Source organism: Macrosteles quadrilineatus, unplaced genomic scaffold (assembly GCF_028750875.1).
Source record: "Macrosteles quadrilineatus isolate MER2022 unplaced genomic scaffold, UCM_ALF_1.0 Scaffold_7__1_contigs__length_78375512, whole genome shotgun sequence".
Lineage (NCBI taxonomy): Eukaryota > Metazoa > Arthropoda > Insecta > Hemiptera > Cicadellidae > Macrosteles > Macrosteles quadrilineatus.
Window position 1 is genome coordinate 1247133 of NW_026542600.1, and position 72089 is coordinate 1319221.

The 72089-nt window shown below is 34.3% G+C and overlaps 4 protein-coding genes across 7 annotated transcripts in view; 2 read left to right on the forward strand and 2 right to left on the reverse strand.

The window, feature by feature from the left end:
- The first annotated feature begins 2634 nt into the window (after nucleotides 1–2634).
- Nucleotides 2635–25293, forward strand: LOC128998764 (ras and EF-hand domain-containing protein homolog). 2 transcript variants are annotated; one of them, XM_054425107.1, is made up of 14 exons: nucleotides 2635–2668; nucleotides 6525–6910; nucleotides 8383–8535; nucleotides 9408–9594; nucleotides 11029–11219; nucleotides 12040–12108; nucleotides 14759–14890; nucleotides 16483–16574; nucleotides 19963–20063; nucleotides 20764–20971; nucleotides 21649–21720; nucleotides 22186–22310; nucleotides 23197–23393; nucleotides 24622–25293. In XM_054425107.1, exons 2-14 carry the CDS (start codon nucleotides 6534–6536, stop codon nucleotides 24704–24706), a joined length of 1989 nt encoding a protein of 662 aa, XP_054281082.1. In that variant the 5' UTR covers nucleotides 2635–2668; nucleotides 6525–6533; the 3' UTR covers nucleotides 24707–25293. The 2 variants fall into 2 exon arrangements, with proteins under 2 accessions (XP_054281082.1, XP_054281081.1); XM_054425106.1 differs by lacking the exon at nucleotides 2635–2668 and adding an exon at nucleotides 4549–4582.
- A 3405-nt stretch (nucleotides 25294–28698) lies between these two features.
- Nucleotides 28699–36368, reverse strand: LOC128998096 (coiled-coil domain-containing protein 63-like). The gene is made up of 7 exons (XM_054424091.1): nucleotides 36220–36368; nucleotides 33035–33164; nucleotides 32564–32746; nucleotides 31054–31235; nucleotides 30279–30636; nucleotides 29626–29884; nucleotides 28699–28871 (listed from the first exon to the last, which is right to left on the reverse strand). The coding sequence occupies exons 1-7, from the start codon at nucleotides 36366–36368 to the stop codon at nucleotides 28699–28701; spliced, it is 1434 nt and encodes a 477-aa protein (XP_054280066.1).
- LOC128997862 (inositol oxygenase-like) lies at nucleotides 35199–48095 on the forward strand. 2 transcript variants are annotated; one of them, XM_054423633.1, is made up of 8 exons: nucleotides 35199–35217; nucleotides 40766–40823; nucleotides 42337–42511; nucleotides 43230–43438; nucleotides 43874–44010; nucleotides 44902–45036; nucleotides 46514–46609; nucleotides 47821–48095. In XM_054423633.1, exons 2-8 carry the CDS (start codon nucleotides 40800–40802, stop codon nucleotides 47927–47929), a joined length of 885 nt encoding a protein of 294 aa, XP_054279608.1. In that variant the 5' UTR covers nucleotides 35199–35217; nucleotides 40766–40799; the 3' UTR covers nucleotides 47930–48095. The 2 variants fall into 2 exon arrangements, with proteins under 2 accessions (XP_054279608.1, XP_054279607.1); XM_054423632.1 differs by lacking the exon at nucleotides 35199–35217 and adding an exon at nucleotides 39856–39981.
- Nucleotides 48096–48657: 562 nt separating this feature from the next.
- LOC128997861 (two pore calcium channel protein 1-like) overlaps nucleotides 48658–72089 on the reverse strand; it is a 28506-nt gene continuing 5074 nt past the window's right edge. For both annotated transcript variants that reach the window (XM_054423630.1, XM_054423631.1), the window contains exons 2-14: nucleotides 68649–68812; nucleotides 66561–66725; nucleotides 65208–65333; nucleotides 64369–64682; nucleotides 64159–64258; nucleotides 63519–63699; nucleotides 62882–63100; nucleotides 62344–62463; nucleotides 58803–59142; nucleotides 57760–58061; nucleotides 56250–56356; nucleotides 55243–55369; nucleotides 48658–50398 (exon numbers count right to left, since the gene is read on the reverse strand). In XM_054423630.1, coding sequence (XP_054279605.1) covers nucleotides 50370–50398; nucleotides 55243–55369; nucleotides 56250–56356; nucleotides 57760–58061; nucleotides 58803–59142; nucleotides 62344–62463; nucleotides 62882–63100; nucleotides 63519–63699; nucleotides 64159–64258; nucleotides 64369–64682; nucleotides 65208–65333; nucleotides 66561–66725; nucleotides 68649–68812 — 2294 coding nt within the window. In that variant the 3' untranslated portion in view covers nucleotides 48658–50369. The remainder of the gene's footprint in view (nucleotides 50399–55242; nucleotides 55370–56249; nucleotides 56357–57759; nucleotides 58062–58802; nucleotides 59143–62343; nucleotides 62464–62881; nucleotides 63101–63518; nucleotides 63700–64158; nucleotides 64259–64368; nucleotides 64683–65207; nucleotides 65334–66560; nucleotides 66726–68648; nucleotides 68813–72089) is intronic.

Consider the following 72089-nt stretch of genomic DNA (forward strand, 5'->3'; position numbering starts at 1 on the left):
CACACACTATATGCACCTAACCACCGCAAGTGACGTAGACATATGCCAAGTCAGGTTGCGAACACTATATGCGCCTAACCACCGCAAGTGAAGTAGACATATGCCAAGTCAGGTTGCGCACACTATAGGCACCTAACCACCGCAAGTGACGTAGACAGATGCCAAGTCAGGTTGCACACACTATATGCACCTAACCACCGCAAGTGACGTAGACAGATGCCAAGTCAGGTTGCGCACACTATAGGCACCTAACCACCGCAAGTGACGTAGACAGATGCCAAGTCAGGTTGCACACACTATATGCACCTAACCACCGCAAGTGACGTAGACATATGCCAAGTCAGGTTGCACACACTATATGCACCTAACCACCGCAAGTGACGTAGACAGATGCCAAGTCAGGTTGCACACACTATATGCACCTAACCACTGCAAGTGACGTAGATATATGCCAAGTCAAGTTGCGCACACTATATGCACCTAACCACCGCAAGTGACGTAGACATATGCCTCACTATATGCACCTAACCACTGCAAGTGACGTAGACATATGCCAAGTCAGGTTGCGAACACTATATGCGCCTAACCACCGCAGGTGACGTAGACATATGCCAAGTCAGGTTGCGAACACTATATGCGCCTAACCACCGCAGGTGACGTAGACATATGCCAAGTCAGGTTGCGAACACTATATGCGCCTAACCACCGCAGGTGACGTAGACATATGCCTCACTATATGCACCTAACCACTGCAAGTGACGTAGACATGTGCCAAGTCAGGTTGCGTACACTATGTGCACCTAACCACTGCAAGTGACGTAGACATATGCCAAGTCAGGTTGCGTACACTATATGCACCTAACCACTGCAAGTGACGTAGACATATGCCAAGTCATGTTGCCCACACAATATGCACCTAACCACTGCAAGTGACGTAGACATATGCCAAGTCAGGTTGCGCACACTATATGCACCTAACCACCGCAAGTGACCTAGACAGATGCCAAGTCAGGTTGCGTACACTATATGCACCTAACCACCGCAAGTGACGTAGACAGATGCCAAGTCAGGTTGCGCACACTATATGCACCTAACCACCGCAAGTGACGTAGACAGATGCCAAGTCAGGTTGCGCACACTATATGCACCTAACCACCGCAAGTGACGCAAACATATGCCAAGTCAGGTTGCGTACACTATATGCACCTAACCACCGCAAGTGACGTAGACAGATGCCAAGTCAGGTTGCGCACACTATATGCACCTAACCACCGCAAGTGACGCAAACATATGCCAAGTCAGGTTGCGTACACTATATGCACCTAACCACCGCAAGTGACGTAGACAGATGCCAAGTCAGGTTGCGCACACTATATGCACCTAACCACCGCAAGTGACGTAGACAGATGCCAAGTCAGGTTGCGTACACTATATGCACCTAACCACCGCAAGTGACGTAGACAGATGCCAAGTCAGGTTGCGTACACTATATGCACCTAACCACCGCAAGTGACGTAGACATATGCCAAGTCAGGTTGCGCACACTATATGCACCTAACCACCGCAAGTGACGCAAACATATGCCAAGTCAGGTTGCGTACACTATATGCACCTAACCACCGCAAGTGACGTAGACAGATGCCAAGTCAGGTTGCGCACACTATATGCACCTAACCACCGCAAGTGACGCAAACATATGCCAAGTCAGGTTGCGTACACTATATGCACCTAACCACCGCAAGTGACGTAGACAGATGCCAAGTCAGGTTGCGCACACTATATGCACCTAACCACCGCAAGTGACGTAGACAGATGCCAAGTCAGGTTGCGTACACTATATGCACCTAACCACCGCAAGTGACGTAGACAGATGCCAAGTCAGGTTGCGTACACTATATGCACCTAACCACCGCAAGTGACGTAGACATATGCCAAGTCAGGTTGCGCACACTATATGCACCTAACCACCGCAAGTGACGCAAACATATGCCAAGTCAGGTTGCGCACACTATATGCACCTAACCACCGCAAGTGACGCAAACATATGCCAAGTCAGGTTGCGCACACTATATGCACCTAACCACCGCAAGTGACGTAGACAGATGCCAAGTCAGGTTGCGCACACTATATGCACCTAACCACCGCAAGTGACGCAAACATATGCCAAGTCAGGTTGCGTACACTATATGCACCTAACCACCGCAAGTGACGTAGACAGATGCCAAGTCAGGTTGCGCACACTATATGCACCTAACCACCGCAAGTGACGCAAACATATGCCAAGTCAGGTTGCGTACACTATATGCACCTAACCACCGCAAGTGACGCAAACATATGCCAAGTCAGGTTGCGCACACTATATGCACCTAACCACTGCAAGTGACGTAGACATGTGCCAAGTCAGGTTGCGCACATTATATGCACCTAACCACTGCAAGTGACGTAGACATGTGCCAAGTCAGGTTGCGCACACTATATGCACCTAACCACCGCAAGTGACGTAGACATGTGCCAAGTCAGGTTGCGCACACTATATGCACCTAACCACCGCAAGTGACGTAGACAGACGTGAGTTGTAAGGCCGTGTACATGTTACGCTAGTGCTTGTGTGCTTTAGTCATGCTCGTGCGCTGTTGTAGTTGACACAACATTTCAGCAGACTGCAGATGTGAGTAGAATAAGAGACCACCATATTCATACATAACCTGCAATTCCTTTTAATAATTAAATTTACTTTTTCTTTTCACGCGTTTAAGTGTATGCAATATAGAATTTGGTCCTTTATAGCATGTTATTGTTATAAAGATTTGAGATGGCCACAAGTTATGATAATAAATGCGCTTGATACATTTCGTATCCTATAACAATGCATAATTATTATTATTGAAACATTGATGTTTTATGAGTTTTTAAAATAAGAGTGTGTTTACCAATTTAATCGCAGAATGGACAGTAGATGCCAAAGAATTTCTAAAATGCTGCACGTGTAAAAATAAGTAAGAGAACACCGGAAAGCATTTGGAAACACAACAATTTAGGGGAAGAATATTTTATTTCTGTAGTAACCTTAGGTAGTACTTTACTTACAACTTTTTTTCTTAGGTCGAGACCGTCAAACACTTATGAACACGTGATTTAAGATGTTTTGTTTACTGTAATGTCTGTTAATGATATGACATAAACAGCAGTCTCATAATCAGCGATACCCCCCCCCCTTCCCATTCTTCCAGCGGGGTTTTTGATAAATGTCACTCGTAAATAGTTGTTTGTATAAATTCGTTTTAATCAGGTCCTTTGGTTATCAGGCTTTACAACAAAGAGACAATACTGCAAGCTTGTTTAAGTTGGCCAATGTAAAAACGACTGTTCATAAATGTGAACTAATTAAAGAGTAGTCAAACTTCAGCTATCTACCTCAATTTGGTTTCAGCTGGTTACATATTTAACCATCGTCAACAGACTAGATCTAGGTCCAGCATCTCTGCACAGAAAACGTATAATAGTACGTTTTCTGTGATCTCTGAGTCGGGTTCGGGCAAAACCCCCTTCATTCAGTTTGTTTAGTCAAATTTCAATAAGGGTAAGCGTAAAGGGTTTCAGATTCAAAGATAGTATTCATTTGGTTTTCATCTCGTCAGTGACAGCTCAAATTTTGTTAGTGAATAACCCCTAGTGATTGGTGGGTTTAGGACCCGTGCCTCCTGGGACGTAAGGCCCAAATAACCACCTAAAGAGTGGATAAACCTAATTATTGGACTTGTAGGTAGGCTACATAGTTTATTTGAACACACTACAACTCAAAGTGTGGATTTTATGAAACTTTGTACAAACGTCCTTTAAACCTTCGCATATTTCGATTAGTTCAAAAACCATTGAAAGGTTGAAATTTTTGTTGAACTAAAAACAGTTAAACTACTGAATGGCTCTTTAAATAATTTGCCTAATTTCTTGTTACAGTAATATTCAGATTCCTATTATTCTCTCCCATTTTTCGATATTATAAAATAAAATAGGACATTGAGAAATATGCCCAGCCGTACTATTTTGTTGTGACAAATACAGTTAAAAGGTGTAGGCCTGTAACTAATTGAGAATAATGTTAGACACATTTCTTTCTAAAAGTGATCGCATCGTGTATTTAAAGTTATTGAAACAACAAACGTTTATAATTTCACGAATAATCAATTAACGAAGATAACTTTTATAAATTACCAGACTTTAACAATAGAATCTCCGACACGGTGATTAATTTCCGTTTAACAATAGACACTATAAACTGCACGTCTAGGTCTAGCAAAGCACTGTCGGGAAGTGTATGACTTTTAGACGTTTTCGTGTAAATTGTCTTGACTCACGTTTCTTACAAAAACACGATTCCAAGTTTGTTTGTGATAGTTACTCGATTTTGTGATTTTGCACACTTTAAACTTGAAGTTATAGTTTCCGTGATAAAATATGGTTTACTTATTTCAGAGATTAGTTTATAAACTTCCAACTTTTAAAACTGACTTGAGTCTTTACGTGGTCTATGACAATTATTGATTTACAAATGAGGAAACTTTGCTGACCAATAATAGAAATGGTAAGACAAATTAAATAATTTCACCTTCGGAGCTTCAAATGTCTATAAACGTAACGGCAAGTTATTGATAGGAAAAGTGTGAACACCTTTGCTTGACGTTTTGTTTGTAGCACCTTATGATACAAAACCTGATGATTATGATTATAAACACTTGAGCTATGTCGATGCATCGACGTTTCATGTATTATTGCTACAACATGCTTGTATATCGGTCTCCTAATAATAATGATGACAACAAGTATTACCTAAACAGTTCCCTGAGGAAATCACGACGATTTCGTTGCTACGGTTTTAACCCATTGGAAAGTGAGTTAAAAGTGTGTTAGGACTATATGATCACATAGTGACCTTGGGGTGGTTTTAATTTGTCGAAATAACTCGAACCCTCCGAAATTACTCTGATGTGTGGGTCGCAACACATGTTGTACTAGTTCAAGGCCACCTGCCAAACACCATATTTCTCTATTGTGCCTTCAACGTCATGTATTTGTTTATTTTAGATAGAGTCCCCGTCACCATCACCTCATAGAGTGTAGGAAAGGGCATCTCTCACGGGGAATATTACAATTTTAATTTTTAACTTTGTACCCTACATTTAAGATTTTTGATTTTCAAGTAAATGTGTGTAGTTTAAAAAAAAATTAAATTAAAATTTTGGAAAATGGCAAGGGGTCGGGGACGACTTTTTTCTTTCAACATTTAACATTAAACCCTTGAATGCAAGTTTTTGATTTAAGTAATAACTATCTTTTCATTTTGCAGAGTTAAGAATTTTTTTAACAACCATTTGTATGTTGAAATAATATAGAAATCTGTGTGTCCTAAAAGTAAGTGACAACAAGTTGTAGCCTACAGTTGGTAGATATTCTTTTCGTTAAAACTCTTAAACACTAGTTTCACAACTTTTAATGGATATCTTCGATGGCCTAAGGGATTTTACTGCTAAGGGGGGGGGGGGAAGGGGGGAGTCATACTAGATAGTTAAGGTTGTTTGTTGGAATAGTTTCATCAAGGTTTCAAGTAATGATTGTATGAAATTTTGGTTAGAGTTATGTGGAGGTGTTAGTTCAAAACCCTACCAAAATCACCAACAACTTTGGGCCAAATGTTGATACGTCCCACAATACCCTTATACTAGTAGATAGCAAAATGTTTGTATCTTAGGCACCGTTTACTTGTATTGTGTTCCTGTGATTGCGACACATCCCTATGAGACTGTTGGCATAGTTGTGATTTTTGTTTGAATTTAATTTAATAAATAATTCCAAACAGTTTACAATTTTAGATCTATAATAATAATAATAATGTCTTTATTGCTCTTTTGACAACTAAAGATTGTATAGCAAATGTCAATCAATACAATAAATAGAATAATTAAAATACAATGGTTATTTATTAATTATATATATACATATATATGTAAAAGTAAAGCACAATTAATAAATAAACTATAAATCAATAACAATAATTTAATAAACAATTTCTAAAAACGAACTAAACCCCTGGGGAAGAAAGATTTTAATCAATTCAACTCCAACGGTGTTTTGTGAGCTCATCCACCTCGGAGATTACCAGATTCGTCAACTTAAAGAATCCAACACCTATTTGAGAAGGGAGTGTCGCAAACGCAGCTGTGCGGTGTTGGTCAAAGCTAAAATCGTCCCTTGCTGTTGTCCCTTAGTTGTGTTTTAAAGGTAATCTAAATTACCTTAAAACTAACTATAGACTGTAGTAAGTTGTTTTATTGGTTAAAACAAATTTATTCTCTCAGATTTGGGAGAGTTAATCTTTTAAATCACTCTGCCTCCTTTAGGCGATGAAATGTCTCTTTTGAACTATCCTTTGTCCACCAACACCTTATTCTGTATACCTCATGCCTCAAATCCGAAGCCTTATGTCTCCTTAATTTTAAACAATCCTTTATTACTCGAAGTTTTTGTAGTGGCAAGGAATGTCCTCCAACCAGTTGGAGAGCCTCTTCAAAGCATGTGACAAGACAGGAACTGGCAAGATCGGATTGGACGATTTCAGAGAACTCTGCATGGAGTTTGACATATTGGAGGCTGATTGTGTTGCCATCTTCAATGACCTGGACCACGACGGTGATGGACAGATCAGCCTGGAAGACTTTGCCTGGGGCTTCCGTGACTTCCTCCGCAGTCCTCAGGCCAGGAAAGGATCTGCGATGGAGTTTGAGACTCTGGTGTGCAAAGGGAAGGCTGAGGCATTGCAGCTAGTTCAGCGAAGACATTCTGAGGCTCGGAATGCTTGGGCCAACCTAGTGGCTGGGGTCGGAGAACCTGCTGTTAGGAAGTTTCTCAATCAGAGGTTAGTCTAGCTACTCTACTTTGCTACATTGACTTTACGAATAGATTTAGTCTCAAAAACAGCTGTTTGCTGCTGACTCAATTAAAGGGATATCACTGCGTACTACTGTACAATAATGAATACTGCTAGACAACAGCTGATTATAATTATTTTTTGTTATTGAACACTTCATACATGGTTTATAAAAACAAATAATTATCTATGTGAGAGCAATTTACACTTAACTTAGTTCTATAGATAAAAATCAGAAACAAGTTTGATACTGTACTAAGAAGTCAAAACTTTCATGGCAGAGAGTGGTTCCCACTTCAGAGAAGCTGCGAGTGGTGGATTCTTAAGTCCTTAAATTGGCGTGTCTTGTACCTATAACAAAAAGAATAGAAAATAGGTTAGAATAGGGTAGTACGGTGAAAAGTATGTACAAGTATGTACGTCACACAAATGTGCACCATACTTGTATAGTAATCACGCACACTCGTCCAACACTTAGAATGACACTTGAAAATTGATAAACAGTGAATTCTTATTGGGTTTCAACCGTTTATCAAAGACTTAACCTAATTGGTGTTACGATTGTTGTTATAGTTCCGGGTTTGTTAAGTTAAATACTAAATTTATAAAACACTTTTTTTTGTAAAAGTTGTATATTTGTTGTGTAAGGGATGTACATGTGGCTTTATCAAATTTTACAAAATAAACACATACAATTTGGTTAATGGTATTTCAGTACTTTTAGGAAGTGACCACCATAATTGCTATTCAGAATCTCAAATCACCTTGTTTTTTTTTGTAATTTATAAGTGATTCTTGACCCTTCAAAATAGCTAACTCAAGTTGTAAAACAAATCTCTCGTTTTATCCTCATTGGCAGTCACAGTTGAGATATGTTGTACAGAGACAGACTGCAAGGTGCAGATAAGTAGACAAGGTAAGATTCATAAGCAGGGCAAGGTTGGTGTTATCTCACTGGAAGAATGAATGCCTGACATTGGAACTACAATGATAACACTGCTTCAAATTTGCATATCTTGCCCATGGAATGATAATTAAAATTTATCACATTTTATATTGACCGTTAAATTGACTATAGAGGTATCCCTCATCAATTATTTGGTATGTATTTGAATAACTTATTTGTTTCAACAAGATTTGCCTTTTACATCACTATATACTATATAACTATGTACTACTATGTAGCCATATACATCAATTATGGTGAAAAAAAGTTCTCCAAAATTATTTCACATCACTGTGACCAAACTGGAGATTTTGTTATTAAAGTATAGGGAACAGAAAAATTTCACTTAACCAAAACTATACTTGAAAAAACAAAATTTTATAACCATAACCTGTGTGTTACAATTTCAGTACCAGCTAAGTTCAGCAAAAGCTTAATTCATGAAGCTACGCTGTTGCAGTTTGCCATATATATGGTTTCAATCTGGTCGATAGCAGAGTTTTATACTTTTCAGTGGCAGTAAGTTGGCGGATCTTTACACAGAGCTGCGTTCAGTCGAGGCAACCCCACAACTCCTGGCTACGTTCGAAGGTGCCATCAGTTCTCTCATAGATGACGTCAAAACTCTTCATGAGGAGAATAAGAAGTTGGAGGACATGTTCAACAGGTGAAATTTGATGTCACATTGATAAGAAAAAAACTTTTGATTGTTGACTTGGGGAATGCAAAAACACTTTAAAACACCGTATACTGTAGTTTGTTAGGATGGTGAATGGTACTCCCTTGCATTCCCATAGTATTACACAACTAGAGGCCTTAACTATCTAGAATTCAAATAAAATCAAAACTTTGTGAGTTGATGGTTCAGTCAGTAGCGTCAAGGACTTCGGGGTCCAAGGCAGCGATGTCGTGGGTTTGGACCCTGATACCTGTCACTACTTTTTATCAGTACAGTTCACCCTTAAACAGATTCAAGGTCATAGAGTCCACCATCCTCTTAAAAAATCATTATTTAGCTTGAAAACATCAATGACGTAGAGTAAATGCAATCCTGCAAATGTTTTTCAGAGTTGGGGCAGTCTAGTGACAGACATTGGAATTAAGGGATATCAATGTTAAAATATTTCCATTGTAGAATGTTTTGTGACTTTGTTTTGAGATTATTAATTTGTATGAGGTTTTAGAGGAAAGAGACATCCAATACAGGGAAAGTGGTTGCTTTAGAGACCTATCAGTGTTAATTATCTAAGATAGGTGAACATTGGGTTGAGAAGGGCTCCGAACAATTACAATCACAAAGTTATCTAACAGCTAAAAGTTCATCGGTGATTACATTAACACATACCTCAAAAGACAGGTTTTGGGATCTTCACCAAACGAGTTACTACTACACCAGAACTCTGGAGAGACTTTAGTGAACAGCTTTTCTCTCAGCAAACAAATCTATGACCAAAGTGTTAAGCACTGCTTGTTTCAAACTAAGTTTCCAAGTTTCTCTATGTGGTGAAACAACTTAGCATCAATGCGTATTTGTTTCAGAGAGCATGAAAGACATATTGGTCAGCTGAGAAACTTGGAGGAAGAGCTTGATTCTCAAGTAGCAAAAGTTGAAGCAAAAGCAAGAGAAGAGGCTAGGCAAAAATTTGAAGGAGAGAAAAAATCCATTGTGAAGAAAATGGAAACTGAAATAATGGAGCTTCAAACTCATTTAAGGCTTTTTAAAAAGGTAAACTTAACTGTAAACTTAGTACTTAATTCTTAAGAACATTAATTCGCTTATAATATAAGTACGTTATTCTTTAAGATCTAAACCATGAAAATTCAACTGAAGATATACGAGGCATGTTTTTTAAGTAAGTACCGTTTTTAAATTTCTCCGTTCCAGCACTGCGATTGGAATTTTCTACATCTGCGCTGTGTATGGGCATCTATTGGTAAGACCTAGCCGGAAATTCGAGAACAATTGGCGGTGTTTACATCCGGTTTCAGGCATTTAAAATGGTGCCACCAATTGAGACTGCCGCCGACTGTGAAGTGCGCGCTGTAATTAGATTTTTAAGTGCTAAAGGTGTAAAAGCTATTGAATATCATCGACAGATTAGTGAAATGTATGGCAAGAACATTATGAGTGACGGAATAGTACGCAAGTAGGTAAGGGCATTTTGACGGCCCCACCAACGTTCATGATGAGCAACGCACTGGGTACGGGGACAGCAATGACGCCGCCCAGTGCGTTACTCATCATGAACGTTGGTGGGGCCGTATTTAAATGCCCTCATCCACTTGCGTACCATTCCGTCACTCATAATGTCCTCGCCATACATTTCACTAATATGTCGATGATTTTCAATAGCTCTCACACCTTTAGCACTTAAAAATCTAATTACAGCGCGCACTTCATAGTCGGCGGCAGTCTCAATTGGTGGCACCATTTAGAATGCTCGAATCCGGATGTAAACACGGCCGATTGTTCTCTAATTTCCGGCTAGGTCTTATCAATAGATGCCCATACACAGCGCAAATTGTGAAAATTCCAATCACAGTGCCGTAACGGAGAAATTTAAAAACGGTACTTACTTAAAAAAACATGCCTCGTAATTCCAAAGGACCACCAGGAGCGTTATATACCGGTAACTCTTAATGCTTTATATTTGTTATGAATCAGAAACTAATTACATACTGTTAACTTCTTGGCTATTACCTTACATATTAAAACTTAAAAGGATTTTCAATGAATGATAAAATGAAGATATCACTTGGACTTGACATAATCAACATTGATTCAACATTTTCTCCTTCCATAAGTATTCTATATAAATATCCAATTGGACTTAAAGTAAAGAAAAACAGCTTATCCAAATTAATGATTACTTGACACGTTGCCTACCAACTGTCACACTCCTCTGTATGAGTGGTCTCGTGTCATCTGGTGGTGAATATGTTAAGACACTTATTCTATCCCACTTATTTATGACTCTTATTCTATCCTAGTTACTCCATTTTGATAATGTAAACTGTAAGCTCATATTACAAGTTGTGTCTGGTGTTTCCAGATTGCTATCTTGTTGTGAAAAACATAGAAAGTTTATTTTTGTACACTACCTTTTAGTTGGTTTGATGTGAATGCATCTTTCTGAAAAGTTTGCTCTGATCCTCCCAGGTAAACAACGTCCTGACTGAGAGGAAGGAGAAGGACAAAGACAAGGACAGAGATTTGTCTGATGAATCGGAGGAGGAGAGGAGACAGTTGAAGCTGATGTTGGCAGATAAAGAGGCAAACTTGGCCATACTCAGTACTGAGATGGCACAACTACGCACAGAATACGAGGGCAAGTGCATGCAACTGAATAGGTAACTAATCTCTTTAATACTACTTTGGAGAAAGGGACTTCACCCTTAAACCACGGTGGTGAGCTATATAAGGATGGAATAGTACTTTTTATAAAAACTTGATGTCTAGCACAAGCTTTATTCTTAGCAACTAACTGCTGGCTTGTTGGGGTTGGATACAAGCGTGAGAGAAAATACAGGCACTACACAGATGAAATATTAGTTTAATTAAAGAATGTTCTCTTACAGCTTCTTCTATGTATATTCCATGTTAAATATTATTATAGCTACACTTTTATGCTTGTAAATTTTTTTAGATAGTTTTGTTTAGCTATTGCCACATCTTTTAAAGAATGGTTAGTGTGGAAACAAGTCAGTTCACAAACTTACGCACATATTTTGTTGCTGGGGAATTGTTTAATAAGGAATTTTAAAGTTTGTAATGTTTTAATGATTAGTATCAATATGTTTGTTTATATATTTAAACCTACATGACACCTAGATGTCTTAACAAACTTTCAATTTTATTTTAAACAAATAAACAATGTATAACTGTAGATATATTAAAAAAATACATTGTTGAATCTTAATTACCATAATTAACTGCATACTGCGATTACACCATCTTTCATTTCTTAAAATAAAATGCCTCTAAACAATGTTGCCTTAAGAAAAGACTCAATCAGTTCATCCAAATATTGGAAACAATACATCATCATTGGTGGCGAGAAAAACTCAGAAGAATTATCAAAATTAACATATTTTATTTAAATGTATTACTTTCATCGATAAACAGATTTTCAGTCGAGCGAGTGATTAAGTAATTACTGTTGTTCTACAGTCAACACGCCACACTTTGCCAGTACCAGAACCAAACCGACCAGATCCACCAGAAACTACGCATGCTGCAGTGAGTCAAAACAAATTACTTCTATTTTTTTATTATGTTTTGGTGCTACTAAGGATATAATCAAATACATATGATAAAAGTACTCAATATTTCCACATTTATACAGTAAATATTTACACAACATCTATACTCATTGGTGAAACTTTCATTGGCTATAGATTTCACCAATCACACTAGTCATCAAACACTATCAGAGACTGTGACAATCTCCATTGGAAGATGTAATAATATTTTTCTTCCTACCACTGCATGGAAATGATCACATTTCACATCTGTAAACAGTACGCAAAATAGCTCATTTCCACTCTAGAGCAGGAATGGATTATTTGCGCCCGCTAATCAGCTGATTTTACAATTGTTGGCGTTCCTACACCAACCACAGCCGCGGATCCGGTACATTAACGACCGGTAAGCAAATAACATAACCTAAAAAATAAACGTAAAAATAATCTAAATGACATTTTTTATAGGCTTCAACTAAAAAGTTTATTGTTGTGTTATGATGAGTAATTATGGTGGTGGAAAAATCTTGTGTGTATTACGAACACAGTCATTGCCGCTCTCAAAATGTATATGACACAGTTCTCGAGCGGCAGAGATGTAATTTGCGCACACTTAATACACAAAATAGTTATTTCAGTTTCAAATAACAATTAAACTCATATAATACTCAATTTTGAGAAGTTTTTTTCAGTTTGTTTATGTAAACCTTTGTTAGTTCAGCAATGTAATTGAATCAATAAAATTTGTTTTTAAAGATATGGTACCTGCTATATTTATAGTTTAGATAATAAAAAATCTATAATATTCTGTAAGTACATCTGTTATTGAGTTGATTACCGTTATAGTACAGCTGATCGCAATATACAAATAACCTTCAAACCAACACACAGACTCAATGAATTTATGTTGCCACATTTGTTTACTTTTATTAAACACTAGGTAAACTTACATACTGTGCTCTTTGCAACTGTGTGAAAAATTATGAATAATAAATCATTAAAAGATTGAATAATGGTCAAATATACTATCATCTATAAATTCTATTAACTGTTACTGGATGCTTGTAATAATTTTATTTATTGCACTATGGAGATATTATGGAGCAAGTTGTTTTGGAGTGTGTTGAAATATTTTTCAAGCGCTCATGTAAAGCCACTTTTCTGTTTAACCATAAAATGAATAGTTCAGTAAAACCTCAGATTGAAGAGTAGATCTACCGTCTAATCCCTTTAATGTAAGCCGAAACTTAGGTTTTATTCTTAAATTGCTACAGCAAATTTATTTTACTTGTTTTGCATTTTATTTTGTACAACAGTTTTTTTTTATCTTTGTGGTTTATTGTAAATGATAATTATACAATTTAAAGACAAATCTGGTAATGGAAACAGATGTTGTGGTGGTCTGCAGTTGTGTTTCATAGATGAGTTTTAATATTGGCGAGTAACTTTTACTTACGCATTTTTCCGCTTTTATACAAGTTCTTGTTTGATTAAGATAGCCTTCCTCAGAAAATGCAAAACTGAGCAGAGCCTTATTTTAGGGGACATTTTGCTTTCTGTAATGTGGAAAACTTTTAGTTGCCCTAATAGCTTATATGTAAGCAATTTCAGTCTCCAACGCAAATTTCACCATTCCTCTTAAAAGAAAATATATTTTATACTTTTAGCAAATTTCTCATATGGGGAATAAGCTATTACCGTAGGTCTTATGGTAAGACCTAGACCCGGGATTGATTTACTTTTTCGTTTTGAGGTCCCCAGAGGCCAAAAACACCATCCGTTCAAATTAATATATATACAGCATATACATATATGTGTCCGTTAGCGCGATAACTCGAGCAAAAATTATCCGATTTTGATGAAATTTGGTACAAACGTGTAAACCTACGTTTTTTCGAATGATTTCGCGAACCAGCATGATCGGACTATGAGAATGTGGGTTTATGGGGAGTTTTATGGGGTAAAAATATATTTTTCCCATTTTTGACTCTTAAAACACAAAATTTCATAATTTCTATCCAAACCATTTTGTAGAGCTTAAAAAAAAACTTTGTACATTGATGCGTTGTTGTATGCCCAACGGTTACCGAGATAATTAAAAAAATATTTTAATTTATAATTCCCATGTCATTCTTATGGAGAATAAATAAACTGTTGTAGTTTGCTTGTTTATGGATAACTAAATTTGGAAATTTGGTATATTTCATACTAAGCTATCAAAATTGCAATAAAAAAACACACCTCAATATCTTCCCTGTAGCAGTAAACCTAAGTACTTACTAAAATTAATATTATTTAATTAGGAAATAAATCTGACAATTTTTAAGGAATATTTTAGTAGAAATTCAGCCAGGTAAATGGAAATTCGCTTAGTCTGCAGGTTTGCTGTGGAGGGGGTATTAATTCTTCTATCCGCTTAAACTTAAAATTTATTAAAATCCATTCTTATTCTTAAGTAAGAAAGCCAAATTTGCTCAAGAGACAGGATATTAAGAAAGCTGTATTTAGCTTTGAAACATACCTATAGATTTATGTCGTTATATAGAATTATGTAAGTTGTTATTAACCAATAATGAAAGACGTCATGTTAAACTTGAGTCTACGTTATTTGTATTGTCATTAGAAAAAATTATTATCTGTAATTGCAGGAGAGCCAACAATAAGCTGCAAGATACCAACGACAGTCTTCTGATGATCATGGATACGGGAGGTCGTTCCCCAGCATGCTACAGCCCTGCCTCCTCCATAGACTCAGACGATCATCTCCGGAAACCAAAATGGTACTAACAATAGGACTACCTTGAAACAAGTAGAACATGATAAATGCAACTAACCTTGTTAACAAGTTTTAATGTATTGTATACATAATGGTTTAAATACTTTTTACTGCCAGAGGTTAGGTTTTTGTAGGAAAAAGCACTTGGGTTAGGGATACATTAACACGTTCCCTGCGGCACCTCAAATGGCGGGCGTATCCCCAGTGCGGCGCAGCCCTCAGCGTCGAACAAACCCGATTGCCGCGTGTGATTGGCTTTCCAATTTTGGTCTGACGAATAGCAAATAACGTGCGGGGATGTCCTGCTTTACAACGAGAGTCGACGTAGTTCGCTAAACACCCACAGATAGCAGCACTGCTTGGAACGTAGCCGGTCCCATTGTAATTGAATTGCCAAATGGAGGGAAAAAGACGGGACAAAAAGTTGATTTTTGAGATTGCCTGACGGGGATTTTACGGGGAAATGTACTACCAACCTACACCACAACAAAATGCAAGTCAGATACTACACGCTAACGTGGTATAGGTCAACTTTCGGCCGACGCTAGAGCAAAAACGAAGATATACAAAAGGCATTGTCGACCATTCCCGATGGGGTACGGACGCACCGGACGGGGGCCAAGCACCGTACCCGATCGGGAACGGCCGCACTCTACATGTTAAGGAAAAAGGAATGGAGTTTAACTTACCTAAGAAAAGAGTACCAGGCAGTTGAAAACACTAAGAATGTTCACATCTCAATGATGATATTTCGCCCCTAAAACGGGCTTCTTCAGAAGAGAGAGGTAGAAAAGCTTCTTTTCTCATTCTAATTTTTCCTTCTGAAGATACTTAGCGGCAAAATATTAGTTATTGTAAGTTATTGAATTGTAAACTTACTTTCTGGTTTTGACTACCAGATACTCCTTATGTAATTTAAAATCCATTCTTTTGTTGTGAATCCGTCAAAGTCTAGATTACCGATTTTGACTCTCAAAGGGAGTCTTTGTCATGACACAAGTTGTCATTTATTCATTTAGAATACATCAGCTTTTAATATAACAATAAAACAAAAAAATACAAACAACAACAAAAAACAAAACTTAAATATTTGGCGAAGTATTTAAAACAATTATGAAGATGTGCGGAGATTGGTTTTGACTGCTCTGAGGCACTGTGAGACACTGGAATCTTACTGATTTTGTTTAGATTCTTAAGTACTTAAATGGATTAAAATTAATATTTTCGACTGACACTCCTTTGTGGATCGCACCTCAAAATACTCTTTTTTTCAAATGCCCCATTTTTCTCATGAGTTGTGAAAGGCCTTGACAGCTCTTAAGTGAATTTGTATGTTTAAGATGACATTTTAGCTTTAAAAGTGGTATATGCTATATGAATAAAAAAAATGTATAGTTAATTTAACGTTAAGTGAACATGTCATTGAATAACCCATAAAATATTTGTTTACGCCAAATAATTTCTTTTCATGTTCAGAAAATATCAACACTTGTTCCACAAAAAATATAGTTTAAAATCAGTCAAAATAAGATGCTTAGAATAAATCAGTACTTGATTTCTAGTTTCAATTTGTTTATACTGCACTTTCTGTTCAAGGGCCATAATGGATCATAGGACTCCCTCCCCACATAGCCAAGTCGGGGACAGCAACTACTTCATACCAGTTCCTGAATATACTGTTGAATATGGTAGGTGCAAAGTTAACACCTGATATATGTTTACATTAAATGTCACAATCTGAACTAACAATATGAGGAACAATTTAATCATTTGACAAACTAACTTAAGTTGTGAAAAGTATTCATTCAATGGATTTTCCTTAGAGGCTGGATGAACCAAAAAGAAGTTGTCACTATATAATAAAATTAGCCCTTTGGCAATCCTGTTGTCTCTCTCCTTGTTCCCTCCTTACTCCCATAATCATCTTGGTGTCATCTCTCTTAATACTTGGAGCCTAGATTCAAATTCAAATTCAAATTCAAATAGTTTATTGCCATTAAGTATACATGTCATACAATAGGCCAGGTCAATGGAGATAATATACAATTCAAAGTACAATGTACAGAGTCAAGTGTAAATAGATGAACATGCTATACTAATAAACTAATAATACTGGGTTTTTGTACAAAAGTATTTGAGATGTATTGATAATGATGATAATAATACTGTTTATAGTTAAGCAAACAAGTTGGGTAAGTGCCTATAACAAAATAATTAAGGCTAAAATTGGCAGTAAGATACAGCTTAAAACTAAATAACAATAAATTTTTAAATAAAGTTCACAGAAATAACATTATTATGAAAGACTATTATATCACAGTTCATGAAACCATTATTACATACTTTAGAAACAATACCCTACTTAAAAATTAGAATTTTACAGAAAATCATCATGTTTGAAAGATAAAAATTCCTCGATAGAGTAGATAACCTTTCTGTTCAAAAAATCGGTCAATACATTTTTCAGTGACTTAATAGGCAAGTTGCGTACATTTTCAGGGAGGGCATTGAAAAGTTTAAGTTGTAAATATTTATAGCTGCGCTGTGTTGAGGCCAGTCTTAATGATGGTAACTCTAAATTATTCCTTAGTCTGGTGTAATGATTGTGAGTTAATGAGCGAGATGAGAATTGTTCAATATTTGTTTTTACAAAAATGATATTCCGCAAAATGTACACACTTGGTAAAGTAAGAATTTTGTATTCAGGAAAAAAGGTCTTACAACTAACTCTACTTTTTATGCCAGCTAGGATACGGATTGCTTTTTTCTGTTTTTTAAAAACGTTAACTGCCCCACTACTACTGCCCCACAAAATTACCCCATAAACTAAGTGACAATGAAAGAATGCATAATAAACATTAATTAACATACTTAAACTAACATGATTTTTCAACCTCCTGAGCAGAAACAAAGAGTTACTTAACCTTGCAACAACCATTTCAGTATGACTACGCCAAGATAACTTACAGTCTAATATGATTCCTAGCAGTTTAGCATTTGATACTTCAGATACAAGATTTGTCTGTGAAAAAATAATTGAAACAGTTTTGTCATTGTTTGCTGAAAATTTATTTGCCTTAAACCAACTATCGGCTGCTATTTTCATCTCCTCAGTTTTAATTTTTACCTCTTGCAAAGATTTGCTTGAGACTATTAAGGAGGTGTCATCTGCATACAGTACTGATTTTGAAGGAAGATTAGATGGAAGATCATTTATTGCAATTAAAAACAAAAAAGGGGCCAAGTACAGAACCCTGGGGTACTCCTGCTGTGACTTCTTTCCACTGAGAGGTTTTATTGTTGGCTGATACCATCTGATATCTATTTCCTAAATATGATTTAAATAGATCTAAAGTTTTATCTTTTACACCATAGTAACTTAACTTATCAATCAACAGGCTATGAGAAACACAATCAAATGCTTTACTTAAATCTACTAAAGTTAACTCTAAAAAAGCGTGTGATTCAAAAGCATTCAGAATGTCATCAACAACTGACTTACAAGCATCGATAGTTGATAAACCGGCTCTGAAGCCAAACTGGGAGTTGCTTAGAAAATTATGATTACTAAAAAAGGCACTTATTTGGTTATAAATACAACACTCTAGCAAATACCGGGACAAGCGCAATCGGTCTGTAATTTGATGGACATGAAGTGTCGCCTTTCTTGTGAATAGGCACAACTTTTGTAAGCTTAAGATTATTTGGAAAAACACCATTTTGTAAAACTAAATTGATAATGAATGTCAGAGGAGGAACAAGAGCATACTTGAGTTTTTTTACAATGTTTGTTGTTAAACCATAACAATCCTTGCTGGTGGAGTTTTTCAGATTATTGATGATTAAGTCTATATCTTGTGGAAATACATGCTCCCACATGAAGTTAAGATTTTCAGTATAACATTGCTTTGGATGATTATTAAGTAAATCAAAAGAACTAGGCCTATTTGAGTTGCAGAGTGCATTGTTGTTTGAACCATCAAAATTTGCTACATTGACAAAAAAGTCATTGAAGTTGTCAACATCTATAATAGGGTTGGATTTATTTTTATTAAAACTACCAGATTCAGACTTTATAATATTCCAGGCCTCCTTACTTTTGTTATCACAAGTATTGAGTTTATGGTCATTAAACTTCAGCTTTGCCTCTTTGATTTTGCTTTTGTACATTTTTTTGCACCTAACATAAAACTCTCTATTCTATTTATATCACCTTCTACCATTAATCTGTTGTGAAAAATTGTCAAAAACTCCCTTATCTTTGCAAGTTCAGGTGTAAACCATTTATTTTTATTTTTCTTAGGTCTAGAGTGGATTTTACTGGATTTAATTTTTTTTACAGGACAGAACTCATTGAATTGACAAAGAACTACATTTAAAAAATAATCAAAGGCCTCGTTAACATCATTAATACAAAACAAGTCACTCCAGTCAGTGTTCAATAAACATACATTTAACCTACATAAACTATCATTAGTTACTTTACGAATTTCTATGAGATCATTATTTTGACTAGATCTAGCATTAACAAAGCCATCTAAAATATTCATATTAAGTGAAAAGTGGTCAGAAATTTTATAAGGAACCAAGTCTTGAAGATGTGAGTAGACTCGGAGTTTTGAAACCTTCCCTCCAAGCTTTAATTAATTATCTATTCCTATTTTATCTATTTATAAGAAGGATCTAGCTAAGTTGAGTGAGCAATACATCTGTTATAGAAACGTTGCACAGCGACCAAAGATGAGGCTATTGAAATCATCAGTCTTTAGAGAAAATCTTCCTAACACTACAACCATCCATCTCCAAGCTTCAATCTGGCCAAGAGTAGGGACTTGATTGATCTTTAACTATTTTAATGCCTCAGAGAGACAAAAGGGAACAAAGTTGCAAGGGATGTTGTATAGCCAATTAAACTGGCCAAATATTGTATCAACTATACCTTTTCTTTTAAACCAGTCTAGAGCCTAACAGAGAAACAATTAATAATCCTCTACCAAGATAGCTTTGTATCCTCACCAGATTTTGACAGTTATATTTAAAATGATAAACTCATGATGAAAATTGTACATGATTTAGCTGACAGTGGCCGTTCTACCCTACGAGAACAAATGGATTACGATTTGGACAGCCACTCTTACCTCGAACAAAGCCGTAACAGCGAAGGAGAATATCACAATGTAAGTAGAGTTTGTCAGAACACACAAAAATATGTTGGTATTTAACAAAAAATAATAACTTCGTGGCTAGGTTTCTAAAGGCACATATTGTTGATTCATCGTCTTAAGACGACGACCATGTCAAAATAAATTAAACACTTTCTTCACCAACATTTTGGCCTGGATGTAGAATGCCATCTTCAGGGCGACTTGAGCTCTGCACAGTTGATGTATCGAATAACTTTGACACGGTTGTTGTCCGAAGACGATAAAATCTTTAAACATAATAACACTGCTACTACTGGACTTAATGAAATGTTTAGATTAACCTTTTCAAATTTAGGTAAAACTCTGATAAACTAGTTTGTAATGAAAAGTTTAGTATGGTTAAAAATGGTTTGATTTTCCAAACTTCTCTCAAAGTCCCTAGTTACCTTACCTTACTGTTCGGTTTTGTGATATTTAGTTGAGTGTAGTGTTTGGTTTGGAAACAGTATTATAAATAAGTAATTTTAATGATTATTTCTTTATTTTAGTTTTGTTACCTTGGTTTTTGGATGATTTCCCTCAAGTTTCTTGAATGCTATCAACAAAAAATTCACAGATTGTGTCTTATTATATGGTGATATGGTTATATGGTGTCTTATTTTAAGATAAAATGTATCAATGTTTAGCAGAATCGTATATATTAACTCTCTCCTCTTTTTGTACACACTTCCAGATAAGTTTAGAGGAGCAGAATATCACTGCAACATCCACCAATAAACTCGTGGACAGCTTGGGAAGTGGGTTCTGTGACCTAGAACCGACCGGACCTCCAGATAGAACCTACAAGATCGTATTTGCTGGTGATGCTGCGGTCGGCAAAAGCTGCTTCATTCACAGATTCTCCAAGGGTATCTTTGCTGTGAACCTGGGCTCCACTTTAGGTAAATTTATCTTTAACCTTCAATAAGTTATGCATAGAAGTTTTTATCTATATTTGTAGTAGTTGAATTGTCTATTTTTTTGTGGTGTAATCCTACAAAAACACTTGGGGTTTAAGTATTTTATCAAAAAATAATCCACCTCGGGGATAAATCATTGTATCTTTTATTTCAAAAGTTAAACTATTATTTAAAATTTGTAGAGCTACATCACATAACAAATTATAGCCTATACATATCAACAATTATATTTGAAACCTATACTATGACGCAACTACCAAAGCAGATAAATAATTGTTGGAATTAAGTGTATCATTCGAGAAATCCTTAAATTCAATGGCATCTAATAGTTCATTCTTTCAGCCTGCATGACTATATGCCAGACACAGTTTTCAATGTTACACAGTTTTTTGTATATTTTCAATTTCATTATTGTTTTGGATAAAAAGAGTTAAGGTTTCATCAAGCCTATTGTCAAGTTTCGTACAATTTTTGTTTTTGAAGGATGGTGATCAGTGAATGAGCGAGTTTGAGTTAAGTATTATAACATTATTGTAGTGGATGAAGCATTAATGTGCTTCTTGTTTGTACAATAGAGCACCGTGCAAGTGTGTGTTCAAACAGGTGTTGCTTCCCTATACACAGATTAAAAGTCGAATAAACTGTTATTCGTTTTCCAGGTGTGGATTTCCAAGTGAAGACCATCAGGATTGACATGAAGAACATTACTCTGCAGCTCTGGGATACAGCTGGTAAAATAATACATGTTTCAACCTGCTTGGTTTGGATAATATCTTTTGAAATTGATCATGTATTAAAAAGTTATTTGCAGGGCTAAATAAAGGTGACGTTGGAGTCGAACAATTCTAATAAATTGTTTACAGTCAACTAGATATCAGTGAGGGTTTTTTTCTGTAGTGTAATTTTTAAAAATTGTAAAAAATCATGTTGAAACCGTAGCATTGGGCTTATTAGAGTACTAATTTTATGCCAGTAGTGTTAAGGACATATTTGAGACATATGAGTGCTGTGGATGGCTCAATTGGGGCTCAGTCTGAATACATGTATCTTTTATACTCTAAAACCCTTTTGTGAAACTTAGTTTAGGCCTAATTGTCTTTACATTTAGTTGTAAGAAATACAATAGAATATTCAGCATGAGCTGACGATTAGTTGTTATGATTTTTTCAATTCTAAATTAAAACACGTATTTTCAGGCCAAGAAAGGTTTAGATCCATGACGAAGACCTACTTCCGCCGTTCTGACGGGGTAATTCTTATATACGACACAACAAATGAGCGATCCTTCTTGAATGTTCGGCATTGGCTGCAGTCAATAGAGGTGAAAATATGTTACTTTGTCTGCTGATATAAAATAATTTTCCTTCAGTTACCTGACAAAGTGGGCTTTCTCGCACTGATTATAACACGCAAAGTAGCTAGTTTCCTGCATTTACTTACTTTCTGCACTCATTTTACTTTCCAGTGCTCCAGTATTTAACCAAATGATACCAAATAGTGTGCTGGTATTAGACACATAATACATGTATGCTTGAAAAAAAAGTTGGTAACACTACTAAATCGATCAGCTGGTGCAGTGTTTATTTGTCATTCAACGCCTTAGACTTAAAACCAACTCTTGACTATTGATACAACTATTTAACTTAACATATAAACCTGTTGCTACATGTTAACATATACATTACAAACCAAAAATTGTATTCAGATTTTGATTCATTTATTATGTTTGTAAAATTTTATTATGCATTTTATTCGCTAATTTGTGAAACAATCTCATTTAGGTTTTGATTTGTTTTCGAGACAATTTTATTTAGGTTTGAGTTTGTTAATTTGTGAAACTGTATAGTAAAATTCAACCTGTATATACATATACAATTACACATTATTTATATGCTTTTTAGTAACTGTAGGGAAAATATAATGTATAAGAGTGCAAAGTATCTTTGCTGCATTAGAGACGCGGCAAAATACCGCTTTGGGCACTAGTTACACAAATAACTATTACTGTACAGTACAAAAAACGTTTGCTGATGTAATTTAATTTTTCTAATGTAAAAGACAATAACAAAGTAATGGGGTGGTCAAAGGGTATAATTTACTTTTACTAGAACCATTTTTAATCTTACACAATACCCTTTATCTGTTTTACTAAACTTACTGTTCCGAATTTAACAGATTTTGTAACCTATACATTAAAATTTCATTAGGATTGTTCAACAAAGAAAATTCCTATTTACTTATGCGGAAACAAAGTGGATCTTCGGGAGGAGGCGAAACTGAAAGGAATTACTTGCGTCTCTACAGAACAAGGACAGCGGATGGCAAAGGAAAATGGAGCCATCTTCTATGAAACCAGCTCAAAGACTGGACACAACATTACCAATGTCATCGTATCAATTTCAAGGTACGGTAAATAAATTTGAGGTAAATTACCTTTTTTCTGTTCCGTGTTTTCTCGAGTAAGATTTTTGTGATGTCTTAAGCTATATTTGTATCACTAACTGTTTTCAACATATTTACAAATATTTACGTATGTCAGTGGCATAGTATCGGCTCAAATGACACGACAACACCTTGAAATAAATAATACACATAGTCTAAAATAAAAAGACAACACCAGCTCTACAATTTCTAAATTAACTTACATAATTGAAACCAATAAAACAAACCTGCAACACTACAGAGATCAATGAAAAAATACTTCCCCCACACTTTATTGAGTGTGCGTGTGTAATTATTTGTAAATAAATAAATAAATATTGTATACATACATATATACAAATATACATATATACATATATATATATATATATATATAGACAATAGTGTTAGTGGTGTGATACACAAACATCTTGCTCAAGAACACACGCAACAAAAAGGTAATTAATATAATTCAAGTTCTTTAACTTGGGATAAGCAAAAACTTTATAGTGTCTTAAAACTGTGGTCAGAGTTTCAGAAATACATTAAGATGAGAATAAAGCTTAATCTTCTTTTTTAAAGCATTAAACATATGACTGTATATATGAATAATTTGTTATCATAAAAACCATGTAGGTCTACAATTTTCTAATTTATGTAATTACAATAATTTTATATAACTATTTCAGTGCTGCAACTTATTTTCCCTGAGAAACTGAAGATTTAAAAATCTTTGCCACCGAGACTGATATTCGAATATACAATAGGTTACGTACCCTGTTCCTGAGTTCTGTCGTGTCCGCCGTGTAACCTGCGTCGGTTTGTCCCGTATTCAATGTGGCCGGCCTATCATATTAAATGTATTTGTAACTTTTGTTTTTTAAATGTGTAAATTTTATGTGTCGTCGACCTGCATGTATACATTGATGAAGACTTACGTCGGATGTTTGACCATATTCAATATGATGTTTTAAATAAGGATTTGATAATGGGTCTTTGTACCCGAAACTAGTCATCCATAGACTAAAGTTAAGACTGAAGACGAAACCAGGTACGTAACCTATTATAAACAGAAGATTTTACAGGATATTCTCCGGTGTATATCTTGAAATAAGATGCACTGGGATTTAAATCATTTATTCACTTTAACTCTCACACTGGTTTTGAATCGGAATCTGTCAATGAATCTTTACACAAACGCATATTTTCAGAGACATGCTGACTTTAGAAGATGATGAGGTTCTCTCCTCAGGACTTGTACCTTTAGGCAAGACAGTAGATAAGAAGTGCTGCTGAATGATAAACACTTTGGATAGCACAGCAACATTGAAAAAGCTTGTATCCTTAATTTTAGTACCATCACAATCATTTACATGATGTAGCTTGTAAGACAAGTGCCTATTGAAAGTAAAATATAGTGTTAACACAAAACTCAATGTTTGGTGGAATGGAAAGGGAATCTTTCAGTTGAACCTTATACAGACCTAATATCAAAGATAATACATATTTTGTACATTATACAAATGCAACAAAAATACTACTGCTACTGGACTCAAGTGTGAAATCATTATTATTTCACTGTAAATATAATGTTTAGTCATATTTTTATTTTAAAGAAATCATGTTTTGATTGATTTTGCTTATTTTGGTTGCTTTCATATGGTTTGTTAGTTTATAACGAGCGTTAAGATGAATTTGATCTCACCATAGTTTGCCTATTACTTTACTAGGAACACATAATATATAATAAAGTAAATGTTTCCTTGTCAAAATTCACCCCCAATTTCTTTATTGGATTTAAGTTGAAATAAAAATAAGTTTAGATTTAACAATATAATTGTGTATTAATTCAAAAACAATGTGAGCATTAGACAAAGCTTAGTGTTATGACACAATTTTTATGGAATAAGTTAAAATAAACATTTGACTTTGATGTGAATATTATTACTAAACCCAAATTCATAAACTTTTTGTTTTTATTTTAGTTTTTCTCTAGAATTTTTATTAGGTATATAGATTGTCAGTTATTAAATTCATTGATTCATTTGAGACATTTAGGAATTTAATCATACCCAAGGTGGCTTGAAATTAATTAATTATATTGAGCCAAGCTGGTCCAGTGTTTGAGTTCCAGATGCAAAGCCTGGTAATTAACCACTGATGAAATTAGTGATATGAAACATCTGAAAAAAAAAACAGGGTCTCTGGCTTGGCGTGGAAGTTTATTCACTTTGGTTAAAGATTTATTCGACCAATTATAACAAATTTTACCCCTGTGAAGCAAGACATGCCTATATTGGATGGTGCCACAGTATTTCTTAATGAAATAAGAAATAAAGAGAATTGTCTATTTGTCTAAGTTGACAGTATAATTACTGAGTGTGATAGAAGCTGCACCTGTTTGGTTTTGTTTTACTGCTCTATAGTAGATTAGGATACACATTTTTTTATTTCCTTTTTTTTGCTTTTATCGTGATTAAATAAAGGCATACCTTGTGGAACTACATATGACATAAAAGAAATAAAACAAAAAAAAATCTTCAAAAATATAATAATACAAGAAACCATAAAAATTCCTGATAGCAGGTTAAAGTTGTTAAATAAATTTACTCGGCATTGGGTATTTAGATACTCTGTCGTGTCTTTAACAAGTTTTATTAAAAATGTACAAAACAGTAATTATTTTCTGTAGAATGAATAGCCTGTATCTCCAGTCCTGAAACAGCCAATTTATACAGTAGGTGGATTATTTAAAGCAATGTAAATTATGTACAATATAAAGTGTATAACAATTTACTCGTATAATGTTGAGTCTGACAGTGATTCTACTTTCTAAGCGTGAAATTCTAGATATAACATATTAAGCCAAATACAATCTTGATGGTGATTTGAATGACATTGTATAACTAATTTATGACATGAGTTTGATCGAACTTATCCAAAGGTGGTTAGATATGATCATGTGTAAGGACATATTCAGATAAATGACACTTTTGGGAGGGTCTAAGATATCAGCAGAAGGATAAGAATCTCCTTCTATATTAACTGCTCACATGATTAATTTATATCAAATATCTGAAATATGATAAGATTAAACCTATTTTCTCATTTGAACAAGGTCATATCCAACACAACAATACAAGGCTTACAATTCTAAAAATTGGTGTATAAATCTGTTATAAAATGAGAATAGGTTCTGATTCCACACAGAAAACGACGTAATCAGGCAAATATATAGTTGTATTGTTGGCAGGTTTGGTTACAGCGGACTGGAGAGCGTATAATGAGTCTTGCTGGAGGCTGTGGCTTTACTTACAGTGGACTGGAGAGTGTAGAATGAGTCTTGTTGGAGGGTATGGCTTTACTTACAGTGGACTGGAGAGTGTAGAATGATCAGTCATGCTGGAGGGTGTGGCTTTACTTACAGTGGACTGGAGAGTGTAGAATGAGTCTTGTTGGAGGGTATGGCTTTACTTACAGTGGACTGGAGAGTGTAGAATGATCAGTCATGCTGGAGGGTGTGGCTTTACTTACAGTGGACTGGAGAGTGTAGAATGAGTCTTACTGGAGGGTGTGGCTTTACTTACAGTGGACTGGAGAGTGTAGAATGAGTCTTACTGGAGGGTGTGGCTTTACTTACAGTGGACTGGAGAGTGTAAAATGAGTCTTACTGGAGGGTGTGGCTTTACTTACAGTGGACTGGAGAGTGTAGAATGATCAGTCATGCTGGAGGGTGTGGCTTTACTTACAGTGGACTGGAGAGTGTAGAATGAGTCTTACTGGAGGGTGTGGCTTTACTTACAGTGGACTGGAGAGTGTAGAATGAGTCTTGCTGGAGGGTGTGGCTTTACTTACAGTGGACTGGAGAGTGTATAATGAGTCTTACTGGAGGGTGTGGCTTTACTTACAGTGGACTGGAGAGTGTAGAATGAGTCTTGCTGGGAGGGGTGGCTTTGCTTACAGTAGACTGGAGAGTGTAGAATGAGTCTTGCTGTAGGGTGTGGCTTTACTTACAGTGGACTGGAGAGTGTAGAATGAGTCATGCTGGAGGGTGTGGCTTTACTTACAGTGGACTGGAGAGTGTATAATGAGTCTTGCTGGAGGGTGTGGCTTTACTTACAGTGGACTGGAGAGTGTATAATGAGTCTTCCTGGAGGGTGTGGCTTTACTTACAGTGGACTGGAGAGTGTATAATGAGTCTTGCTGGAGGGTGTGGCTTTACTTACAGTGGACTGGAGAGTGTAGAATGAGTCTTGCTGGGAGGTGTGGCTTTGCTTACAGTGAACTGGAGAGTGTAGAATGAGTCATGCTGGAGGGTTTGGCTTTACTTACAGTGGACTGGAGAGTGTATAATGAGTCTTGCTGGGAGGTGTGGCTTTACTTACAGTGGACTGGAGAGTGTAGAATGAGTCTTGTTGGAGGGTATGGCTTTACTTACAGTGGACTGGAGAGTGTAGAATGATCAGTCATGCTGGAGGGTGTGGCTTTACTTACAGTGGACTGGAGAGTGTAGAATGAGTCTTACTGGAGGGTGTGGCTTTACTTACAGTGGACTGGAGAGTGTAGAATGAGTCTTACTGGAGGATGTGGCTTTACTTACAGTGGACTGGAGAGTGTAGAATGAGTCTTGCTGGGAGGGGTGGCTTTGCTTACAGTAGACTGGAGAGTGTAGAATGAGTCTTACTGGAGGGTGTGGCTTTACTTACAGTGGACTGGAGAGTGTAGAATGATCAGTCATGCTGGAGGGTGTGGCTTTACTTACAGTGGACTGGAGAGTGTATAATGAGTCTTACTGGAGGGTGTGGCTTTACTTACAGTGGACTGGAGAGTGTAGAATGAGTCTTACTGGAGGGTGTGGCTTTACTTACAGTGGACTGGAGAGTGTAGAATGAGTCTTGCTGGGAGGGGTGGCTTTGCTTACAGTAGACTGGAGAGTGTAGAATGAGTCTTGCTGTAGGGTGTGGCTTTACTTACAGTGGACTGGAGAGTGTAGAATGAGTCATGCTGGAGGGTGTGGCTTTACTTACAGTGGACTGGAGAGTGTATAATGAGTCTTGCTGGAGGGTGTGGCTTTACTTACAGTGGACTGGAGAGTGTATAATGAGTCTTGCTGGAGGGTGTGGCTTTACTTACAGTGGACTGGAGAGTGTAGAATGAGTCTTGCTGGGAGGTGTGGCTTTGCTTACAGTGAACTGGAGAGTGTAGAATGAGTCATGCTGGAGGGTTTGGCTTTACTTACAGTGGACTGGAGAGTGTATAATGAGTCTTGCTGGGAGGTGTGGCTTTACTTACAGTGGACTGGAGAGTGTAGAATGAGTCTTGCTGGGAGGTGTAGCTTTACTACGAGCAGATTGTTGGACTGGAGTGACTGGCTCAGGGACAATCATCAAGTCTTCTATTTGCTGGTTGATGATGCCAAGGAACAACATCACGTTGAATGTTGACACTGAAGCTTCTTCTCCTATGTACAATTAGTTTAAATGGTTCAACTAAATTATTGACAGAATCCAAACAACCCTGGGATGGTTAATTAGTACAGTAGAACTTTAATACACCTTAGTTCAACAGTCTGTATACTTTGAAACAGGCCTAGCTAATGTGAATAGACATTAGCAGCGACCAATATAGTGTCCTTGATGGGTTAGTCGGTCAGTGACCAGACCTTTTTTTCACTAACGTGCATCACTGCCTTTTCCATAAATAACTCAACCATCCCACTTCCTATTGCGTCCTATACATCCATTTCAAAATAAATTTGTGTTTTAAATCTCCCTAATTGTTAAAATGGTCCATATACTCACTATAGTTTGACACCCCTTTAGTCCACAGAGTTTCAAACTATTTAGGTTATACTCTATTATTGCAGGTAGATGTCAAGCTATGCAAGTTTAGTATACCTTTTAAAAATTATAAAAACAGATTTATAAACATAATAGCGATTTTGGCCTCCTGCTAGGAGTGTTTTGGGGAGGCTCAAAAATGGTTCTCTTAAAAACTATAAAACAGACACTAATATTCTTAAAACAGTAAATTCCATTTCTCTTAAACTTAATCCATCGAACCATTCCATCATCCCCATTGCTCTATTTTTTTTACAGATCTCAATAATTGCTGTTAGATATCTGTTAATTGTCTCACTACCCTCCTTACACACGATCCTAATCGACATAATCTATTCTTTTACTTGTTGTCATTGGCTCAGTAAGGTAAAATACCTAGTAGGTGAAGGATTGGAGCTTTGTCACATCTGCTCTCAGAGAAGAGAGTTTCAACTCCCTTGAGTAGTCCGTCCAGGATGGATATGCTCAAGTTCTGTCCCTGTAGAGCCTCATGAGTGTCCTTGGTCCTGGCATCCAGGATCTCAGTTAAGGATGTGATTGTCTCCTGTTGCTGGGCTGCTCTTTCTTTGTTGATGTTCCTTTGTTCGTCTATTGACAACATCAATTCATTTGTCTGCTCTTGCAAAACTTCAAGCTGAAACAAAATTATTTACTTGAGCTGATAGTTTAGATTTAAATGTGTAATCTTGTGTTATGGCGTATTCCATTCCTCCAAGGACTGTGTTTTTAAACCAAGCTAAACTATCTCAATGATTCATTCATTGATTGTGTGGTGTCGACTTTTTCAACCAATCAAATTTTTTTTGCATGATAAATTAAAATAATTACACAATGAAAGTTGCCAGGTTTTTTATAAAAGTCACATTCATCGTGTAGCTCTTATATAAAACTGTTACAAGCACAAAATATTCCACAAAAAATAGGTCCACCAGTAATGATCATAAATATTAAAGTTAACATAAATATTGAAGATTAAAATTTAATTTTATCAGGGGAAGCACAGAATAAAAACAATTTTGAAATAATACCTCATTGTTGAGTTCATTGACATAGTTGAAGAGTGTAAAATTTTCTTCCTCTTGTTTTAAAAACCTCGCTGCCAGTCGGTCTACATCACTTTCACCAGAAAACTCCTTGATTTGTTCCAGTATTGAGTTGTACGTTGTGATAAGCTGTTCTGTCGCTTCTTTTTGTTGTTGTTTCTTGACTGCCTCCTTAGCCTCTAAATCAGCCATTATCCTCTTTTGACCTTTTATCCCAAGAAAATCTTGAAGTTTTGAGTCCAAGTCAAATCTCCTTTGTAATTCTCGCATTTCTTGACTGTGCAGTAGCAAATCGGCCCTATCTCTTTCTTTCAAAGCTTGCAGTTTGGCTTGGGCCTCTTCTCTGAAATTAGATTTGAAGAAAACTGCATCAAGTTTTTTTTTAATAATAGTTCCCATTTGGACTGTGTATCAGGACTTCCAATTGTTATTTGTTTTATGGTAATATTTTTACTTTTTCAGTTGAAGAAAAATATAGGTAGGTACTGAAGGTGTTTACCACAAAAAAAATATATAAAAGATGTTACAATGACTATACAATTTGACCAATCATCATAAGGCCCAATTTGTTGGATAGGACTTATAAACCCTTTATAACTTCAAAAAATGTTCCTCAGGAAGAATGAGCACTATGTATGTATGAAAAGTGTTCCATTTATGATTTCCTATATAAAACATTGTAGATGAATATAACTAAAGATCATTATGTTTGTAAATCTATTAGTCACAAAGCCTCTACAAAATCTCGAATGCATCTTACCTTTGATCATAAGCTAATGTAGCTTGTTCTATGAGATCCAACATGATTTTTTTCCCTGTAGTGAATTGACCGATTAACATTTGATAAAGGTTGTTGAAGTGCGCTCTTTCTTTTAGTAAATGATTAATTTCTTGCCGTAAACTCCCATTGCCTGTAAGCATTTTGTTTAAATTTACAGTAGCCTGAAACAAGACTTAGTTATAGACATTTATCTATTTACAATGAAAGAAAACTTTAAATTTTAATGTTAATGTTATTTTGTTATTATAAGTGGTAAGAATCCAGGTAAGAACTAAGCAAACACATTTAAATCAAACTGGCTTTAACAGAGAAAGGGAACTATGTTTACGAATGTTAAAAGATTAACGATAGTTCAAAAGATTGATTAACTGGATATCATGAGTAGCATAACAATATAATCTTCTCTTAGAACTATTTTATAGGGGTTGCCTGTGAATTAAGGTCTTCATTGACCCCACTTTGAAACCAAGGGGGATACTTCAAATATGAGACCTTCTTGCGATTCTTACTGTATCCACTACAATTCTGGCTGGTTCCCTATTGGACGATTGGTCTCGTCATAGCATTTAAAAACGTTTTGAAAGAAAATTGACGCTCCTCCAACCCCCAAGTATGAATCTGTTTCTGTAACAGGTATAAGTAACAGGGCAATCTTTGGTGATTTCTGTTGACAGTTAACAGTTGTAAGCATAAAAGTGGCTTGACGTGGAGAATGTGTATTAGTGACTTGGCAAGTGAGTAGAAGCTTGTACATATTTGCATGAAGATGGCAGCAGGGCAGTGGGCGTTTATCACGAAGAAAAATATCGAGTCTGCATATCAGTGTGCTTCATCCTTCCAGGGCTGACCATTGTCCGTAACACATTAGACATAACATATACATTAGACATACATTAGACATAATATTAGACGTAACATTAGAGATACCCCCATTAGCTCAAAATAGTTTGATCACAGGCGAAATTCTACTAACTTTGGTCAAAGCTATAAATGAGAGTAATGAACATCTGTCGGCCTACATCATGGAAAACATCTTGAAAATCTTTAAGACTACCTCAGAACTCCCTCCCCCTTATGCCCAATTGATTGACTTGGTGCCATTGGGTGCGTCAATTTCTTTCAACAGTTTTTTGATACTATATGACTGGACTATCATCCCATTGGGGTGAAAACCGGTTAGAATAGTCGGATCGGAACATGATATTGGTCTCAGGATTGAACTAGCTCACTGGGCTGTGGCGGGAGCTACCCTTGCACAAGCATTACTACTACCTGAGAGACCTATCCTTTGGTGTTAGATAGTTAGTTTTAAGCATTCTAGCAATGTCTATTTCAATTTGTATCTGACATTGAAGTTTCATATTATGGTATTTAGACAGAAAATATTAGTTTCTAGTAAGAGGTCAAACTAAACAGCTATTAATTAAGTAAAATATTAGCTTGAATCAATTTCAACAACAGTAGAGCATCATCTACGGAGCATACTGACCACATAAAGTCTGTTTTCCAATAGATCCATGTTCCTTGCACATTCAATGGCCTTTTCACAAAGCTGAAGTTCTGGGATGTCTTTCTTCTTCAAGTTTAAAACTTCTCTTTCTACCTTTCTTATTTGTGATTCCAATTCCGTAAGCTGTGATTTTTCTGTTTTTATTTGGTCTTCGAGCTCATCCTGAGGATTAAAAATGTTATACTATCAGTATATTATGGTATCCAATTTTAAATCATACAATAAATCAACAACTATCAAACTGTGTTGTGCCATGGATTAGTGAGACAAATGATGCATGTTTGGTTAAACACTACACATTTCTTAAAGATTTACTGATCCAAATTATAGTGCAAAATTGTACTTTATTACGAACACATTTATCATTTGTCTACATTTTAATTTATTGAAAGCTTATTGGGCTTCACAAAAAGAAAAAAAAATGGGTTATTTCAATAATGATTTACCTACCTGTTTTGATAAAAGCATAAGAAGTCTTTGCGATTGAATGTTACTTTCCCATTCATTGTGGAGGGATTTTGAAATGTTTAAATTGGTAATCAGTTCGTCCTTTTCCTTCTCTAAAGCATAAATCACTTTCCTGAAATTAAATAAAAAAATCAAGGAGTGCATTTACCTTATAAGGTATTGAATAATTTCTAAATACAATTGACAACTGTGCAACCTTTCTTACATAGGGGTGTTGCAGTGATCAGCCAAAAGTCAATGAAGATATACTTATTTGTGGTGTGAAATAAAAATGATAATACCTTCATAGTTGATACACTGAACTCAGCAATTAAGTGAAAACTAAACAACAAAATAAAACAATGTAAAACAATGTTTTTTTTCTAAGAGCCAAATCTAAGACCATAAGCCATTGAAGTCGAGTTTTACTTGCTAACTACTGATGCCACTTCATCTACCTACCCCGGTAAGGAAGTGGTATAATAAACTCAATTGCTCCCAAGGAAACATTTCCATCTTATATTGCAGTTGACAGATATTAAGAAGTTATTCAAACTTTGGATGGAATCTCAAGAAGGAATCGGGCTTTCTTTTTAGGAAAAGTCGGTTTCCCCAGTAGGCTAACAAAGCTATGGTTCCACAGACTGCGGAATTTCCAGCGTGCGGTGCAAAATTTTCCGCTGCGGAAATACGTCACTGGTTCAATGGAGTTTCTTGTGACCGGTTCCACTGACGTGCGTTTGCACGTCCGGAATTTACGGTTCCGCATGGCGGATAAATCATACTGGTCTGAGAGCAGTGGCAATGCAGAATCTGCCAGCGGAGAGGAAATATCAATTATTGTGACCTAGTGGTTATTGCAATTACATTATGTCTTGTGCAGTAAAGAGGTGTTTATGAACGTTTACTCAATTTCAGTACATACCTTAATGTTACCGTTAGTTTAATCTCGGCATTCAAAGGTTGTTTGTCTTGATTAGTATGGTTGGTGGGTAAGTAATCATTTATGACACCACAAAAAAAAATTAGTCTTTTGACACACGGAAGTACTGCTTAAACATTGTTTCATTGTCTACCAAATGTTTACGAATGAGTATGTTGTAAACTCTTTCACTGTCCCGATTTTTAATATATCACTTCGATCACTATGAGTTGACACCAATAAAGAGGAAAGATCAGCAACATCATCATCAATATCATCATAAATCATCAAAGCCACGAGGGCTTTCCTCTTCCTATCAATACTCCCGTCACTAGTTTGAACACAACTAAATTTCCGCAACATTATTTCCGCAGTCTCAGATCAGGAACCACCCCTCTGGATTTTAGGCGGCGTAATTTTTGTAACGGAAAATTTTGCAACGCATGTTGGAAATTCCGAAGTCTGTGGAACTATAGCTTAAGCTGGAAAAAACTGTTAACTGTTAGTGAGGCTTATATTGAACTCCTTGTAAACTCCTGGGAGAGATACCTATAGATAGGGAGCTATGGGCTAAATACAATCTTAGTTTGCTTCTTGCCTTATCACAAGAACTCAATGCCTAGGAATGAGAGGAGTTGTAATAATCACTCTCATGGTTCTACTTTAGTTGGAAAATAATCTCGTTAACATGACATGGAAGTAGATCTCTACCGTAAAACACCTTCTTTCCAGTGGCATTAGTTTAGTTTTGGCGGAGCAGTTGATTTGCATCTAACATCCAACTACTGCAGAGAAAAATCTATGAAAAAAGTAAATATAGTTAGTGGTTAGAGGTTCTATTACCCTTAACACAGAGTACCAAAAGAGTTTTGCTTCTCGTTTCTTTATACTTGAACATTTTATTAAAAACATTCATTTGAGAATTTGCCTATCATGGAGGATCTTTTGGAAGAGATATAGGATATTCCCTTCAAATATATTTTAAGTAGTGATAACACCTAAATACCTACTTAACCAATGACTAGAAATTAATTCACAAAAATATTTATCCTCTTTTGAATATTGATGGGATAGAAATGTTTTTGATGTAAAATAGTCAAAAGTTTCCTTATAATTATATTGGTTTTTCAATTTTATGAAACCAAAAGTTGTCTACTTAGAGGAAGAAAGGTAACAATAATGACTCAATGTTTATCAGATGACCTTGTAGACGCCTCATAAAATGTTATCACTAAAGTTAACTAGTCCAGAACTAGAGTGTAAGGTAAGAAAATTAGCAGTTTGGTTTTCATTTTTTATTGTAGGCTACCTACTACTTAAGGGCGATTTGTAGGATTAAAAACTGCACAAATAGGAATGGTTCAATAAATTAAATAACAGTACTGAGCTTTTAGATTATAAACGTTTTGTAACTGTTTCCATTTAAGGGATTAAACTGACATGTAAACAGTTAGGAAGGATTTTGTTGGTGTTAGTATTTGTCATGTAGCTGAATCAAATGGTTTCGCTAACTAACGAAGTTACTAGCTCTGTTTTGTTGACTGACAAACAATCATGTAACCACTTGTCAGTTTAGCAACATCCGCCTGATATGTACATATCCCAGATTTTAGTGTCATTGACCAAGTAATGTCATATTTGTTTCACATTTTACAAAATCTAACAAATAACCAAAATTTGCTGGGCATTATAAAGAATATAACGTTGTAGATCTTTCTCGTTTACTTTCTTTGCTCTATTAAAACCTGTATATACAAGTGAACTCCGTTTTAATGTTGAATCTATGATCTATTATATACAAGCTGTACTGATTGTTGTCATACTTATACTGAGGAAAATAATGCTTTGGAAGGTTACAAAACAAGTCGAGCATTTTTTTCAGTCTCATCTTTTCAGTTTTGGTTGTATTTATAGACCTAGGTTCATTTTAGGGTTTAGTTTTCTTAATTCGTATTAACGATGTCCTGTATAAGTACTTTGATGCTACAATCGTAATCACCAGTATAAACAAACATATGGAACATAGGAAATAGCTAGCTTAACTCATATGAAAAATACCATTAAGTTATCTATATAACTTTAATGGTATTTTTCATATGAGTTAAGCTAAGTTTGTGTTTAACTTTCGAGATTATTCTTGAACTGTCAATGCAACATTTACTAAAAAATATGAGAGAAAAAGTATACCTTGCCCAATAGGCTCACTTAATATTTATTACTAAAAAGTGTTGTTCCGTATTTGATCAACAATCTTTCCACAGCCTACCTTTGCTTTTCCAGATAAAACTTCATTTCATCTGTGTAGGACTGTCGATCACCTTCCATAATTCTATATTGTCTTTGTAATCTCACCAATTCGGCTTGAGCCATCTGGTTCATTTCCAAATCATCTTGCGGTGGTGGTTTTCGAGACATTTTAAAGCTTAGGTTATATAAGCGATGAATCAGTTATACTGTAGAATTAAAATCTGTGATCCTAATGAGTCAATGTATACTCTAGAACACTCAATGGATTAATTTGAAATTAACTTGTGAATAAAACAACCGAACCTATCGTAAGAATAAGGGAAGTCATTCAGTGGTGCGCGGAAAGCTCAGTTTGGTTGCTAGGGAGCTTCAGTTTGGTTGCTAGGGAGCCAACAAACTTCCACTTGGGTCTTTGTAGTTTGTTGGTGGGTGTATTATGTCAATAAGTACAGAGTCATCCCCACATAATTACCTCAACAACTAAGTTTCACAATGAACCTTTTTATAAGTTCTCCTTTAACTGTTATGGCATGAAAGTATTTAAAATGGCTCTCTTTACAATGTGTCGAAATATAATTGATTTCAAAAGTTCCAGCTATATAATTATCATGTATTTTTGCTTTACTTAGAAACATAACATTTAATTCTATAGAAAGTTTAGTGTTTTAGTAATCATGATACTAATGAGTTACTATAAGAATGAAACTCACTAAACATAATAATTCATAAGATATTTCCTGTGTCTCTAACAATTAATAATACAACTTTGATACGTTTGTGTATGATTTTCTATTTTTAAACACAACTTAAGGGGATATGGCACTGAAATAATGAATTTTTTTTTTCAAAAAAGTGATATTTTAAATTTGTCTATTATTTTTTATTTATAATGCTAAAAATAAGAAAAATTGGTCAAAAATAAAAATAAAATATTTTTTTGTGCTTAGACTATATTAAGAAAAATACGGAAGATATTTTTAAAAAATCCGGTCATTGACTTATTTTAGTTAATAATAATAATAATCATTATTCTTAATATTAATTATATAATAATTAAGTAATAATTTCATAATAATATAATAAATAATAATAAAATGCTTACATAAACAAAAAATTGATCCATAACTCAACAATAAGTATCACCATGGTTACTCTGCCAAGTGTAACTTTAGCGTGCGATTCCCGCTAATCAGTTTTTTAGCGTTTTTAACTACTAAATTTGATATATCTTCAACACGGTTTATGCTACATGATTCAAATTTTTACCAAGTGTTTAGAATGTCATTATCTAAATAATTAGGTAGAATTGTAAATGTATGTCTATTCTAAAGTTAAAAAAGATTTTTTTATTTCCACAGAAAACCAATTTATTTTTTTAAAATTACAAAATGACCCATAAAAAATTAATAATTAAACATACTGTTATAATTCTACCTAAATATTTAGAGGGCATTATTCCCTGCAAACTGATGGTTTAATGATTAAAATCCAATAATTAGAACTGAAGTTATATCAAATTTAGTTAATTACCTAAAAAAAAAACAAAAAAAATATTAAGGGTGTAACTTAACTAAAAAAATCACATTTAACTATGTTTATACCTATTATTATGCCTTTAAACCACATGGTATAAGTTTGAAAGACCTAGTGATAATGTTAAGGAAATTAGCATTTTCAGTGCCATATCCCCTTGTAAAAATGCTATTGAAATTCCAATACATTTTAATACGACTTAAGTTTGAGTTTTGTTTGACAGTTTTTTCCAGTTTGTTTAAAAATATTAAATGCATAAGGATTATTGTTGTAAATTTTAGTTTAGTTATAATCTTGACAATATAATTATAATTTTAGCTATGCTATGATTCAAAACGTTATATGACAATAAAGCTAATGAGTTAATGATTTATTTATTTGTTTATGTTTATTTGGAATAATTTCCGATTAAAGAGTTTAGTGTTTTAAAGCTGAACTAATATTGTTTTGCTTCTGTAAAATATTAATTTTGTATTCATTCATGTTCTATTCACGTAAGTAGCCTTTTAATAAAAATAATTATGTACGTGTGTTTGATCAATAATTTTTTAAATTCAATTTTGAACACAACAATATTTTCAAAACTGTAACATTTACAACAAAAGTTTCCTTAACCGTAAACAAACAGTTTAATCATAAAACTAGACACTTGGAAGTGCTATAGGATTGTATCTGGTGAATTAAACTTGAACCCAGTAAATCCTTCTGCAATATATACATAATCGATCAAGAAGCTTTTAATCCTCACCTACCAACTGTAAACAGTGAAATTATAAAGATTAATTTGCTTTGTTGATAACACTGAGGTAAATATGAAATAATGTACTTTTAAGTTAAAGTTACGAAAGTGAGGAGTACTTTTTTTGTCACAAACATATGTCTTAACTTTCTCATAAATGCTACAGTTTTTTTGTTTTAACAAATGTTTTTTTTTTAATTAGCAAGGAAATCAAACATTAATTACAAAGATTATGGATATTCAAATGCAAACAAATATGCTGGATTACCTAGCTGTAGATAAAGTTACTTCTAAAATTTAATTTTAGTCCACCATTGGAGGAAAGGCATCGGTGAAAGAAAACTAAACAAAAGAAAACCTTTTTAAAATTTCCTTTTATATATTGGCAAACAGTTTTCACACTATGCTCAACATTTCATTAATCAAGAAACTCCTGAATACACAAAATTGCATTCCAAAAATATTATATACCTAATGATCTTAAGTTTGAAAAATTTTAAACAGTTTAGATAAAAGTGCATTTAAATATTCTTTAATGATAATTTACTTAATAACTTCTTGATCAGCATTTTACGTGTTATTAAATTTACGGGAAGTAAATAAAAGAAACGTCTTCAATCAATCAATCAATCAAAATAACTTTATTCATATTGCACATTTTGTACAGAATGGAGTCAGTTATAAAAACACAATATTAAACTTAAGACTACTTACAGAGAATATTGTTACTATCAAAAAAATCTAATTTCAGGAAGTTGGAAAAAATCTTCTTTTTTATACAAGGGTCTGTTGGTGAGAAATAATTTCAAACATTTTTTAAATGAATTAAAATTAGTTATATTTTTTAAATTGTCAGGCAAGCTATTGAAATATTTAACACCACTATAAGATGGGATTTTTTCGTAAACCTATGTGTCTTATACTGTTACTCACAAGACGGTAAATATACAAAAAAGATGGTGTGGTAATCGATTTCGATTGGACACTCCAATCATCATCAGACCCAATAGGAAATTATATACTGTGAGAGTGAACACTATATTTTACTCATTCGCCTATTGGGTCTGATGATGATTGGAGTGTCCAATCGAAATTGATCACCACACCATCTTTTTTGTATATTTACCGTCTTGTGAGTAACAGTATAAGCGTAAATATATGTTTAAGTGTTATAAGACGTTTCTTTTATTTACTTTCCGTAATTTACTTAAGAAATAATAGCAACTAGTTACGATGAGGAAAGTGATATAAACTTAAGTTATCACTTCTATGTGATAAATGTAAGGTCAAAGCTCGTGTCGGTTCTTTGATTGATTTTCTTTGCAGTTTAAGGTTTCTGTAAATTTTAATTATATGCTGTGTGACCTAGTGAAAATTGCTTTAACAAATCTTTTCCATTTATGTTTGACTTCTTTGTACATTTTTTACAGGATTTTAATTTCTTATTTTACAAGTTGTGTGATACGTGAACCCTAGAATTGTGGATTGAGTGTCTTTTGCTTGATTTGAGTAATATACTAATTGACAATGGAGCAATTGTATACTTAAGTTGTCTGGTTAAATTTTAATCAATATGTTTAGTTTGTGAGCCTTACCTTTAGGCCCAAACCTCGCCAACTAAATTATTCATAAGACAGTGTTTAACATTTGCTTTTCACAAAGTTTTTATTTTATAGTTATACATATAGATTTTTTTTCTCATCACAATTATGTTTCTTAATTAGCTAGATGGGAACTTGTTTTAGTTTGCTTCTTCAATGATAAAATTTACATTGTCAATCTACAGTAAATTTTTTAAAGATGTTGATTATAAGTGTCCATTTTATAGGGGAGTAATTTAATAATGTTGATTGAAAACCTTTTCTGACTTGAACTGGGACCCAAGTAACTAAAATAAATCAACCCAACATTCACAAAATTTGGCTTCTAAAACCAGAATCCATAGTACAAAACCCATAAAGTTTATTTTACGTCTTTCATTCATGGTCGATAAAACATCACAAATAAACATAATCGAACAATTTGTTTGGATTGTTTGAATTAGATAGGAACTGTTTGTGTTTTGATAAACTTTAATGCACCACTCAACCGTTGTTTATGTCTTGTAGGATTATGACAACTTTGCGTCTTCTCTGCAAAAAAACAACGAAAACACGTGACAGTGCTGCAATCGTTCTTAACTCTTGACCTTAGCTAACACCAGGCAACCTAAATGTTATCTTATAATGAGATTGATTTATAGTACATAATTAATAGAGGATATCAGTAGTATTTAAACAGTGTTCCGTTACAGGTGAATTCGTATTGTGGTTGAATCTTCGTTTAACATGAGGATCTTGAATGAATATGTGGTGAGTATAATGTGTTTGTTGGTTTTAATGTTTTAGATTTTGCAATTTTACTTACTGGTACAGTTGTATAAACATTTTGTCTCTAACATGTTGAATATTTTTCATAGTTAACTGATTTGTTTTGACATAAATAGAATTTTTTTTATTTTAGAAGTGACATATCAACATACTTGTAAAAATATTTGGCAAACAGATCACAAACAAAACTCATCCGATTTTGATGAAATCATTCAATTATTTGGACAAACAATAAGCTTTTCAAAAATGTGCCAGGGAATGTAACTTTTCAGAATAAAAAAAATTTGGAAAAACAACTTACCTAGCAAGAAGGTAGCAAGAAGGCTCATGGTAAAAAATTAATTAAATACCTAAGAACAAACTAAACAAATTGTATGATGTGTGGCCAGACCCAAATAAAAATCCACAAATTTAATCATAGCTGAACATTTTACTTCATAAATTTGATGACTTTAATCTAGAAAGTAATCGAAATGTTGTAAAAACATTGAAGTTGTACGTAACAAAAAAAGAAGAAGAATTTATAGTAATTGTAGTTTTTGTTTCAACCACTTTTGACTGTTATTTGAAAATGTGATCTTCCTTTCCATCACTGAGGGAGAAAAAGATGATCATATTTCATCAATTCAAACAAAAAATGTGTCATAAAATAAATGAAGCACACAATAGTAGTTTACACAACGATTTCGTTAACACTATTACGCGAGTTGGGTACACTACTTTCCCTACGACAGTGTTTTAATTACTAAAAATCACTACTCATTACTTCCAAGAGAGGTTATGTTTTCGTTTATAACCTCTCATTGCCACTGACAGTGATGCAACGAAGATCGTACCAACACTAATTACACCATCCAACGATTAAATTGGCATGAACAGAACAACTGATTAGTTAAAGTTCGAATCATTACAATTTTACTTCTTCTCTCTCAATCCTTGAACCTCATTGGTTCGTTACCCGTGTTGTTATGAGTAAAACCATAGATAAAACATACTCCCTTAGTAGATTTCCCATCCTTATGGAACAGCTGAAGCCAATTTTATTGTTAGTTCTGTACGGTTTTCTGTAGAGGTCGTGTTTTGTTTACAATTTGTTTCCCGTTATTACAGCCATTTAAAACCTCGTTTAACCAAATAATACGGTCTAATCATAAACAATAACTTGTCCCTTAGTTATATAACCAAACAGTAAAGCACAAATCAAGAAATTAACCCTAAAATAATAGAAACAAAGTTTCGTCGACACTAGCGCCTTTGTGTCACGTACATGAACTAGACACGAAAAACGTGCTTCAAAATTTACAATGGGATGAGAAGTCTACTTGTGTTGGTTAGTCTATGGTAAAACTATGCTGTTATGAAAGTAAACAATGCTGTTATGTGAAACTTTTCAATTCTAAGAACTGAACTGAAACGGCTACTTTAACAAACGGCCGTAGGTAAATTTGTATTACAGCATTCATAAAAACTCATAAGAGTAAATTATTGTTTCCAGCCTGACCCAAGAGTCATTGACCCATCAGAACTCATGAGACCAGAGATTGGGTTTGCAGATAAAGAATTGAAGGCTTTCAGAGACTATACTATTGACAAAGATGATCCTTTGAAAGAAAGAGTTCGCCTTACCTACTTGCAGATGCATACCTATCAGACAGTAGAGTTTGTCCGAGGTAATATCCTTCATTTAACCGATAGAAGATGTACAGGTTACATACATGTCATAGGTTGATGTAACAAGTTTAATTTTATTGATACAAAATGTCTTCATCAAGAAAAAATACTGTAAATCGTGTGTTTATAAACCATTGTTAAACTTACAACATTCACTGTGATGATTCATATGTTTTACCGTATTCGACTCATTTAAATGAAACTATTTTCTATTATAATAAATCAAATATATATATTTTTTCAGTGGGTTGTTATATTAATGAAATTGAATTATACTCTCTAAAATTGTTAGTCTTTTTTTTAATGGGTTTTTTTTATAAAAAAGTTATCAAATTAAAGATAATAAATTTTTTACATACTTAGTTTCATTATTTTAATTTATTTATAACTAACATACTTTCTTGGGTACTTAAAATGTGTAAGTATTTGCTTTGTTCATTGAAAAAGGTATCAAAATATTTATATATTGACAAAATATGAGAGAGAATTCAGCTTCAACATGAAAGATTTATGTAAAATAACACTATGTTTTTTAATCCCCTCCATATTCCATACCCTCCTGACTCCCAGTAAGTTCTCAACAGGAAAATGAAGAACCCCCCCCCTCCTCCAACAAATAACCCAACTCTGTCCATGCTTCCTCTGTGCCACACTTAGGATAGTGCCTTGTAACAAAGTTAGAAAGAACCTTAACTCACTTGACTCTGTGTAACACAGATAGAATGGATCATTGGCTGAAGTTCGATACATTCAAGTCACCAATCATGGATGCTTTGGTGAGGTTGAACGAGTTGGTAGACGAGAGCGATCCCGATGCTGATATCCCCAACATCGTCCATGCCTTTCAAACTGCCGAGCGAATCCGAGCCGACTATCCGGACGATGACTGGTTCCATCTCACTGGGCTGATCCACGACCTTGGCAAAGTATGGCGCAATGGTGGTGACTCAATATTATGATTTAATTTTACTATCCTATTTATTCAAGGGCGATATGTAAAACGTTTTTGAGGGAAAGTGGTCCCAAACCATCAACATTATTCTAGAAGTCTCTCACTGAGATCTGGGATGATAGATACCTACTGAGACATCCTTAACAATCTAAATGTGTGATGACTGATGGCTTGCTACTTTTACGGATAATAGTTCCTATACAATGAAAGGAGAAGAATACAGGGTGAATTCCTGGTCCTCTGCCACCACTGTTCACTGTTTGATTATAAGTGTCAGGGTGGTGGATGGACTGGGCCCACTATTTGGGCAACACTATAACAAAATTAGATTCACATGTGTTCTCGGAGATATAGCTTTTGGTTTTATAAGTTTGAAGAACTTTATCCTAATTAAGGTTGTTTTTGCAAGGTGATGGCTTTCTACAATGAACCTCAGTGGGCTGTAGTAGGTGATACATTCCCCGTCGGATGTGCCTGGGCAAACTCTATAGTGTACCGAGATTCAAGCTTTCATGACAACCCTGACGGCAAAAACCCCAAGTACAAGTAAGATGTTTTGTCTGTGATTTGAATATCCTTTTAATATTAAAAATGCATATAAAAGAATAACCTCCATGTCACAATTTTGCTGTATTTGTAAGTATCAAATGTTTAATTCTAATTGTATGTAACTTGAAACAAGTTAGATTTTTCTCGTGGAAAACAGATTATGAGCAAAACCACTGTTGTTTGACAAATGCAAATCCTAGAGTTGCTAATAAACAATATCATGTGAATTCAAAAATTGTATATTTAAAATTGTAATATTTTATGATTCTGCTTGTTAAAAATCTGACAAAAAATTTTAATTTAGATAGTAAAAAGACAAGGATTTCCTTTACATAATGTATAAAAACCTCTGCCGCAGCAAACCTGCAGACTAAGCAAATTTCCATTTACCTGGCTGTATTTCTACTAAAATATTCCCTTAAAATTGTCAGATTTATTTTCTATTTAAATAACATTAATTTTAACGAGTACTTAGATTTGCTTCTAAAGGGAAAGTATTGAGCTATATATTTTTTATTGAAATGTTGATAACTTAGTATGGAATAAATAAAATTGACAAAACTAATTAAAATATGAATAACTTCTTGATCAGCATAGTACGTGTTATTAAATTACCTGAAAAAACTAAAATATATATACGTCTAATAACACTTGTAATAATATATTTACACTTATACTCTTGACTTACAAGACGGTAAATACATATAAAAGTTGGTAAGTGGTGATCGATTACGATTGGACACTCCAATCATCATCAGACCCAATAGGCGAATGGACCCATAAAAATAAAATCAAGCGCAGATCTTGACCTTGACTGTTAAGAGACAAGACTGCAATGAACTACATCCCTTAAATGCTTCCAGTTAATGAATAAATGTTTGATTACAGCACTAAGTATGGAATGTACAAACCCAACTGTGGCTTGGAGAATGTGATGATGTCGTGGGGTCATGATGAATATCTCTACAGGGTCTTGAGACACAACAACTGCAAACTGCCAGAGAGGGCCTTGTACATGATCAGGTATAATAACACGAGAGACCCACTATGAGCCTGTTGGGAAATAAGGTTACTGTATTAAATCAAGCTTTGTGTACTGAAATACCTACAAGGATATCCATACATCTGGAAATCTTTGAGTTATCAAGCATTTTGATAACCAGGAAATTTGAAATTTCAAAAGCCTAACTGGGTTCTTTTGGTTCTCATTCAAAGGTTGTTGTGTAGTAAAAAGAATACAATTGCTGGAGATCACGATGCTTTTGTATTTGCAGGGGTAAATGTATATAACCATTTACAGTTGAACATTTTTTTAATTACAATTTTACTGCATTTTTTGACTAATCAGAGCTATTTTGGTAATCTGAACAGGGTCCGGTCCCAATTGGTCTGCATTAGCGGGCCAAATTTTTACTAAAAATTTACCATAGTATATTAAGTGAGGTCAATTGAAATGTTAACCAAAAATATGTTCATTATGACATACATCTACTTGTACCTTGTACCTAATGATTCTGAAACTTTATAGCTCCAACTGTGAACATTTTGTGTCCTAAAAAGATTAAGCAACATAAATTCTTTTCACACTATATAGCTTGACATTGATTGACTAATTTTTTTCTTTTGAGTTACACTCTTAATACTCACTTTTATATATAATGTTCATCTTCTTGGTAGTTCCTATTTTACTGATACAGTAGACTCCCTCTTATCCGGACACCTTTTAACTGGACATCGGTTTAACTGGACTACACTCGGTGGGAATTACATCTCTTTAACCGGACAATTATTATCATCACATCGGTTTAACCAGACTAGATTGGCAGGAAGTGGGCAGTACTGAAACGACTGTTCTTGTGGGAAAGATTTGAGACCAGTGATTACGTGTCTAAATACAATGCTTTCCTAAATTTAAGTCAAATACTGTATACAGTATGAATTTAAACAGTCTGTTTTAACAAGTTTTTGGGGACGTCAGTTTAACCGGAAAAACCACTATCCGGACTGGCCTCGGTCCCAAGGAGTCCGGATAAGAGGGAGTCTACTGTATTATTAAAATGGGTAGGATAAATTATTTGTTTTTAAGAACAAAAAAAAGAAATGAATACAATTAAATAAACAAGCTAAACTTATAACTTGATAAGTAAATAAATACATATATTTTCTAATTAGTTCAAAGTACCTGATTTACCATTCCAATAAAAAACTCTTTCAGAAACCACAAAAAGGTTGTATGGCCCTTATATGATATTGCACTTAAATAGGTATTCAAAGATCCAGTTTATTAAAACAAGAAGTAAATCAGATGTAAGAAGTAAGTGCAAGGAAATAATTAGTACTGCAACACCCAAAAACCAGCCATTTTATACAATTTTGCCTTCTTAGATTACTTGAGAGGAATTAATTATTGTTTTATTTAAAATTTGAATCCGTGGATTCAATTGAGGTGCCTGAACAAATATTCAGCAACTTAATTTCAACTAAATTTGTTTATTTTAAGATTTCATTCCTTCTACCCTTGGCACCAAGGTGGTGACTATGATTACTTGTGTTCTTCCAAGGACTTGGACATGAAGGAGGATGTGATGCTGTTTAAGTAAGTATTGACTACCTATATAATACTACAAACATGTCAAAAAAATTTGTTTTAATAAACCATTTCTTACGTTTTCGGGCACAATTTGCTTCCTGTCTAGGGGATACAGAATTCTCTCTTATGTGCAAGGCTGTCTGAATGCCGAGGCGATGATAAGAACCCGTGCCCCCCCCCCCAAGTTTGTTCACCGGGCCCCTCCTCTCCCAATAATCGAGCATTTATCGGACTAGTAGGGGATGTCTCTGTATTTAGGACTTTTGTCAGCCCTGGAAGTCTGAAAAACGCCAGTCTGTAAGCAAAGATTCCTCTAATTCAATCGTTGTGAGGGTGGATACTGATGACCACCTGTGGCTGGCTCCGTTGTTAAAGTTACAGCCTTTCATGCACTTTCAAACACACCAATGCACATTTTGTATGACTAACCCCAAGTAGCACACATCGTTGGCCCAATGTTGGGAAATGGTCGGCACGGTTGGGAAATGGTTTGCAAAATGTTAACGATTTGCCAACGTTGGCCCAACGGAAACTTGTATTCGTTGCCCTACAAAGGAAAGAATCGTTGGGCCTTCGTTGGGTTTAAGTATAATACATTCTAAAACACATTTTAACGAATTGATTTATTTAAAAGAACATAAATGTTATGGCAGCATATTATAAGACAAATATTGGAATAATTTGTCAACTGGCAGTTATAATGGCAGGAATAATTTGTCAACTGGCAGTTATAATGGCAGGAATAATTTGTCAACAGTTATCACCAACCCCATTCCTACAGAAAGGTAACCGCAAAGTGTGATCCATGTTTGGCGGGAGGCTCAATTTTCTTTCACAATTTTTTTTTAACACTATGACTAGAATAATTATTGTCCCATATGGGTGGGAAAAAATTGAACAGAAGTGAATGAAGAAAGGAACGTGACAATGATTTTAGATTTGAACTAGCTTGCTGGGTTACAACAAGAGCTCACTGGGGACCTTTATCTACAAAATACCCTCGTAATTGAACCTTCTACAAAATTATTACAATACGGCAGAAAAAAAAATGTATGTTATATTATCTTTATCAATGTACACACAAACAAAAACTTTTAAGTACAACACTCATTCATATTGCAAAGATTTAATTGGCTGAAGATAAAATTAAGTTGTCATTTCTTGAAATAATGTATGATAAATAGAATGTTAATTATGAATGTTTTTGTTTGTTGCAGCAAATATGATCTGTACACCAAAAGCTCGAAAGTTCCAGACATTGAAAACCTAAAGCCCTACTACCAGTCTCTTATAGACAAATACATTCCTGGGTTATTGGAGTGGTGAATTCTGCATCACTTGTTTGTTTGTCTTTCACTTCAAGTCTTAGTTCCTGCTTACTTAAAAAAATGAATTAAGGAGGAAATTTAAAAAATTTGTGTGATGACTTCAATGCTATACATCAAGCTGCTTTGTAATATATTAAATTCTATTAAATATTTATTATACCAAAGTATCTCTCAATCTAATTCTAAGATCTGTCAGCTCATGATGTTAAAATGTTTATAATGTACGTGATACTTTTATAAATTCTCAAGTGTTTAACAAACAGTTATAAAAGGGTTAAGACCTCTTTTCCTGCTTTTAAGAGTTCTTTCCCAAAGCACGGGCTTCCAGTCATTCGGGAATTTTTATATATTTTTTAATACATATTTTTATTTGATTTGATTTGGAAACAGCATGTATATTGGATGTTTTTTACATCTGATTTTTGTTTCCATTCAACTGTTTTTTAGATATTGTTTTTGTAACCATTTATAATATCCCTCTTCACAACAAACATTATAACTGCCCCATTGACTAGAACGCACTGCTTATTTTTGAGAGTTTCAAACTTATTTTACGTTTTTTGATTTCCCTGATATATTTTTACATTCATCAAAAGCTAAGGTATAATCTTCACTGCAATGATTTTAAATTATAATGATGTTGCCTACAAGTAGGCTATATTAAGACATTTTGAAGATAGAGGATATGGTTTAAAAATATTGAAACTGTAACAAAATTGTATTCAATATTTATTTATTACTACACTGAAGCCCTGTTTATGTTTTGAATCCAAACTAATGAGTTTTTATAAAAATAAAGACAAGAATACATGTATATACTGAAATGTTGAGGACCTGATTACAATTAAGCTCTAAAATTTTCTATTAAATAATAGTTATAAGTTATTACATAATGAGTGTAACCAATTTATTTCATTTCTAAACAAGACTCTAGTGCATATAGTTACCAAGCACATTAAATAAATTACTTAATATTACAATTAATCACAGAACACTATCCTAAACCTGCTTACAGCCTACCAAATCCTATCTTTGGTCTTACTACAAAAAACTTCTTCATTGAATGTTTCAGAAAAATACAAAGGTCAGCAAATAATTGTTTCTGTTTAGTTATTTTCACTTAAATATGTTTTATTGGTGATAACTAATAATTTTACGTGATTCTTCATTTAAAAATACATTTCAGTTGAATTATTTGAAAATATTTAGGGATAAATCTGCAGTACCTTGGAGGTTATTCAAATTAAATAAGTGTGATATGGCTGACAGTTGAAAAGAGTTATGAATATCTAAAAAATCTGGAATTGGGAGGATTGAATGAAATCCATCAGTTAAAGTAACACAAGTACTATTGAGGAGTTGAATATGAAATATAACTAATTTAGTAATGATAGAAGTTTGATGCATGACTCAGAGAATTGTAGATGAATTAATAACTGGGCTTAAGATCCTAGGTACAAAAACATTAACAAACAATATAATTAATCTAAGGTAAAGTGGTAAAGTAAAAAAGGCAGTTAAAGAACTCAATCCTGAAATTACTACCTAAATTGCAGGGCTGGAAATTTCATTCTTCTTCTTCATATTATTCTTTATGACAGTTTTTATTGCACTTTTATCATCAACAGATTATATAGATTAGTCTAAATATGAAATAAATATTAAATCAAATGTGTTAAATTATAAAATTCTTTTGCTGTGAGCTCTACACAGTATGTGTATTCCATACAAAATTTCTAAAAAAAAAAATTAAATTTCCAACAGAAAAAAATAACAAAATGAAAAACAATTGTAAAAAGAATACAAGGACAGATCAAGGACCATGGAATTACAGACTTGTAATAATAGTTAATAAAAATCATGAATTAAATCTAAGAACTGTAATGGTAAAACTTAAACATTTCAAAACAAGTAAATTACCCTGTAACAAGTTAATTTTTAATGGTAAAAAGCGTGTTTAACACAGATATCAATTCCATTACAACCTTTTAAACACCGGTATCTATAATAAAATAATTAAACATTATGCGTAGCCTAATCTTAATACATCTTCTGTAAGTATTTAAGAGTACTATTTAAGAGAATTATTTGTCACAGGTAGATCATGTTTGACGACAATCAGTGAATGATATAATTAAGTCGTTCGGCTTCTTACTATCTGCCCCCAAAATACATGTTATTGATTATTGTATTATGTACATATTTTTATTGTATTTATTATTACGAGTCATATGATAAAATATGTAAAACTAATACTTAACGAAATACCTGTCAAAATAAATAGTTATTGTCACAAATAAAAGCTAAGATTGGAATAGCATTAACAATGTTGTGAGTGAATCACATCTTCACAACGTAACTGCAAAAACGTAACTCTACTTGTCTCGGCCAGAAACGGATGTCAGGACGCTTGGAAATACAAGCTGAATTGATGGTGCTCATGCAGTCACGGTTAGACCGTAATCCCCTAAAACGGAAATAAATCAGTAAAACTACACATTGGCAAGTGAGATTTCAAACTGCCAGGCGCAATGAAAGCAAATAATTTAAGCTGCTGCAACCGAAGCGACAAAAAAGTAGAACTCTTGAAATCAATAGTGATGTTTTAGTTCAAATTAAAACCACACACAAACACAAACGAGACAAACCCCACTTTTGGAAGTAAAAGGTTGAGACAAAATTGTAGTACATAAGACATTAGAGTTTAAAAACTTTGAAAAGTTAAATGATAAAGAGGCGAAACATGTAAACTGTTAATAACAGAAACGTTTAAAATGAAAAAAAAAAAAATAAAATGAAGTGAATAAAAGTTAGGCATATAGTAGTGTTGTTAGTAAAATTATCTGATCTACAACTTTGTAAAAAACAATATTATTATAAACAGATTATAAATTGATTGCACACATCTTAAACCTCAGTTCACAATAATTAAACTCTAGTCCCCTTTGTTACACATATTTTTTCTGCATGTAAACAGTACAAGACATTTTCATTCATTTTATGAACATGGATGGTAAACTAATTAAATTAATTTTTATAACCGATACAATTTTGTCAACTAACAATAACCAATGTTGAACGTTTTGGCATTCACAACATTGTTTAGGATTCATAGTAATTTTTAATTTCATTTAAGTCTCTATATTAAATTAATATAACATTCATTATGTATGTAACAGTAAAAGCACTTAAACAATTTTCATAGGGAAAGAATTCTAAAGTCAATTTACCCTAAATTCCATAATCTTCCAAAAGTCATTAGATATAGATATACCTATGTAAAGATATGTTTGTAGCATTGAGTAATCATGTATTCAATCACCTTCAAGAGTTCAACAAAAAGTTTAAAGACACAGCACATGTTCAAGAGAGGCCAGGGGTGTGGAAGACCTTATACATTACTACAAAACTAAATTATGCATATGGAAATATCCAATCATGAATTATTTTTCCAAGTGAACCACAAACGTCTATTAGTTATTTAATACTTTTAAAATTGTTATTGTTGGATAAGTTAACTGAATCAGTTAAATTTAGCTGTGAAAAGTGTTACGTGTATGTAGATAGCACTTTATAAAACATAAATAATATAAACTTAAAATAACTTTTCAGGCAAACAAACTTAACAAAAATAATTATTAGGGACAATAAAAAACTATTTATTAGGATCAGAAAAGCTACTTTAGTCTAGGTGGGAGGAATATACTCTCCTCCTTGATTTTTATTAATATTAATGTTTTTAGTACAATATCACAGAACAGATTTATAGGGGACAGATATACAGTAGTATGAAATCATATCTAGGAGTTGAAGATGTTAGACTCAATCAGGCATAAAACTTTGACTTATTGGACACTCAAAATCAAACAGGCCTACATATTGGGAAGAGACATGATTGCCAATATTAAGAGAATAAGATTACAAAAAAAAAATTGTACAATATCGAACCTTAAAAATACCCAATAAATATACTACAGAAGTGAAAATTATGGTATAAGCCTCTTAAAATGTCTAACAATTATTATCCAGCATTATTACCTTCTTCATTTTTTTCTCATTCTGAAATATATTAGTTGAGAGGGTAACTAATATATGGAATCACAGTTGACATTTAAAGCATTTTAATATGATTAGAAGTGTGATTGGTATGATTATAAACCTGAGCCGACCTACAACTTAAGAGATTGAACGCCAAGTCAGAAAACAAACGCAAAACAAAGACTGCAAGGATCACGGTCAAAATAGAAATTGAAAATTCTCTATTTTGCTGAGAATGCAGATGACAACGATAAAGTTTCTGTGACTGTAGATGTTGAATATTGTACTGTATAAAAATGTCCATACAACCAAAGTAGAAATCTAGGATTAGCCGCGACAGCCCAAGGCGATGATTAATTTTTTCATGACATTGGATTTGACCCCCATTATGCCGCGATTGCAGGAAATTATGATGATGTTTCCATTGTTTCTGTTACTGCAAGAGATACTCAGGATTTTGCTGTGATTGTGGAAGACGATGATAATGTTTCCAAAACCCTGGTATATGTACAGGATTTGGCTACGATCGCCGGGGATGACAATAACATTTCTGTGATCACAGAAGACAGTTCTGATTTATAAAAACCGCAGATTTAGTTCAGAATTTTGCCGCAATCGTAGAAGACTATGGTGATGTTTCTGTTACCGTATTCAGGTTTTTGAAGTGTGGTTTGGAATGTGTGGAAGTGTGTGCGCAGGTGATGAGCAGGAATTTTTCTGCGGTTGCGGAAGACGATGATGATGTCCACTTGAGAATGGGACTTAACACCACATTTATTATTAGTACATTTATTTAATACTGCATGTCTAAATACAGCATATTATTAAACTTCATTTTGAAAAAAAATTTGTAAATTATTTGTTTGTTTAGTTTGTTTTTTTACGGTATGTACAATTCATCATATAAAAAGCTTGGCTCAAAACCAATCAACCTCGGTTTGATCAAAAATCTCACTCTTGCACACCCCTAAATATGATATTTAGTCCTGAAACCAGGACAAATCAATGTACAATCACAAAATCTTTTTTTAATACCCTTTTCCACTGAATGTAAAAAACTTTTTATGAGCTTTTAAAAGTTTGCTTTTAGCTTATTAATATGATTTGTATAATACGCTTTGCAAACTCTCTAAAAAGGACTTTTCTAGGTAAAGAAAATAGCAATTTAAATTATCTACAGTGATGATTGACATTAAGAAAGTGATTTACCTTTTTTATTTATTTATGTAATACCAACGGTCCCAACAAACCAATTTTGAATAATGATAAAAAATAACTTACGAATTATCACGGTTTACCCTGCTGGAAAACCTTGCTTTGTTAAATAAACGTCTCTTTTTCAAACTGTTGCAAATATATTACTTCACAAAATGAAGGCCAACATAATGTTTGGTTGCATTAAATGTCAGTTCAATATCAGAATAATGATCAGGAAATACTTCATGTCTGGCAAGAACATTGTTTGTTTCAAAACCAAGGAACTACTTTTGGGGAAAAAATATGTTCTACCTAATATTTTGTAAAAGCATTTTTCTTGGGGATGGACAAGACTGAACTTGATTGTGGAGACATCATCATCATCCCGAAAAAATCACATTTTTAATGCAGTCCTTCCCGAATATCGGGAATATTTCTTCCTGAAAATTCGCACATTTCGAAACTCATCCATCTCTAATTCAAACACTTACCATGAAACATAATAGAATTTAAGGTACATATTTATCCATATACTTTAAAATAAATAGGCTATAAATATAACAAATATTTTTAAAGAGCTATGATATAGGTAATAATTTAACATCTTAACTGAGTATTCATCATTAATCTTAAAGGTCACAATTATAACTAAACTAAACTAATGAAAATGCCAATATAACTTGTTGAACATCTATAAAAAATAAACTAATAAAAACAATAATACTATATAAACTATATAAATAAGTTAACAGTTAACAAATAATACTTATCCGTGGAAGGTGATGGTGGTAAAGAATAAAGATTCAAATGACAGGTACAACTATTATTGTGATTGAATCAATAGAAATATCAACTTTTGACTATTATCGTCAGTATGAACATGTTAACTACAAAATACTATGGTACTTTCCTGTTAAAGGGAACATTCATTATTATCGATGATTTTTTCTCGATGTATCGATATTAACAAATTGAAACATATCAGCTGACAACTACGATAAATATTGTTCAGTATCAACAAACAATAATGAAATGAAACTGTTAAAAAAATAACCTAACATAACTAACCAAACTTGCTGTAATATTTAAAAATTCCGTGTTTAACTTGCCTTTTCTGTTATCAAACAGAGTTTCTAAATGGTACAGCAAGTTTGGTTGGTTATGTTAGGTTAGCTTAGAACAGTTTCATTTCTCAATCCATATAATATACTATTTTAGCCTAAACAAGATCAGTTGTCAATTTGTAATGGATCGGAAAACAAAAATAGGTATCGATATATCGAAAAAATCATCGATAATAATGAATGTTCCCTTTAACAGGAAAGTACCAATACTATTAATGTAGTTATGTTTTAAGTTGCGTCAATGAAACTATCAACTGAAAGAATCATAAAAAGGAAAAAATTACATCAGAAAACGTTATTACGATCACAGATTAAAGGATGGCGCTTAAAAATAAACAGCGAAAAACAAAATAATCTGAAGAAACCAAAGCATCTAAAGATCTACAGAGACAAAACAAAAACAAAACAATCACAAACCGCCATAATTCACTAGGCAAAAAAAAGAGTATTCTAGTTTAGTATAATAATACTATAAAAATTAAGTTAGGTAATTATTTAAATACAACTCACAAAACTTGGGAGTTCAACAATAGGTAAATGCAAAAAATAACTAAAAATATATTAATTTTCTAAAATAGGTCTTCCTGTAAATATAATTTCCAATCACAATTCATACAACATTCAAGCTGAAATAATAAACCTGTAAAAATAAAGAGAACCATAATTTGGATCTTTAAAGCTACACCGTTTAATAAAGCTATACAATTAATAACAAAAAATATGAGTGTACGACTACCGTTACGGAATCGCAGCTAACATCTAAAGGGTATTTTAGTTCTATACAGTGTGATGTACTAAAATATATCTCTTTTGTGATACATATGAAAAATGTTTAGTGGTTATATATATACAGTGTTTAGAAGAAAAACGATAACAGAATTGCAGACTGTGAAGTCCCAAGTTAAAAAGTTAAAATTAAAAGTTATAAATTTAAAAAAGAGTTAATGTTTACAAGAAGAGTGTGGAGATTCCTGTGCTAGCGGTGCTTCTTTCATCCATTGGTCAATCTCAGACCTGTACATTCTCTTCTGTAGGATCTCCCTATTGCGGGGACGAACTCCAACAAAAGTAGCGATTCCCTGGAAAATTGAAATTGTTTGACTCATAGTCACCCAACTGCGGTTAAGTACACAAAAACGTATCGATTAACTTCGATTAACCTAATTTCTGTGTCAACCAAGCATGAAATAGATGTGTAAATATGTCAGTTTTAACTTTAAGTACGGAAGCATTTTTGTAGGTATTAGTAATAAGATTGCCTTCAACAAGAGTTGCAAGTAGAGTTGCACTCGATCCATATCCATACCACCTACCAAATACTGTCATTACGAGTTGAGTTAACCATTGAGCGCTGACAGATTGAGTGCTATCAAGAAGGCAGAACAACAAGACTGTCGCCAGCTGATATAATTATGTTATGTTGCCTGAATGTTATAATTATGTTATAATCCTGAATGACCAGGAGTAGTCATGTGACTTTAATACTGAAATTCACACAATTTATTATCACATTGAAAAATGGCTCTTCACATAACAAATGAAGCAATTGTTATATGGATTTGCCATGGTTAAACTGTAGTTTAAGAGTTTGATAGTTTTTTTTATTTTATCCTATTTTACACTACAGACACAAGCCATTTGGCCATAATATTACTTTTTTTAAGTGTTTAAAATGAAATTAAAATCCTTAATTTCAACAAGGACCCTTTTTTTAGAGTGAACAAATTATACCGGATTGAAGTATAAAACTGGCACATCAAGCGGCAAGCAAAACAACGTTCCCTGTGCCAGGCTGAGCTCATACTGAATCTATACTTTAGAGTTAGGAATGCTACATCTTTTAACGTAGTCCGCCGCACACGCCAGTCCTGCGCTAAGTTAAATAACGCACTCAATACTAAATAACACAATATTCACACTCAATGTGTTAAATACTAGGTGTAATCAGGAAAAACTCACCCCGACAACCAAATCTGATCGTAATTTCTCTAAAATATGAAAGTCTTGAACCCAACTCTGAATCTCTTCCCATTTCAAATCTATCTCTTCATGAAGCAATTTTTCTTCTGTAAATTGACAAACATTTAGATATTAATGATAAATTTTTATAACACATTGCTGATACACACACTTTCTGAACAAAACTTAAAAAAAGGTTAGCATCTACTCTACTTTGAAAAAAAAGGTTAGCATCTACTCTACTTTGAAAAAAAGGTTAGCATCTACTCTAAAAAAAAGGTTAGCATCTACTCTACTTTGAAAAAAAAAAGGTTAGCATCTACTCTACTTTGAAAAAAAGGTTAGCATCTACTCTACTCTGAAAAAAAGGTTAGCATCTACTCTACTTAAAAAAAAGGTTAGCACCTAATCTACTCTACTTTAAAAAATGTTAGCATTCACCTACTCTCTTTTAAAAATGTCACTTGTTTGAGCTTTATTTGAAAAGGTCACACTATCTTTGGATTTGAGGAAAATTTGTGATTCCCACAACAACTTGACAGTTATCTGAATTTGAAAACCTGAAATTATAGTTTAAAGGGTTACAGGCAGATACATTTTTTTAGTGATGGTCAAAACCAGAAATTTCAAATCTAAAAACTAAAACCGAAACTTAAAAAATCGAATCCTGAATCTTGAATCTCAAAACCTTAATGCAAAACTTTTTAGTTACCTGATCAAGGTTGCTAAAAATACAGGTAGCCTAATGACAAAATTTTCATTATGGTCATGCGATCAAAACTGAAAGAGATCGACTCCTGATCCAGACATAATAACATAAATGTGACAGATAAACTTGAAACCCAAAATAGCATATTTTTATAAACAACAAACATTAACATAAACATGAATATTACACTCGAATTAGAACATTTTGTGGTCAATATTTCTTTGTGTTTAATATCAATATGAAACTGAATTGTAAGTTGTTCCAGTATTTAAGATGCTGTTTGTAGTTCGGAGTACAATTTACTTGTTTTATTAGTGTTGATGGATATGTGTTTGCTCCATTGCTACCAGCTTAAAATGACACAAAAAATGACAGCAGTTTCAAAAATAAAATTGCCAACATTTTCAATTTCAAAACTCGCCTACCAAATCTCGAAACCGAAACTTTTCCAAAGTTTTGATGGTTTTTTTTTTTTGTTTTAAAAAAGAGGTTGGCGGCCTCTTTTAACCTTGCATTTGCCCGTCCACATAGACTAAGCGCCCGTGCGTGGATCGTTAACAGCAAAGCAAGGAGTGAGTCGGTACAGTACAAAGGTGAACTGTACTGATCGGCAGTGAGCAGGATCCGAACCCACGACATCGCTGCCTTGGGCCCGAAGTCCGCGACGCTACCGACTGAGCCACCGACTCACTAACACACACTAAATTGTTTTACACATCACTAAATTTTTTCTCAACCCAACAACATGAGCATGCAAGTTCCTGTCCCTTGAGAAACATATAATGAAACAAAAATACTAACCATCCCTCTTGGTAGTGTGTCTTTTGTACTGTATTCTGAACCTGAACGCCTCAAGAACAGAGGCAACAACAATGGTAAGCACCACCATCGTGGTCAGGTAGAACAGGATGAAGTATATCCGACTGAGGGGATGAACCACACTGGCGTAACCGGTCATCATGATGAACCAGTTGTTGACCACGGTCAGCTCAAACAATGTGACGTAGCTTGTTGCTAGGTTCTCAAATGTGTTGAGATAGTAGTATCCCAGGGCGGAAGTCTCATTTGCCGAGTATCTGTAAAAATCTTCCACCGCAGTTCCTCTGGAATAAAAAAGTTAAAAATGTATATATTCATTTTAAATGTAAACGTAAAAGTACAGTACACTGCATATCTCTTTTGTTTAGTGTTATGGATTGTTAGAACGGCCACTTTGTCAACAAACAAGTTAAACAATATTCAAAATAAATACATAAGTTACAGCAAACTATTCTCTGTGACTGGGAGCCTAAATAGCCCTACAAAAGACAGTCTTCGTCTGTACTACATAATTTGGCTAAAGACACTTGAAGCAGCCAACGAGAAACTGAATAGGAGAAAAGGTATTATTTATAACTGTATTTGTCATCAAAATTAAGCAAAATACTAAAACAATGCAATTAAATTTGTCATAAGACTCAAAACTTGACCACTATGCAGAATTACACAATATATAAAGCTACTCAAACCAGGCAATTTGCAGTCAAGTATGAAAAGAATAATACTTGGCCGCAGCAAATCTTCAGAGTAAGAAAATTTCCGTTAGCCTATATGGATATATTGGGTGAAGGAAATTCACTTGCAGTTAGAAGCTTGATCATCCGGGCTAATGGGGGGAGGGAGACCACGGATAACTGAAAACCAACGGTTAATCTAACAAGCCATAAGCATTTATTACAAACTCATAAAACTCCTAATACTATCTATATAAAATGAAGAGTGATGTGATTAATTTACATTTTACATCATTAAAAAACATATAGCATTGCATGATGGTGATCTGTTAAGTTGAAAATACGTCTTACTTGCAACAGTTCTTCATGTCATAACCTTCGAACAGCTCCATTCCGATAATTGCGAAGAAGTAATACAAAACCAGCATGACAACAGCAGTGGAGCACATCAGCGGAGTTAGAAGAGCAAGAGTTCCAATGATGTCTCGGTAACGCTTCTTCATCTTGAACAAGTGAAGTAGACGAAGAGGTCTGACGACGACACCGTAAGTGAATGACGGCACCAAGTATATAACTGCCACAGCTACTAGGTTGCCAGCTGTCACCATCAGATCGTAAAAGTTCCATCCAGAGTGTAGGTAGTGATTCACCCCGAGACCTAGGATCTTCACAATAATCTCCAGCGATTGTACTGTAAAAAGACACAACGTTTCTGTATCTAACGGTATGTATATAATTTATATATAAATATTATATTGATGCAATGTGAATATAAGTTGATTAAACGAAACTTCTCGAGTACTACCAGTGACAATTTTTAAATCAATGATCTAACAGCTGTTGCATTTCAAACCCATTACGAGCTGTTGCATAGTAAAGTTGTAAATTTAATGGGGGATGGTAATCATTTTTTATCTGTAATTCTAATTAGCTCACGCATGAGGCACAACGAATGCTGGAAGTGGTGACGACTACTGTTATCTACCCTGACACCAGGGGCAACACAAGAGGTAGAAACGCTCCTGTCACAATTGAACGTCAACCGTTGAACAACGCAACAGGACCCGCTCTGTAACAATTTCTGGGGAGAGCCGATATAAAAAGTCGAAACAAGAACTGGTAAGAGCAGTTCAATTATACTTCTCCATTATATCCCATCTCAATTATATTTAATTCCCACCTACTTAAGGAGGTTCCATTATTATTTTTACCGGTTTTGTTAAATTTTTGAAATTCGCCCATGTCCTGGGCAAGATTCTGGACACTAATAGCTGTATATTCTGTTTTACATGAGAATTTGGGGGTTTACCAAGTACAGTAGAACTTCGATTAACCAGAGGCGGATCAACCTGGCAGGGGATTAACTGTGGCCAATAGATGCCTCTAAAATTAGGTTACTTAACCTCATTGTCGAAGAAAGTTTTATAAAATATGTTTTTTTTAGACTAATGTGTTGGAATGCATTGTAAATTTAACTATTCTGCCAATCATCTATTTGCAGTAGAATCCCACATTATTGCTTTTGAAACAACACAGTTCATTTGAGAAAAATAAAATAGAAGCAAGACAAAGAAGATCGATAGCTTTAAGGACAAGCTATCCGCTTGCACTGACAATCGTCTGCTCCTTACACATCTGTCTGCTGTGCTTGCTATGTCACAGCAGTTTGTGATTTGTAACGAGTTATTTTTCCCAGGGGGGTATATTTTCGTTATTTGGGCCGCGCGTCTTTAGAGGTAAGCAAGCGGCGGCAGCGAACCTGGCTAGCGCCCTTTGACCCGGCTTATCAGTTCGGATAAACTTGGGTATCCCGGGACTACTGGATAGCCGAGAAGGACATTCGAGTCGTGGATCCCGGTCAGTGAGGATAGCGTGTGTCTAGTGAGACGTCCAGTGATTTGGGTGACATCGGTGTCGTCGTGGTTGGTGTTGTGTGAGGTGACAGTGAGTGTCGGTGATTAAGTTGGGTGTTGAGACCCACTGTTGGTGAGTGGACGACGTTCCTTACATTTTGGTTTAAGATTTGATTTAATAATAATCTTACATTTTATTGGTTGAGTTGTAACTGTGCTGGTTAAAGCCTGTATTTACAGGTGCCAGGAATAATATTAAAGTATATTCCTGACGGTTCTGGGCAGGTGCTAAAGCGCAAATAATATATTTAGTTGACTGTAGTAGATATTATTTTGCGTTGCACCAAGAGTTAGTTATATTACTAATAACTGTGAGGCCCGACAAACCTAGGCTACACGATTTGGCATGCGTAGTTGGAAGCACGAGGCCAGTAGGCTAGTAGCTAGTTTTATTAGCCTATTAACAGAAGCCCAGCTAAGCAATATAACGTTGATATAGTAGCAGTAGTGGTAGTGGCAGTAGGGTTGGTATTGATTAATCATTTGATTATTTTAATTTAACCTGAACAGCTTGCTTAGTAATCCAACACGTTATCTTGGTAGCTTGGATAGCGGAGTACCGGCTATCAGATAATATATTTATCTAGTGTCTAGTGTTTTAATATTTATTTAACTGCTACTAAGTAGCTCAATATTTTAATAGTGCAATTGCCATTTTAGTTTTGCTTATTTGGCTTGGTATTTATTGCGACCAGCTACTAGTGGTCTCGTCACTCTACCTATAGTGCACTTGTATTGTTATCTGATCTGGTATTATTATTGAGTGAACTGTTTGATTCTTAGCTTGGGCATTAGAGTTGTGAATTGGATTATAGTGGCCTAGTAGACCCCGCCTGGTGATAACTCGCGTTGTGGTTTTTATTGGCAAGTTGTCGTGTAACTCACCGTGTTTTAGGCACTCTGGGCTTAACTATTGGATAGTTAGGACGAAGCCCGAGTTGCGTAGTCAGCAACGACCTCCTAGGAGAGTGGAGAATCGGCGTAGGCCTGGTAGTGATTATTGCACGTTTGTTTTGGTGACTTGTTTTTGACTTGTTCACAGTGCCCGTGTATGAGTCAGTCCTATTCCGGTTAGACCCGGCTATTGGCCTAGTGGTTTCCCTGACCTTATCGCAGACCCTGGAACTTTACCCAGCCATTGTAGGCTGAGCTATCCCCGGCAAACGTTTGCATGCCCTTTTAATATTTTTTTTCCCAGTGCGTGGTTAGGGCGTCGCAGATTGGGCAATCAATAACCATGACAACATTAGTAGTCTGTGATTAGGTGATAGATAACCATAACAACTTGTTGAATGTGTGTGAAGAGAAACCCAAGAAAGAATAGAAGAAAAAATAGAAAGAATAAGCAATGTTTTTACGTGACTGTTATCTTTATCTTATTTTACGAATGTTTTTACAGGATGTCCGAAAAAGAACTGAAAAATTTTAAAGGCAAATACTGATTCCAAATAAGAGTTTAGGGCCTATTTCATTGTACTTTGTTGGCCATTCGTTATATTAACCAAATAATTAATTATTTGATACCAATGCATTTTTTCTAAATTCAAAACTAGGCCCAAACATATATCTAGAGCGGCGATGATAATAAACCTCTTGGAGTTATCTGATATTTGTTGGATTTTTTCTAATTAGTATTCTGAGCCAAAAACCTTAACATGTAAACAAATGTACAATCGGGAACTCTGGGCAATCTTTTTGTAGACTGGGTTATCTGGTCAAAATAAAGGTATGACTATTTCAGCCAGAGATTTGATTTAATAATAATCTTACATTTTATTGGTTGAGTTGTAACTGTGCTGGTTAAAGCCTGTATTTACAGGTGCCAGGAATAATATTAAAGTATATAGTAGACGGATCATTGCAAGAATATGAAAAACAAGATTATTATTAGATTTGATTTTGTCTAGCTACAGATTTTTTTTTAATGTTTGTTCAATCAATACATCATTAGGAAAAAGTAGTTATAGTTTATATCTTACAAAATAGGAAGAAGAGAGCATCCCATGAAGCTAGAAACATTCTGGCAGCCGACTCCAAGTCTGTATATGTGTCTAGGCCTCTGTACACCATAGACATCCCATTGAATACCACAATTGCGCCTGGAAATAAAACGTAAAACTGATCAATAAATATATTTCTTGACTGCTCGAATGGCGACCTATACTTGCCGAAAAATGAAAAAAAAAATTCGACCTCAAAGGGTTAAATCCAATGAAATCTATTATTTAAAAACAAATACAAATAGGAAAGCAATAAAAATAACTGAATAATCTATTGAATTGCTTCCAAAAACATTAGAAAGAACATTAGAAACTACAACAAATTGAATCCAAATGATAAAACATGATAAACCCCTAAAGGACATTTTTGGTGAATTGGTAGCACATTATGGGTTTGTGCCTAGTTCGTTCCTGTCTGCACTGGCTAACCCTGGTTTAGCTTGAAGCACAGACTTGACTCATATGGACAGAGAAATTAAAGGTTAAAAGAGGAAAGTTAGTAAAGAATGAAACATACAAACAATAGTTTCAAAGTGTGTCCACATGACAACGTTGTGCATGAGTTGGCAGAACCTCTGTAGAGGCATCCACGCGGAGTGGAACCAGGGAATGTTGGCGTACTGAACCTCCCAGTCTATGGAGACTGCGTCATAGACACTACAGAACTCATCTAGAGTGATTGCTCCGGAGTTGCTGGTATTGAGCTGTTTGAACATCAACAAGATGTCTCGGATACCTGCAAATGTAGTTGTAACTAAACTAAAGTAGAGATAATGGTGAACTGTGTGAACACATATTCATCTTATGGATCAGTTATCAGTAAGTGCTAGTTTCACAACCACACAGGGTGGTTTGGTCCTTGAGCTGCAAGTAATGTAAGGATTCTATTCACCGTCCATCAACTCCAAATGGTACAGTATAATTGTGAGGTTTTAGGACAAGTTTTCAATGTTGTAATCATGAATTTATTAATGGAACACAAACCTTACCTAAAAGTCAAGACTAAACCAAAAATTCACCTTCGCCCAATATTTAATTGATATTAACCACTCAATGGTAAAAAAGTATTCATAACCTACGTAATTTGATAATATCGAGTTTAGTTTAAATACTTTAAATATGAATGATTAAATTAACTTCTGGGAAAGACTTACTTTTCCTCGGAGCAAAGTATCGCATAAGTCCCTCAAACTGGCGGAACCTCATTTTCGTCGGGTTGTGTTTGGTGGTGAGAAGACAGAAAGCATGTTGGCATGCTTGTCTCTTGTGTAGAAGGAGCTTTCTGAACTTCTCCCTCTCTATGTTGGTGAAAGTTTCGTAAACCACAGCAAGCATCTGCAAGAGACGCAAGTTGTACCGCAAGTGTTAGGTTACAGTTCACTACAAGAATAGCATATCATTGCAAAACACCAAAAAGTTCAACTTTAACCGGTATGGTTAAAATCAGTAACATCAGCCAAATAGGCTTGTAAAAGTTTTTAAAATTATAGAAACCATTGTTTGGGAAAAAAATTTAATTTTATTTAACATTTTCTATAAAGTACAGTCGTTTATAAATTAAGGCCTTCTTGAACATGATCAAAAGTGTTATTGTTTCTTGATTATCTGACCTAAACCAGCTGTGGTGAGGCCAGGTAGCATGAAAAATAATAAAAAAAAACACTGTAAACAATTTTTGTAACAGTAAAATATATGACAAGTAGCTGTTTGTTAAAACATGAGGAGACTAACTATGTCGTCGTAACAATCAACGATCAAACTATCAAGTATAAAGAGCAGCTGTTTACGACTTACCAGGTTCATCAAAACGTAAAGGCAGATGCAGAGGTAAGAGATGAAGAAAAGAGAATACCACTTAGACACGGCATACGCTGGCATCATAACATCAGGGAAACTGCAACCAGCAAACAAAGACTTGGTAGTATCAAGAAATGGTGAAAATAACTTTCAAGAAAGCTACAGATAAAAGTGTTAAAATCAACGTTAGCTATCATGATGACTTACTTTGCTGTGGTGAGAAGAACAAACATACTGACGAAACTGTCAAACAACGACTCGAAGTAAGAATGGTTGGGCATGTTGGAGAACAGATAATAGCCGAGGATGGCGTAAATAGAGACAAAGAAGAATATGAGAGCGAGCATGTCGAAGATCGGAGGCATGGATTGTAGGATTTGACGAATGCATCGACGAACGCCTCCGAGATGTCGAGTATCCACTAGGAATATTGGCCGCAGCGCTCGAGTCACTCGGAAATGTGAAGACTGACGAACGAGAACTGTGACTGCCTCCACGAACATTATTGCCAAAGTGATGCACTGAAACAACACACATCCTAAGTGCTTATCACAGATCACGTCAACTTAACAAACAGAAGTACTAATAGCATTTTGCATAGACAATTCTCTGTTCTTTGTTTCGGCCTGCATTCAATAATGTTACCTGACATACTTGATGAGTGGTATCCTTTGATTTGTAACTTGAAAATTCACAAATTAAACCTTGATTGATTAAAAGGACTACCACTATTTCAGAAAATCACTAATTTCAAACAAGAGTCAAGAGTGTATTCCATTGATCTATATTTCACAGAAATAGAAACAGTCAATACTTACTACTTCTTATCAAGTCATTTACTACTTGCTACTTGTCAAGTCTTACTACTTGCTAATCGGCTACATGAAATTAATTAACTAAATCTATGTGAATAGCTTAAAAATTTACATTGAATGTAATCTCATTAAGTGAATAAATTGGATGAAGTGGATGAAATAGATTACAACAAACTCTATTTTGCGTTTTGATTTCATTGTACGGTACTAGTGCAACACCCTATACGTTACCTTGAGCATGGTGCGTTTATGTTTGAGAAGAGCTCCCCAACCAATCCATCTTAGTTTCAGTGTCACCTCAGCTCCAATCACAGCCAATGCTATCAATTCTATCATCCCGTGAACTCCGACTGGCAACTGTAAATAAAACGATACAATAAAACCTGATACAGTGGAGTAGTAACTAGAGGTGGATGTTATTTATAGATTACTGAGAATATCCTATTATTTAGTAATGTTATCTGAAATGTTTTAACAAACGAATGAAACAACTATGTCTAATCCCGTCTACCTATTAACAGCATGGATGACAAAATAATGTTACCTTGCCAATAGATCACCGAGAATACAATTATTTTTGTAACGTCATCTGAACTGATATAATGAACGAATGAAATAATACTGATTGTGTCTTCCTAGTAACAGCCACCCAGCTTACACATCCTTGACGACGAAGTAATATGAGGTGACAAGAATAATAGTATTGTTTCACCTATGGTGTCATTTCAGGATAAAACTAAATAATTATAGATATCACCGTCTTTTAATGTGTCAAGTTAATGGATTTGTCTTGCCAAAATACACATTGTATTTGTCAATGAAAATACCCAAGCCTACAACAAGATAGCCCAGTGTTTCGGGAATGTGTTTGTAAATTAATCATAGTCTCGTGACTTTTTGCTCAGGGTATTAGTATTAATCACAATCACATTAACTCTAACATATACATCAGTAAACTCATCACGACCCGTCAAAACATATCTTGGGCCTGTTTTTGAATTTGGGATAAGAAGTGCAGTTAAGTAAGTTGTTGGTTTTTAATAGTGGTTGATCACTCTGTCTCATAAGTAAAATAAAATAAAATATTGTTTAGAGTTGATAAATACCAAAGTATTGGGTGATTAGAATCTACACATTTGTGATCACAGAATCATGCCCGGCACATGGCTGAAAGACATAAAATATGTACGTAAGAGAACATGTAAAAATAAAAAATAATAAACTAACTAGAATAACAAATTATTTTCAACCAGTCTTCATATAGATATATCTGTCATATACAAGTTACAACATTTCTAATTGCAATTTAGTGTCTATAAAAGCCTCTATTTTGGATACACAACAAAATGGTTGCATACCAACTAGAATCATACAATTATCACTATTGCTAATATTTTTTGAGTACTTTGGTCTTATAACAAAACAACCAAAACTAACGGCTACACCTAATAATTATAACATAACCTAACCTAATCTAAGGTGGTTAGGTTAGGCAGATTTTGTTATTTAAATCTTATGTGGAAGTTGATTTATTGATTTATAATACCAAAGTACCTATTTTGGTTATACTGAGTATGATGTTACCCTGAACAGTGGCACCGCAGGGTCCTCCACCAAGGCTAAGGCGAGTAGCAGCATGGAAGTGGTCAGGTCTAGTCCGTAGTACCATCGGTTGTGAACCAGTAGATAGGCTGGCAACGCATCCGGCTCTCTAGGGTGGGAGTCAAACTTCTCGTTGTTCTTCCCTTCCTGAAATTAGTATCATGTACTTTTGTACATTTGTTGTGAGCCTTTTATATTTTTGAAAAATAGACTAAAACAAAAGGTTCTCAATTCTTGAAACTGAGGTAGGATCAATCAGTTGTATTTCTGTATTGGTAATTAGTCTGAAAGCAATGATGAAACAGGCGAAAATGTAATGAAATACACACCATCAAATTACAACACATTTACTCAAATTTTTCAAGGCAAAATTCTTATACCCAGTTAGAAATTTTAAATTGCCAAAGTTATTTTGTGCAAATTCAAAGAAACTCTTTCAGAAACACAAATATATCACCAGACAGTTTCCTCTTTATTTTATTTCGTTATGCATATTTTTCAGTTAATTACTTATACTTGTCATTTTCAGATGAACTAAACATATAATTATAATACCTTTCAAGGTAAATGTTAGTATTGTTATTAGAGCCAGATTATACATAAAATAAGATAATCAGTATCAGACCATTTTACGTAAAAGTTAATCTTAAATGCAACTTATTCAACATTAACCTAGTAAAATAAAAAAAATTAAAATCATGATACGGAAAAAGCAATGCTGATGTAATTAAAGTGGCAAAAAAAATGTATTTCAAATTCCATCAACAATGACAAAGATGATAGAAAGTGTATTGTAATTATTTTTAATTGGATGCAAGCTTAATCAACCATTGATTTTGTATAAAATCAAACAGCCACTCTCTAACTTGACAAAAATACCCAAATTGTCATCAAGTGCAGGAGATGTATCTCTCTTAACCTTCCTTAAATCAAGATCATTCATGAACCATTCATTACCATTTACCATTATGCGCTCACAAGCCTCCTGTGCCCATTAATATTGGTTGGTGCAAAGGTTTCAATGACATAACCAGTTCAGAATATGGTGAGTTTATCTCGAGATGGGGATAGTAAAATTACAAAGAAAACATAAAACTAAATGTGGGTTTAGAAAACTATTTGGAAGGTCAATTGGTGTAGAGTTCACTTAATTTAGTTTAACCTGCAATCCCAATAGACATCTGTAATCTCCATAGACACCTGCGATCCCTATAGACAACAGTAATCTCTGCAGGCATCCGTAATCTCTATAGAAACCTGCGATCCCAATAGACATCCGTAATCTCTATAGACACCTGCAACCCCAATAGCCATCTGTAATCTCTATAGACACCTGCAATCCCAATAGACATCTGTAATCTCTATAGACACCTGCAATCCCAATAGACATCCACAATCTTTATAGACACCTGAAATCCCAATAGACATCCATAATATCTATAGACACCTGCAATCCCAATAGACATCCGTAATCTCTATAGACACCTGCAACCCCAATAGACATCCGTAATCTCTATAGACACCTGCAATCCCAATAGCCATCTGTAATCTCTATAGACACCTGCAATCCCAATAGACATCTGTAATCTCTATAGACACCTGCAATCCCAATAGACATCCACAATCTTTATAGACACCTGAAATCCCAATAGACATCCATAATATCTATAGACACCTGCAATCCCAATAGACATCTGTAATCTCTATAGACACCTGCAATCTCAATAGACATCCATAATCTCTATAGACACCTGCAATCCCAATAGACATCCCTAATCTCTATAGACACCTGCAATCCCAATAGACATCCGTAATCTCTATAGACACCTGCGATCCCAATAGACACCTGCAATCCCAATAGACATCCCTAATCTCTATAGACACCTGCAATCCCAATAGACATCCGTAATCTCTATAGACACCTGCGATCCCAATAGACATCTGCAATCTCTACAGAAACCTGTGATCTTCACAGACACTTGTAATCTTTAACACCCGCAAACTCTAAAGGTATTGTATTTTCTTCACACAGATTTACTCTGGCTAGAACATATCCTCTGTAGTTATTACCTCTAGAAATATAGCAGCCTCATGGTAGTTCATCTCCCAGTGTTGGTCCACATCGTAGAAACTGTCAGCTGGACTCGTCAACTCCACGCCATTGTTGTCAGGTCTAGTTAGGTTACTCTGGCTGCCTATCTCATTGGGGTAGTCTTGTGTTGGAACACTACGATCTAAGGAAAAATGTTTTAGGATAAACACGTTGCTTGCTAATAAGCTATTCCTGATACGGTATAGTCAAGGTTTACATAAATATACCAGAAACTTACTATACGTAAAACTTCAGAGTTAGCCTATTAACATATTAAATTGTCAAGAAATACAGGGTGTCTCAGACCACCCGGCCGGCTTGTATAGCTCCAATATGAAAGCAAATGGAAACCTAATTGCAACTGGAACCCCCTATTTTGACCCCAAGGAATTCAGCTAAATTATTTTCAACCCCAAAAAAGCACCCCAAAGGGCAGATTTTGGGGGGTGGGGGTGGTTTTTGGGAAATTTTCAAATGTAAAGGGGGGTCGTGTTATACCTCTTTTTAAAGGTCCTTTAGTCCTGAGTAGTTTAGTGGAAAAAGATTTAAATTATCTTCATCCCTATTTACAGGGTGTTCAAAAACGTACAAAAAATAGCCCTTTGAACTACTTTTCACTGTAAAGAAGTGGAATTTTGTGGGGGGTTCAAATTTTGATAACACTTTAATTGCTAAATGAGCTTTCAAAAAACTCTAGTTTCAACCCTTTTGCTATCTTTTTACTTATGTTACGCATTTTCAAACTTTTTGAAGTTTCAAAAGCTGTTATCTCAAAAATTTCAAATGGCAACATGGGTTTAATTACAAACCACATGGTAGCCCTTAAAATTTGCTATAATTTTTGTATTTAATGTTTTTTGGTATCTTCATTGGTTAAAGAGATATAACGAAATTAGTGTATTTTAATGGTTTATTAAATGGTATTCAAAGTGTTTACTTTGGCAAATGTACACCTCTAGGTCTCAATTAAAACAAATCTTGTCTAAAAAAAATAAAATAGTACTCAGATTGTTGATCTTGGAAGATTGATAAAGGAAAGAACACAACTGCAAATGTTCTTAGTTATTTTACAATTCCATGGCTCTAATAGTTCTTTGAATGAATAATTTGTTTGAATCAGCATTAATAGCCTACATACTGATGGACTTCTACAAATGCTTAAATTGCCTTCCATTTTGTTCCATGCAAACCCCAACTTTGTTATGCATGTAGCACTTCTTCTCCATTATTATGGTACTGTATTGCTGTTTTACTACCGCAGGTGCATTCACCTCTCGTACAGGTCCAGTAAGTTCCTTATAATTTGATTTATCTAATCAAACGTGACCAGTTTCATGCACACGCTCATTGATTTCATGATGATTTTTTTTATTTACCAGTAGCATTTATAGACAGTATTCATTCAAAGCACTATTAGAACTTTGTAATTGTAAAATAACTAAGAATATTTGCAGTTGTGTTTTTCCCTTTATTAATCCTCCAAGTTTAACAATCTGGGTAGTATTTTAATTTTTTAACATAATTAGTTTTAATTGAGACCTAGAAGTGTACATTTACAACAGCAAACACTTTGAATACCATTTAATAAAACATTAAAATACACTAATTTCGTTATATCTCTTTAACCAATGAAGATACCAAAAAACATTAAATACAAAAATTATAGCAAATTTCAAGGGCTACAATGGGGTTTGTAATGAAACCCATGTTGCCATTTGAAATTTTTGAGATAACAGCTTTTGAAACTTCAAAAAGTTTGAAAATGCGTAACATAAGTAAAAAGATAGCAAAAGGGTTGAAACCAGAGTTTTTGAAAGCTCATTTATTAATTAAAGTGTTATCAAAATTTGAACCCCCCACAAAATTCCACCTCTTTACAGTGAAAAGTAGTTCAGAGGTCTATTTTTTGTACGTTTTTGAACACCCTGTAAATAGGGATGAAGATAATTTAAATATTTTTCCACTAAACTACTCAGGACTAAAGGACCTTTAAAAAGAGGTATAACACGACCCCCCTTTACATTTGAAAATTTCCCAAAAACCACCCCCACCCCCCAAAATCTGCCCTTTGGGGTGCTTTTTTGGGGTTGAAAATAATTTAGCTGAATTCCTTGGGGTCAAAATAGGGGGTTCCAGTTGCAATTAGGTTTCCATTTGCTTTCATATTGGAGCTATACAAGCCGGCCGGGTGGTCTGAGACACCCTGTATATCTTAGTAACCATTTTACATCTGATCAGTTTAATTAAAATATTTTTTAAAGTTAGTAAACATTGGCAAGATTGATTTGTTTCTTAATTGTACTGTGTCATTTATGAAAGATGCTGATGGTTAATTAATGTTTCATTAATTCCCTGCATTCTAAGTTTTCAAGCGGCACTAATTGTTGTAATAACGGTTTTTACCCATCGGCTCGGTAGATAACAGTTGGCAATTAACAAGCAAACCCACACACAATAAAAGGTTGTGGTAGGAAAAATCTGTTTATAAATAAATAAAATGCCTATTGATCTAGCGTTTCTAAGTAGCCTACATGCTGTTTTTCAGAACAACTTATTGTCTTTATAAAATAGTAAAATAAAAACCAAATTAAATATCAAAAATAACAAATCAGACTAAGACAACTCAGGCATACATGCATTAAGACAGATGTCAAAATTTAGTAGTTTAAAAACCTTAAAAATATGATATGATTCCCTGATTGAATCACACATTTCTTTTGGGTTGTGTCTTTATGGGGGCACATCAAATTTTAACCTAAACAGCATTCTGGAAAAAGCAATTCACATCATGCTAAAACTAAAATCAAAAGAATCTGCAAAAGAGCACTTTAAAGAAATAGGAATTATGACTGTTTTTAGCTTATACATTTATCAAATAGCCCTTTATATTAAATCAAACCATGAAAGATTGCCAAAATTCAACTCTTTTCATATGTACGGTATTCAACCAGAAAAGGTAATGAATTGGCATTCAAAAGACACAATTTATCGGTTTACGAAAAAATCCCATCTTATAGCGGTGTTAAATATTTCAATAGCTTGCCTGACAATTTAAAAAATATAACTAATTTTAATTAATTTAAAAAACTTTTGAAAATATTTCTCAACAACAGACGCTTGTATAAATTAGAAGATTTTTCCAACTTCCTGAAATTTGGTTTTTTTATAGTAACAATATTCTCTGTAAGTAGTCTTACTTAAGTTTAATATTGTGTTTTTATAACTTACTCCATTCTGTACAAAATGTGCAATATGAATAAAGTTATTTTGATTGATTGATTGATAAGACAAAGAAAATAAAAATAACAATTAGGCATTATTTAAAGTACAAGCCTTTGATTTTTATCCTAAAAGATAGAATTTAAATTTCATGATTGATTACTAGATGTAGTATAAAATATTATGATGTTAATGATTAT

Coding starts and splice junctions, on each gene's coding strand:
- LOC128998764 (XM_054425106.1), top strand. Junction 12,109..14,758: donor CAGAAACTACGCATGCTGCA/GTGAGTCAAAAC, acceptor CTGTAATTGCAG/GAGAGCCAACAATAAGCTGC. Junction 14,891..16,482: donor CATCTCCGGAAACCAAAATG/GTACTAACAATA, acceptor TTTCTGTTCAAG/GGCCATAATGGATCATAGGA.
- LOC128998096 (XM_054424091.1), bottom strand. CDS start 36,368: ATGTCTCGAAAACCACCACCGCAAGATGATTTGGAAATGAACCAGATG. Junction 31,236..32,563: donor TGGAAAACAGACTTTATGTG/GTCAGTATGCTC, acceptor GTCTTGTTTCAG/GCTACTGTAAATTTAAACAA. Junction 30,637..31,053: donor ACATTAGCTTATGATCAAAG/GTAAGATGCATT, acceptor ATCTAATTTCAG/AGAAGAGGCCCAAGCCAAAC.
- LOC128997862 (XM_054423633.1), top strand. CDS start 40,800: ATGAGGATCTTGAATGAATATGTG. Junction 43,439..43,873: donor TGATCCACGACCTTGGCAAA/GTATGGCGCAAT, acceptor TGTTTTTGCAAG/GTGATGGCTTTCTACAATGA. Junction 44,011..44,901: donor GGCAAAAACCCCAAGTACAA/GTAAGATGTTTT, acceptor GTTTGATTACAG/CACTAAGTATGGAATGTACA.